Here is a 72,089-nt window from a genome sequence, read left to right on the forward strand (position 1 = left end):
GGGACTAGGGGTGGCCAACAAAATACAGCGAACTGCTGCATATATCTGAAATGATAAAAAGTACAGAATTACAACCACACACATACATAATTACAATGTTCATCACATCCTTATTCTGGAAGGAAAACAAGACATGCGATGACTGACCCGATCCTCCTCACTGATCCTCCTCCCCTGATCTTTGGGCGGTCCTCTCGGCATTATGCCGGGAGGAGGGCAAGACAGGTGATGGCCGAGAGTGTTCCAGAGGGCTCTCAGCCGCTGCATGCCTTCCTCGAGCTGTCCTCTTGGCATAAGGATGTCTTTATGCCAGGGGGAGGGCGAGACAAGCAGTGTCTGAGAATGCTCCCAGAAGGCTCTTATCTGCTGCTTGCCTTCCTCCCCCATTCTTTATTAGGACGTGGCAGGCCACCATGTACTTATACTGAGAGGACAGGGAAAATGAGGAAGGCCTGAGCTAAGCACCCAAAGGGCCGCATGTGGCCCCCGGGCCTTAGTTTTCCCATGGCTGCTTTATACTAAAGGTTGTTGTTGATATCATGATGTGCCTTCCAGTAATTTCTAGCAAGTCTAAGGCAAATGTATTACAGAGCTTGACAAGATTTATCCAGAAGAGATTTGTTCTTGCCTTCTTCTCAGAAGGGCACCCAGTGGCAAGTTGAACCATGGTCTCCAGAGACATGGTTCAACACTCAAACCACTTTACCACACTGGCTCTAAAGCACTGAACTAATTGTCAGGCTAGAACTCAATACCTTGAATAGAGCAGATTTACTACCTCAAAACCACCAGCCACCACTGCTGTTGATATGTCTGGATCTGATGTGACCATGTTCATATTGAACAGCCTTGAATTTCAGTTTTGCCCCTTCCCAGGTTTATGTTTTTCCACATTTATTTTTAGAGCACAGGGGCATGATCTAACCTCCCCCCCCCCCCCACACACAATTTAATGCAAAATTTAAGCTCAACCATATGATCATAGTATGGCTACTTTCATCTCAGATCAACTGTTCGCTTCTTTAAGACTGGCTGCTTTACCTTTTTTCATCTGCTGTTGGGGGCAATTTAAAAGGTGGCTTTCTTGGTGGCAGGGCTGCCCATGTGGAATTTCCAGCCTTAAGAGGCTAAGTCTTTTTCATCTTTACTTCTCTTCTACCAGCAAATGAAGACATTTGACATTTAAACATCTCTGTGACTTAATTGCCTTTCCTTGCTGTTTATTTTGGTTTACTGGTTTTTCCTTCTGTGTGTAGCTTCTTCATACAGTTTAATGATTTTTTTAAATATAAGCCATTTTATCCACTCTTTTAAAAAAAATTGAGGAGCTATAAATCTTTTCAATACATAATTAAGAAATAAGCATGTCCAGTTCTTATGTGGATAAATCCCATTAGGGGTGGGAAAACTACAGTCTTCAATGCCATCTGGCTCACCAGATGTAGCAGATCTGTTCTGACTCTCTAGTTAGGAGTATAATTGCAATGACTCATAACTCTGATTTGTTTTTATTTTGGTATTATTGAATCATTCTACCTATGTGTAGGAAAGCACTGCAATTCCCTTCTTGTCCTCTGGATCATTTTGCTGGTAATCACTTCATATGCATATGTGAAAGAGAGAGCAGTACAGAAAGTTCAAGAAGGAAAGTGAAGGAGTAATGGAATACTACAGACTCTACTTGCCATGGGTTCCAGGTCCAAATGCCATCAGCAAATCTGTGTCCTGAATGCCTTTTCTGCTAGTTAAACAGCCCTTCAAAATGAAATGTTGTATACATTGATGTATTATTTAAGCCATTATTAACCAGAAGGGTGATCTAAGCCGCATTTGGAAACAATAGACATTGACAAAATTACAATCTGTCAACTGCAAAAGGCCACCCTACTGGGATCTGCGCGCATCATCCGAAAATACATCACACAGTCCTAGACACTTGGGAAGTGTTCAACTTGTGATTTTCTGATATGAAATCCAGCATATCTATCTTGTTTGCTGTGTCATACAATAAAATAATAATAATAATAGACAGAAAAACAAGAAAACTCATGACCATTCATCTTTCACTTCATCCTCACAGTGATGTTGACTGGCTATATCTGCTTAGAAGATCTGGTGGCACTTACAAGTAAAACAAGTAGTCAAAGAAGAAGAACATGCCATGGCAGAATATGTAAAGGAAAGTGAAGAACCTGCCTTGATTGAAGTCAAAAATCAGAAACTCCTCAAAGCACAGCAGACAAAGAATCAGTACAAGAAGACTGCACTACAAACTAGAGCTAACAGCTGGCACAACAAAGCATTGCATGGGCAATTCCTTGACAAAATTGAAGTAAAAGTTGATAAGGAGAAGACCTGGATATGGCTCATGAATGGGACACTGAAAACAGAGACAGAAGGCCTGATCTTTGCAGCCCAGGAGCAAGCCATCAAAACAAATGCAATTAAGGCCAAGAGTGAAAAATCAGCCAGTGACCCAAAATGCAGACTGTGCAAGAAAGCTGATGAACCTATTGATCATATCCTCAGCTGCTGTAGGAAAACCGCACAGACAGACTACAAACAGAGGCACAACTATGTGGCCCAAATGATTCACTGGAATTTATGTCACAAGTACCACTTGCCTGCAGTAAAGAACTAGTGGGATCACAAACCTTCAAAGGTAGTGGAAAATGAGCACGCAAAGATACTGTGGGACTTTTGAATTCAGACTGACAAAGTTTTGGAACATAACACACCAGACCCCACAGTTGTGGAAAAGAAAAACGTTTGGATTATTTATGTCGCCATACCAGGTGACAGTCGAATGGAAGAAAAACAACAGTAACAGTCGTTATCAGGACCTCGAGATTGAACTGCAAAGGCTCTGGCATAAACCAGTACAGGTAGTCCCAGTAGTAACTGGCACACTGGGTGCCGTGCCAAAAGATCTCAGCTGGCATTTGGAAACAATAAACACTGGCAAAATTATGATATGTCAACTGCAAAAGGCCACCTTACTGGGATCTGCACGCATCATCCAAAAATACATTACACAGTCCTAAACACTTGGGAAGTGTTCAACTTGTGAGTTTGTGATACGAAATCCAGCATATCTATCTCATTTATTGTGTCATACTATGTTGTTGTGTCAAAATAATAATAATAATAATAATAATAATAATAATAATAATAATAATAATAATAACAACAACAACAACAACAACAACTTTCTTCTGGAGAGACTCGGAGCGGCTTACATGGAGACCAACATTAGTAAACAAAGAATAGGTAAAGGTCTTCTCCTGACATTAAGTCTAGTCATGTCCGACTCTGGGGGTTGGTGTTCATCTCCATTTCTAAACCCAAGAGCCGGTGTTGTCCGTAGATACCTCCAAAGTCACCTATTGATCTACTCACATGGTTTTGAGCTGCTAGGTTAGCAGAAGCTGGGACTAACAGTGGGAGCTCACCTTGCTCCCTGGATTTGAACTGCTGACCTTTTGGTTAGCAAGTTCAGCAGCTCAGCGGTTTAAATTGCTGCACCACCGGGGGCAGAGGGTTAAGGAATATAAGGTACAAAATTAAAACACATTAGAAAATCAGCATAATTAAAACAATTAAAAGCCAAGGTAATACAAACATCATAAAATACAACAGTCAGCATTACAGGACCAAACTGGGCCTATTGAGAATTGCAAATGAAGCGACTGGCAAGGCTTGTGCAAAACGCAGAACAGTAGGACCAGGACAGAGTAAAGTGCTGGAAACCGGAGCAATAAAGTTAGGATTGGGCAGAGATTGTTACAGATAACCTGTTATTTGAAGGCACGTAGGAACATCCCTGTTTTCAAGTCATTAGGGAATGTGGCCAAGGTGGGGGCTAATCTGATTTCCCTGGGGATAAAGTTCCACCACCGAGAAGGCCCTCTCCCTCATCCCCACCAACCATGTTCGTGACAGAGGCAGAAGCAAGAGGGCCTCTCCAGAGGATCTTAGAGCCTGTGCTGGTTCATTGGGAGAGATGCTGTCGTAAAGATAAGCAGGACCCGATTTGTGATAGAAAAGTAACACAGATGTCAATGAGAAAAACAGAACAGGGCCATGATGTTTGCAGTTCTATCAAATGTCCATCTGCTATTTTCTTCATCCAAATCTTACATAGTAGTCTTCCAAGTCTATCTAATATAGACCACATTTCAAGAGGTTAGCTTTGAAGTTACAAAACCATTAGGCTTGCTCAAATAATTCGATTTCCCCGTTACCCGTTATTAATTCGTTATTTTCGTTTGTTTTGAAGCAATATACGGCCTTGATTGTCCACACGTCTGGATATCGCGGTTTCGAATCACGAGAGGCCGTTTTTTCTTATTTCTTCGTTTTTTTCGTTAGGAAAAAAAAGCTTTTGCAAATCACCCAAACTCCCACCATTCAGGCCCTTTCCTTTTTCCCCTCAGCAAAAGGGGCGTCACGGGCTCAGCCAATGGGAGGGGGCGAGGGGGAAGGAGGCTGAGGAGGAGGAGGAAGACGGAGGGGGGAAATGGCCGCCGCCGCCGCCTCGCCTCAGCTCAGGCCTGGAGAGACCGAGAGAGACAGAGAGGGGCCCGGCGGTGAGGAGGAAGAGGCCCGGGATGCGAGGGGGTGTGGGCCAGACCCATCCTCGGCTGCTCCCGGGGAGGGAGGGAGGGAGGGAGGGAGGACTACGACTCCCAGGGGCCCAGATTCGCACCCTCCCTCCCCCCAATACAGGACTCTCCATACCACGCTACATGAACTTGAATGGATACTGTGGTTGTGTTGTCGAAAGCTTTCATGGCCGGGATCACACTGTTGTGGTATGTATTCCGGGCTCTATGGCCATGTGCCAGAAGCATTCTCTCCTGACGTTTCACCCACATCTGTGGCAGACATAGAGGTTTTGACGTCTGTGCGAAGCTAGGCAAGTGGGGTTTATATATCTGTGGAAGGTCCAGGGTGAGAGAAAGAACTCTTGTCTGTGGGAGGCAAGTGTGAATGTTGCAATTGGTCACCTTGATTAGCATTGAATAGCCTTGCAGCTTCAAAGCCTGGCTGCTTCCTACCTGGGGGAATCCTTTGTTGGGAGGTATTAGCTGGCCCTGATTGTTTCCTGTCTGGAATTCCCATTTTCTGGGTGTTTCTGGGAAGGTAATGGCACTCCATGTAGTCATGCCGGCCACATGACCTTGGAGGTGTCTATGGACAACACTGGCTCTTGGGCTTAGAAATTGAGATGAGCACCAACCCCCAGAGTCAGACATGACTGAACTTAACGTCAAGGGATACCTTTACCTTTACCTATACACACACACACACACACACACACACACACACACACATATGCAGGGACTATATATATATATACACAGTATATATCACACACACACCAATTTAACAAAGTTTCAGTCACAAAAACAAAGTTTCTGAAGTAGAACAATGACTTTCACAGTAAAGACAACCCAATTTAACAGGAAATAAGACTTTCAAACCAGGAACAGATTTCTGCAATTATTAAAAAATGGTTTATTATAAAAGCTATGAAAATTCTCCAAAAATCAGAGGATAAGGGAAACGTTCCAAATTTTGGTGAGCTATCAGTGTTAAATGTGTTCTACCACTGTACCAAGTTTGAAGAAGATCACTCAAAAAATGAGGGTGGGAGAGTCCTGTAAAGTCCTCTCCCTCTGTGCTGTTTTTGGGAATTGCGCATGCGCGTCCGCCATTAACGAATTAATTTTGAAAATAACGAATTTTCGTTAATTTCGAAGTTTTTGGGGGGCAAAATTCGGAAATACCTTCAGAAACGAAACGCTGCCCCCCTCTAGTTTTGAAACGAGTTTAGAATCAAATTTTTCGTGGATCGATCAAGCCTAAAAACCATAAAAGAGAGTTTCTGGGTTTGAATAAACAAGTGAAGATTTCAATCTTTTTTTTTCCAAGCAGAGTCAGTGAAAAAGTACTTCTGGCCATGGATCAACATAGAATGTGATCATAAATCACTTGGTGTTTGCTTATTCATAGGCCATATTCCAGAATATTCAAATGTGGAAGGTGAGCTGAGATCAATTTCTTTCTTTTTATGGCCTACATAAACCACCAATGGCATGGGATATACAGTTGTTTCTAAACATAGCTTGGATCCCAGAGCAACAGTAAATGTCATATCTAAATCAGTAGTTTTTAAATCAGAAAGCTAAAGTACAGAATAGTTTTCATCCTTTAAAAAAACCTAGAGCAGTCTATGTTTGAATGATATGTGAACAAATAAGTGCTTTCCTTTCAGTTAAAATCTTATGACTGACTTTTTTAAAGGGTGATCTTGTAAACATGCCAAGATTATTGTATTGAATACAGTTTAGCTATTTGGTTTACTTCAATATGTTCCAGTGCATTGTGTTAAAAACAAAATATTTCTTGCTTTCCTAGAAAATGGGGATGCTTGAGTAGCTGTGTAGTCAGTCTTCAGATATGAGTCACCATTTCCAATTTGATTCTTACTGGGCCAGTGTAAACCTCTCTCCCTTATCAATAACAATACAACAATAATTAAATAGCCAATAATTTACTTTGGCACCACAAAGCTGCTGTCAGCCCTCAATTGTAGGGATGACAGTCCTGCTTATATGATTGTATGTAAACAATGGCTGAACCTTCCCCAGAACTGTAAGAACAGAAAAATTCACATCCAGCACATTTTCCCCACCCAGATTTGTTAACAGCCAGAAGGTCAGCATCATTGAGATCCCTCAACATCATCTTCACTGACAACAGAGTACAATCTGAGATACAATGTAGTCCTTAACATCACGAACTTTTAAAAATCATATATGATTTTTAAAACGTATTTGCTTGATGGAGAAGCCAGTTAAGCTTTGAAAGCTTGAACAATGTATTTTATGCTTTGACGTTGACCCAATAAAGGTATCACTGCTTTGTGGATTTTGGCTTTTGTTGAATTTTGCTGCATACCTGACATGGCTAGCTACTCCTGAATATTTGGCATTTTGTTCCTCTTTTCATCTACACACAAAGATGTCATATAAAGGACTGCACAGAATATCCTATTGGAGCTATTGTTCATATACAGTGAGCACTTCCACCTATCAATTATCTCCAGTGTTAGCTCCAAGCATGAAGATTCAACTGTCTAACTAATTACAGTATCATTTCCTAACTTTATTCAGTTTCAGCTACTGATTTTAGTTCCACTTCTTGCCATAAATTGTTAGGTAATGGTGCCAGGGGCCATTAAACAGCTGTTAGATGTCACCCCAGAGATCGTAGCACCTCAGTGAAAGGTGTAGTAGTTTTCACATTTAAGGATGGTGAGGCATTTGGGGACAATTGGAGATGAGAAATGCGACATATAATCAAGATGCTTATATTATGTGCTGCAAAAATATATTATGCAACCCGTGAAAACATCTGCTGTATTTTAAGACTGAGTGCACTTTATAGACATAAGCTGAATACATAGTTTAGTTAAAGCCAGTGAGAAAAATTATTCCACTTCTAAAGAAGAGGTAATCTTAGATTTTTCCCCCCCTCATGATTGAAAATGGGTACTTGGGGGAAAAAAATATTTATTTGGGGTTTTGAATGGTTTCTGACTAACAGACAAGACAATTCACTAATATTAAAACATAACCCAACTAAATTAATGTCAAGAATTGAAATTATCTTCAAATCCAAATAATAAGAATGTATCTGGTGTCTGGAAAGCCAGATGGCACCACAGGATACAGATTTCCAAGCCCAAATGTAAGATCCATCCCCATTAAGACCTGAGCATGTTTTGTTCCTTTTATTTGTTGAAAGGATTTTAAAATTATTGTTCCCATTCAAAAATGGAGTTGCTCAAAAGTGGTTTTCAAAAATACCAGGACAACTAGGAATCACCAAAATATATTCAAAAGCTAAAAACAGAAGACAACAAAACCAAAAACACAGTAAGCAAAAATTGAATATAGGACAGCCTCCTTATCCGTAGATTCAATATCCATGGTTTCACTTACACACAAACCCCTTGTAAGTGTTCTGCCCCCACACTATCTTAACTACTTTGAAGGTGAACTGGCTGTGTGGGGAACAGATTGGAGACTATATAGTTGAGACAAACAAGGATTTATTAACTGACAAGAATTTTAGACTTTTAGTCCTCCTGAGTCTCACTACAAAGTCTTTATGAGGAAAAGTAAAGTCTTTGAGAGGTAGACACAGTTCTGGCTGAACTGAGGCTCTTGAATTTCTTCTTATTGTCTCTTTCTTGAATGGTGTTCATCTGTCTCTAAGATGGTCTCAGTATTTAATTTTGACTAGACTTGAATATAGATCTGACTGGACTTGAACACAGCTCTGACCGGACATAAATACAGCTCCAACTGAATGTGCTATTCTGTAGATCTTCTGGCCTTCCTCTCTCTTCACCTTTCAGTCACAAAAAGGCTGACTCTTCATAGAATCATAGAATCATAGAATAGTAGAGTTGGAAGAGACCTCATGGGCCATCCAGTCCAACCCCCTGCTAAGAAGCAGGAAATCGCATTCAAAGCACCCCGACAGATGGCCGTCCAGCCTCTGCTTAAAAGCCTCCAAAGAAGGAGCCTCCACCACAGTCCGGGGGAGAGAGTTCCACTGCCGAACAGCCCTCATAGTGAGGAAGTTCTTCCTGATGTTCAGGTGGAATCTCCTTTCCTGTAGTTTGAAGCCATTGTTCCGTGTCCTAGTCTGCAGGGCAGCAGAAAACAAGCTTGCTCCCTCCTCCCTATGACTTCCCTTCACGTATTTGTACATGGCTATCATGTCTCCTCTCAGCCTTCTCTTCTGCAGTCTAAACATGCCCAGCTCTTTAAGCCTCTCCTCATAGGGCTTGTTTTCCAGACCCTTAATCATTTTAGTTGCCCTCCTCTGGACGCTTTCCAGCTTGTCAACATCTCCCTTCAACTGCGGTGCCGAAAATTGGACACAGTATTCCAGGTGTGGTCTGACCAAGGCAGAATAGAGGGGGAGCATGACTTCCCTGGATCTAGACGCTATACCCCTATTGATGCAGGCCAGAATCCAGTTGGCTTTTTTAGCTGCCGCATCACATTGTTGGCTCATGTTTAACTTGTTGTCCACGACGACTCCAAGGTCTTTTTCACACACACTGCTGTCAAGCCAGGCGTCCACCATTCTGTATCTTTGATTTCCATTTTTTCTGCCGAAGTGAAGTATCTTGCATTTGTCCCTGTTGAACTTCATTTTGTTAGTTTTGGCCCATCTCTCTAGTCTGTCAAGATCGTTTTGAATTCTGCTCCTGTCTTCCAAGAACCAGAAGTGCCATGCCTGACGCTCTGCCCCTGAGGAGATTCTTAAAGAAGCAGGGCAATGAAGGTGTCAAATGCAAAGAGGCTCTCTAGGACAATGGTTCTCAACCTGTGGATCCCCAGATATTTTGGGCTTCAACTCCCAGAAATCCTAACAGCTGGTAAACTGGCTTGGATTTCTGGGAGTTGTAGGTCAAAACACCTAGGGACCCACAGGCCAAGGACCACTGCTCTAGATGGACCCCTAAGAAACTGTATATAAAATATTAATCCCTTTAACTAAAAAGGGCTTAACTAGGGGTAAACAGTGAGGGTCTTCATGGGGCATGACAGTAAGTGTCTACAGACTTCTCTGTGTTCTCCAATATAATTCTATGGTATGCTTCTGACCCAAATATAGTCAAAATATAAGGTTTGCAATTATCCACAATTTTAGGTATCCGTGGAATGTATTCCTTGTTGACACGGGAGTTGAACTATAAATGCAATTAATAGACTTAAACAGAGTGACTAGATTTGGCAAGGCCCAAATCAATTCCAGTTGTTAGCTGCGACTTATATGTCCTTTTGCTTCCAGTTCTTTGTCACTTGATGAGGACTGGACTGCAAGCTTGTACGTTTTCCCCAAACTATCCCTTTGCCTCATCTGCCAAACACAGCTGAAAAGATTTACTTTTCAAACTCTCAAAATCTCTTAGCCAGTTTGTCAAATGTAATTACAGGTAATTGTTTTGTTTGCGAGTATCCTAACCATGAACAGTGCTCCCTGAGATTCTGACCCTCTCTTGAGTTCACAGCTCTCAAGGAAGCACCAGGGAAAATTCAGGCATATGAACAGGAGGGAAGGAGCAGCTAGGAAGAGAGATTGCCCAGTTACATGGCTGGCTGCCAGTGTCTTAACTAGCGAAAAGACCAGGCACATTAATTACATCTGCACTGGCCCCTGGCCACTATGTGATGGGAGTTGCGCTTTTGTACTCAATAAATACCATGTTTTAAATCAGAATGAATTAGGCGTTAACACAAATATAAAGGCGACCATTTCCTATTCAATTACTAGACTTCTATTTGTATAATTTGTATAAGTGGGGGTGAACTTAGAATTTCATTGATTCTAAAAACAGCAACAACAACTCTTGGGCCAAGACCTTGTAAGCCAAATTTTAGCAGCGGGCAGATTTTTTTAAAAAATGGTTGAGTTATAACTCACCGAAAAACAGGGGCTTAAAATGGAAGGGCTGACAAAACTTTAAACTACAGCGTTGCAAATGGCACCACAATAATTTATAATCTACAGGCAGCTCTTGGGTTTATTATCACAATGACAAATGCACTGTCATTGTTAATAGGATATTTCCCAGCAAGGACTTCTTGTTATGCAAGCCAGGTTCAGTATGTCATGCAGCATGATAGCAATAAAGCCTACAAGAATTGGTAATGAACTTCAATTACTAATAGATTATGGTTAATGGGAAATATGTGCAGTAAAGATATGGGTTTTTATATGCGCCTTCTGCTACTCTACAAGGCAAAGATTTATGCTACAATTTATGTTAACATTCTCCACACTGGAGGGGGGGGGGGAGAAAAAGTGGAAACCCACGTTGGTGGAAAGCGGTTTCATCCATAACAAATATTTAAGATAATTTCAGCACATCATGCAAATGAAGATGTAAAATTAGATATTAATACTTTTCATTTGAGCATTTGTACTTTTATTAAAAACAAAGGTTCTGTCCCACAGCTTAATGATTTTAAAAGATACTATATATATTGTCTCATCCCAACCTGCCAACATAAAATGAATGCTGCTATTACAAAAAGGAGAAAAAAAGAAAGAAAGAAAGAAAGAAAGAAAGAAAGAAAGGGAAAGACAAAGTGATGATAGCATTTGAAATGTCAGTTAATTTGTTCAATTTGCTGGTTGTAATTATACCGCAGAAGAATAGATTTGATACATCAAAGTTTAGGATGATGAACTTAATGATTTCCCTTGAAAGAGAACTAGCATGGATATAAAGGAACTCTTAGTCTTGTTAAATGGATGTGGAATAATCAAGCACAGCACCAGCACAGGACATTTTGCTGCCTGAAACAAAGGAAAATATGTGCTCTAGCCAAATTATCTAGTAGCTGAATCTTTATTTTGGCCTTGGTGATAGAAGAATGTCTACTACAAAATAGAAATCATGAAGTACAGTAGAGTCTCACTTATCCAAGCTAAACGGGCCGGCAGAAGCTTGGATAAGCGAATAACTTGGATAATAAGGAGGGATTAAGGAAAAGCCTATTAAACGTCAAATTAGGTTATGATTTTACAAATTAAGTACCAAAACATCCTGCTATACAACAAATTGGACAGAAAAGGTAGTTCAATATGCAGTAATGTCTTGATGTAATTACTGTATTTATGAATTTAGCACCAAAATATCATGATATATTGAAAACATCGACTACAAAAATGGCTTGGATTATCCAGAGGCTTGGATAAGCGAGGCTTGGATTAATGAGACTCTACTGTAACAAGTAGTCAAAGAAATGTAGAACAGATTCTGTGGGATGCAAATTTCTTATCTAGAAAAAAAGTATGACTGAAAAGGTATACATTACAACCCAAGGGATATCAATGCTGTAAGCACTTGTCTTGTTCTGCCTACATATAGGGCTGGTCCACTTTGGTAACCAAAGAAGTTCTTCATTGTGGATGAGTACTTCTACAATTAGGATCTAGTGCATGAATCAGAGCTGAAATTACAGTTACAGATATGGGGAGAATGACACTTAGGGCAATTCTACACAGACATTGAAATCAAGTTAGAAAGTGGATTAAACAGAATCACTTCCACTGCAGAGCACCTATACAATTGCTTCAGGAAGTTAGGAACCAATTTGAGGCAGGAATGGTGGCCGCAGTATCTGCTGATTGCAGACTGGAACTGTTTCTCAGAATTGCAGTATCCACAGCTAGACAGCAGCCGGTAAATGAAGTTTTTTTTCTTTAATCCATCTGCTGAGATGCGCTGATGTGCATATCCATGTTTGTTGCAGCACATTAGCTGGCTAGTTCTGGATGTTCTGGTGAATTTTTTAAATGTACTAATTCTGTTTGACACATGCTTCAGCACACATTAGAAGTGTATGCTTTGTGGACACCTTGCTCTGGAGCTGGTTGCATTATAGTTTCTGCGTAGAACTGCCTGTCACTCACTGAATATTAGACTTGTGCACTGATTTGGAGTTGTCGGTACCCTTCGACCAATCTGGCTTGTTTGGCTTGGTCAAATGGCTGAAACGGCAAGGGCCCAGCCATCACATTTTTCCCGCTCATAATGGGACCACGTGGCAACCGATCACAGCTCCTCCTCCCCTATTCAGCATCACAGTTGCGTCCTGGCTTCAGGGTATTTTTTTACTTGGTCTCTCTCTTGAATTGTTCTGATTTTCCTTGATTTTCTTGATTCTTTTTATTTAGTGGGACTGATTGGGGGTTGGGAATGTATGGGACAGATGGGTGGGTGGGGTACATGTATATTTGGGGGCTTGGAGAACCACCTTTTTAGCTTCTTTTTCTCCTCTCCTCCTCTCCTTCAGAAAATACTTCTAAAAGATAATAATAATAATTAATAATAATAGTAATCCCACCAAACAAAAAGAAATGCCTCAATCTCTGCAAAATTCTACCACGTAGTTACCTCTCATCTAAAGCAAAAAGTAGAAACAGCTTTAAGGAAGCATTAAACCCAAAGCAGAAAGTGTGAGGGGGACAAAAAGCAAGCACTACTCCAGTGCAAATCAAGAGAAAAGAGAGGGTTTTTTATAAGGAAGCCCAGGGTAGGATAGCTCCAGGTTATCGGTCTTCCTTCTCTGGAAAGTGGGAAGACTTCTTAAAATAATGGAAAGCTACGTACTGCAAGGAAAGAGCGGCATCCACTGCCTGTCTCCTCTAGAGTAGAAACAGCTTTAACTAAGCTTTAAACCTGGTCTTCTCTACAGACAGAAGGGAAAGGATCACAGAAAGAGTGGTATCGTAACTCTGATGCTTTTAATCCAGGTCTTAATGAAGAACAAACAATGCCATTGCCTAAAATGATGGGAAGGGGAGCCCTCACCCAATTGCTGACAATGGGCTGGATCTGGCCATATTTTCCGACTACAGTATGAAAGTGGCTACACACCCATTTTTGGAAGGCATGCAAAAACAGATACAGGGATCTACTGGTATCCGGCCAGTTGAAACAAATCAATGTTCAGCCAAAATGCACAAGCTTACTGAATATATGGAATATGTCAGAGGTTAGGTAAGTGAAAAAGCAGGTGTTTGTTCAGGCTTCAGAAATTCCCTTTTTTTGTTGCAAATATCCTATTAGCTGTGACAGTGCCTTTAATGGCAATAATGTAAAGATTAAACATCCATAATGTGAGAGAAGGTAAAAGCGACAGTTGTCTTCATCCAAAGACTTTTGAATGCTTGGCTTGTAAAGTCTAGTTTAGAATCAGTCATGTTTGTGGTGCTGAATTGGGGTTGCTGCCACCTCTTCCTTTTGTCTGGCAAGCTCCTCAACTTTAATAGCTATAAGGCATGATGTCTCCGTATTGAGAAAAGCTCTGTCTATTGAATCTAACCACTGTGAATACCTGAAAATTTCATCTGATCCATTTCTTTTAACATAGCTAAAATTTGAAATTTTCTCCTTGTTTTCTGAAAAGAAATGTATCTTGAAAATAATGGATGAAGGGGAAAGCAAAAATCACAGATTTGCCCTTCTCTATTCACAGATAAAACCCAACAGTGCTACTCAGTAGTTCAACTATGGGTTGAACTCAACCATGCATTCAATGCACAGTTATTCTATTAAAATTACTTTTAGACAACGGGTGCAGCTAAATGGATAACCCCAGAAATCATTCTGCAAAAATAAGTGTGTCAACTGCTTATGTTAATATACTTGACAAATATTTTAAGGGATGAATTATCCAAACACCACAACTCCTTTCTGCAATTTTGAACAGGCCTTACCAAATCCCACAGAATTCATAACAATCTGCTATTTAAAAAAAAAAATATCAGCACAAATAAATGTCTCTTGAAACATCTATTCATGTGTAATACAACAGAATGAATTGCAAAGTCTGCTGAATAACAGGCAGTTTTTATTTTATCCCACTGTGGATTGTGTTTGTCAACAATACTATGATCCAAAATGCAACACATTAACAGAAAGAATGTAGTCCATACCTTTTAAGTCGCACATTGTTCAAAACACATACATTAATCTGCTTCTTCCGACATTTGGAAAGCTGACAGGAAGCACTAATGCCATTTTGCCTGTGCAAAAACTGTGAATGTCATTGCCAAGGGATCATCTTAAATCACATCCTTTTGCTATACACTGATCTGAACAACACATGCTTCATTTTGAGAAATGGAGTAGATGAGCCGTAGCTTTAACTACCCTATATTAGTCAATCAAGTGACTATAGAGAAGCCATCATCCTGTCTTTTTCCTTTCAAAAAAACATTTGGAAAGATTTTAGGTCATGGGCAAAATAAAACATGCAAATCTTGATTTTGTAGACAACAAAGAAAGGAGACTGTGAAACACTTTTCCCTGTCTCGACACTTCTCACTTGAGCACAGGGTTAAGATTGCAGGGGCTGGAAATGGTAAACACTACAGTAGTGTAGTTTCATACTGTAATATTTTTAATCTTAACCCAACAAAATGTTTTCCTTGCCAAACAATATCTGATTAATGAGGATTTCCTAGCACCCTAGAACAGATTTTTTGTTTGTTTGTTTATGGGGTGGTGGACTAAGTGGGCATAAAAATTTAGCTTCTCCGCTCCTGATTTTACTGATAGATGACAATTCGCCATTGAGATCATGCATGGAAATTTAGGCCATTGTCAAGTGCTTAGATCAGCGGTTCTCAACCTGTGGGTCCCCAGGTGTTTTGGCCTACAAATCCCAGAAATCCCAACCAGTTTACCAGCTGTTGGGATTTCTGGGAGTTGAAGGCCAAAACATCTGGGGACCCATAGGTTGAGAACCACTGGCTTAGATAGACAGTTACTAGTTAAAAGAAATGTGCTACACGCTTCACTATGAAATTCTCACAGAAGGAATTTATCACAATTTCTACAACCAAAAAGTAACTCATTCCATTGCTCTGTTACTACTGGATTCTCATATTATTCAGGATATGTTATTTTTAATTCTTTTAATCATTTGATAACTTGTTCATTTTCGTTACTGTTCTTTCCTTTTTAAAAGTGGAATAATGTGACAAGTACCATTCCAAATGCGAAACATAAATGCCTTTTTAAAATACCTGGAACCAAATACATACAAAACATAATGCATTAAAACAAAAATAAACATTTTGTGTGCTATTCCCATTCACTATTACTTTTGAAATGTAATACTGTGGCCCCCATCTTTAAAAAGCTCATTATAGGGTAACAACATCACCCTGTTACTTCCAAGCTGTTATATTATCCAAGGTTTTGTATAGGATGTGCTTCTTCCTTCTCATTCATGGGCATTAAACATGGGAGTTTCAGTGGGAAAATGTATAAGAAGTAACCAAAGGAATGGGTTAATCATCCCCTCCACTATACCAGGATCAACTTTCTGAATTGATGTTTATTATATTATAGAATTATACCTTGCTCTTATCCTCCCTTGAGTGTCCCTGTCTGCGAATTTCCAAGATAGAAAATGTCACCTCCGTAGGAAATGTCACCTACCACTGAAGGGCAGGGCATGCAAATTGGCACATAATTACAGTGTTCTGTTCAGGAGGAGAGAAAAAGCTCTTTTTTCTAGCTTAACCATATTTAAATACTTTCCCCAATAAGGGGAAAGTTCTTCAATGGTAAAAATGGTCTCTCATGCCACCTAAGTCTACTCCAATCCTGAAAGAAGAATTCCAAAAATATAATTCCCTATACACACACATATCCCAGTGAGTTTTAAAATCCCACCTTTTGAAACCTTTTTTGCTACTTGGGTACGAGCAGAGCTTATAAAGCATAAGGACTATTAAAACAGCTATGAAGGATTCTTCTTCTCAAGGTCGTTGCAGCACCTTCTCCATCAATCAGAGGCCTGCAGACCTGTGATTTTTCAAGTTATGATTAATGATCCCCAGATACCATATCTAGTATCCAAGAGCCGGTAAACAAGCATAAAGACAATGTGAAACTCAGCAAGTTGTGGATTCTTCTGTTAGTAAACTATCAAGACACAATACTATGAATACATGATAATGTTTATAACCGGTATAAAAAGCAAGAAATTGTTGTACCCTGTGCGCATGTATATGTCTCCTTCAGATATTTAATGAGTTATATGAAGATTCACTTTGTGAAGGGTTCATTCTGGAGAAATCCAGACAAACCTACTGTATTTAGGATTCAATTACAATTGCACTCAGGTTATTATTAAATAAATACTTGCCACTTTTCTTTTCACTATATTCAGGTTTCTTAAGATCCTCCACAATTTCATTTTTGAGGTCAAGAGGGGCAGTTTTGCTAAAGTTACACGTTTCAGTCAAAAAATCAAGCAACAACTCTCCATTTTTGTTTCCTTCAGTAAAGCAATCTGTTATGTCCATATGAGATGGAAGCTCATAGGACTGGTATCTCAGTCCAGCTTCATGAAGTATCTCTTGGATGTCAGCAGAAGAAACATACAAGCAAAGATCATTCAGAGGTAAATGAGGACCATATTTCTTCCAAAGTTTGGCCCAGCCACTGGTTCCTGGAGATAAATCACAATATAAATGTTAAAATCACAGTTTTCTCCATTCTACTGTCCATATCACCACTGACAGTTATGCACGTGGAGTTTCAAAAATTGTTTTGTAAATCTTTCTCCAAGGGCTTTAGAGTATAAGACCAAAAACAGAGGTTGGATAAGCATCTCTTGGGGAGCTTCAGTTATTGATTTCTGTATGACAAGATGTTGGCCTAGATGGCCCTTGTCCCTTTCAAATCTGTGATACTTATAAGGGAGCAGAACAGGAAGGCAATGGAGACTGAATCAACAGAGAAATATAATTCTGATATATCCAACTTAATTACCACATACCAGGCTTTTCCAACATCATGTTCTCTAGGTATTTTGGACTTAAATGTTTTTGTAGTCTATGGTCTATATGAATGAATTACAGTGAGACAAAAGAAATCCAAAAAAATGCTGCAGTAATAATAATAATAATAATAATAATAATAATAATAATAATAATAATAATAATAGTAACTTTATTTTTATACCCCGCCATGATCTCCCCGAAGGGACTCGAGATGGCTTACAAGTGGGGCATACAACAAAATTCAGCAAATAAAAACGTAGTACTGTATAGCAGTTCAATAACACAATTAAAATGGCAAAATATAAAAAACCGCATACAATTACAGTAGAGTCTCACTTATCCAACATAAACAGGCCGGCAGAACGTTGGATAAGCAAATATGTTGGATAATAAGGAGGGATTAAGGAAAAGCCTATTAAACATTAAATTAGGTTATGATTTTACAAATTAAGCACCAAAACTTCATGTTATACAAAAAAATTGACATAAAAAGTAATTCAATATGCAGTAATGCTATGTAGTAATTACTGTATTTACAAATTTAGCACCAAAATATCACGATGTATTGAAAATATTGACTACAAAAACATTGACTACTAAAAGGCAGACTGCGTTGGATAATCCAGAATGTTGGATAAGTGAATGTTGGATAAGTGAGATTCTACTGTATATCAAGCAAAATACAACAAGCTAGCAACCAGAAATATGATTTTTGACAATGTTTTACACCACAGGTGAGAAATCATTTGCTTTCCAGATATTACTAGTCTACAATTTCCAACATTTCTTTTCATCAACTGTGCTGACTGGGGTTCAAGGGGCATGAATCCAACAACATTTGAAGTACTGTGGATTTCTACCACTGTTTTAAACTTTCCAACTTACCAGAAGAAACTCCAGATCTTAAACCATTTCCCCCAGTGTTTCACAGAATCAATGGGAGGTTACCTACCTAGGAGCAGTATCAGTGAGCTATAGGATATCTAACACACACACAGCCCACAAATTCCTCAGGCCACTCCTCATGTCAGAGACTGAATGACCAACTAAAACTACAGATTGGATTGTAGCTTCCATATCTCCTAGCCGTCATGCCTGCTGACTGGGCTGGCCAAAGGATTCTGTTTTTTTAACCACATGAAGGATTTTTTTTTACAAGCGCTGATCTAAAAAGAGAATCCTGTTGCTTCAAACATATACCGCAATAAAACAAAACAAAAAAGAACAACCAGAACCACTTTTGAACTACCAAAGCAGGGCTGGCTGGATTCCCATTATTTCATGTATAACCCCTTTTCATCCTACAGTGAGATTTGCAAGAGTAGGCAATGATATTTTCACAGCACAGAAGAAGAGAGCCCCCACCCGCTCTATCACAGAAAGGACAGTATGTTTCCCTGGAGTGTGTGGGTATAGAGAAAGCTTTTGCAAAAACCACTCTTTACTTTCTCCTCAATTTAGTCAAGAGGCTTTGATTTTTCCAGAGACTATTGATTTTAGTTTAACTCTCTTCAGTTTTTGATTCCTCCTTTGAATTTGCAATCAAATCAAAAGTTGATGTCAGGAGATGGTATTCCAGGAGATGTGATTATATGAACTGGCCTCCAGATTCATCTCTTCCCTGGGATCTTATCATGATGTGGAGAAGGGCTGTCTTATGAATGCCAGTCATTCATGGGTCAGACATGAATGAGGGATGTTTGTGGGGGATGGTGGGAGACATTACACCCTTAAGGTGTTTTTTTTTGTCCCTGCAATTCTATGTTAGATTCCAGTTATGTTAGGATTTTTTTTTTCGTGTCAGGAGCAACTTGAGTCGCTTCTGGAGTGAGAGAATTGGCCGTCTGCAAGGACGTTGCTCAGGGGATGCCCAGATGTTTTGATGTTTTTACCATCCTTGTGGGAGGCTTCTGTCATGTCCCCGTATGGAGCTGGAGCTGATAGAGGGAGCTCATCCGTGCTCTCCCCAGGTGGGATTCGAACCTGGCAGCTTTCAGGTCAGCAACCCAACCTTCAAGTCACGAGGCTTTAGTCCACTACTCCACCGTTAGGAATCAACTCAATCTATCACAGTGAAGTTCGCTTCAGAGTACAAATACATACTAGGATTGTACTGCATGACTTAGAACATTTTGCTTTTGAGATTCAGTGTTTTCTGCCAATGTTTGAGACAGTAAGCATAGCTCCATCTAGTTTTAGGATAAAAGATTATCCCTTACCAGTCTTAGGTAAAGGTTTTCCCCTGACATTAAGTCTAGTCATGTCCAACTATGGGGATTAGTGTTCATCTCCATTTCTAAGCTGAAGAGCCAGTGTTGTCCATAAACACCTCCAAGGACATGTGGCTAGCATAACTGCATGGAGCACCATTATTTTCCTGATGAAGGGGTACGTATTAATCTACTCACATTTGCATGTTTTTGAACTGCTAGGTTGGCAGAAGCAGTGGCTAACAGCAGGAGCTCACCCCGCTCCATAGATTTGAACCGCTGACATTTTGGTCAGCAAGTTCAGCAGCTCAACGGTTTAACCCACTTCTCCACCAGGGGCTCCTTACCAGTCTTAGCATCAAAAATGACCTACATATGCCAATATATGCTGTTTTAATTAATATACTTAATCCCTGTCTGTTTATGGACTCTTGAAAGTATCTCTGAATTGATCTTATTATGGCTGGGGAATTACACACAGTTTAAGTCAGATATTGTGAAAGAATATCCTCTGTGTGTTTCCTAAAAAGTAAGTCTTTTTTGTACAAGTATGTTCAGAATGTAAGCAACCGACTCAAACTAAAGTGTGCATTTAGCAAGTTTCTTTTGCAGAAATGCTCCTCAGGTAGTAATAGAAATCTCTTCATTATACAGTAGAGTCTCACTTATCCAACACTCACTTATCCAACGTTCTGGATTATCGAACGCATTTTTGTAGTCAATGTTTAAAATGCATTGTGATATTTTGGTGCTAAATTCGTAAATACAGTAATTACTACATAGCATTAATGTGTAATGAATTACTTTTTCTGTCAAATTTGTTGTATAACATGATGTTTTGGTGCTTAATTTGTAAAATCATCACCTAATTTGATGTTTAATAGGCTTTTTCTTAATCTCTCCTTATTATTCTGCTGTTCTGCTGGCCCGTTTATGTTGGATAAGTGAGACTCTACTGTACTTGATTTTCCTCACCTACAGATCTTGCATTTAGCATACTTTGTTTGGTTATTGGACATTAGAATTAAAAAATGGATTCAGCCAAGTCTAATCGTTGAGGAATTCCGGTACCTCTAGCAATTTTCACTGATGGATGAAAAAGGGGTAATCTATAGGAAATATTCAATCTTCTTCCAATATCTATGTTTTACTTTCAGTTATGACTAACTACCCTGGGTACCCGGTGGTGCCTGGGTTATTTGAAAAAGGACTTGTTTGTTTTTTAGTATTAGGTAATATCAGTTTGGTCATATTTTACACTATGTCTTAGAAAAGAACTCAGTCTTTGCTTTTGTTTTTTATGAATGGTTCCATTAGAAAATGCATAAGGATGTGGGTGAATTACAGTCCCTCAAAATCTTGGGTCAATCCTCCTCCAACCTCGCCAGTATTCACCATTGGCCATGTTGGGTCTGTGTGCCAAGTTTGGTTCAGATTCATCATCTGCTGGGTTCAGTGTTCTCTGAATATGAGTGAGCTATAACTCTCTGATGCTAAGGTAAATCACACCAAAGTCCACCAGTATGCAAAGTTGGCAGTGTTGGGTCTGTGTGCCAGGTTTGGTCCAGATCTGTCATTGGTTGCGTTCAGAGGCCTTATGGAATACAGGTGGACTATAACTCCCAAAGATAAAGGCCCATCACCTCCAAAGTCCACCAGTATTCCCAGTTGGCCATGTTGAATTTGTGTGCCAAGTTTGGTCCAGATCCATCATCAGATGGGTTCAGTGTTCTCTGAATACGGATGAACTATAACTCCTGAATGCCAAGGTTAATCACCCCCAAACCCTGCCAGTATGCAAAGTTGGCCATGTTGGGTCTGTGTGCCAAGTTAGTTCCAGGTCCATCGTTGGTGAGGTTCAGAGTGTTCTTAGATTGCAGATGAACTATACATCCCAGTCCATACAACTCTAGAAATCATGGTGAATTCTCCCCAAATAGCTCTCTCTCTAGTATGTTCAGTTGCTGATCAATTCCCTTGTTTGCTGTGTGCCATAGGAAAGGGTAGGAAAGGTTTAGGGGAGAGGCAGTGGGCAGAGTCATGCAATTAAAGAGAGCAAGGAACACTGGGATGTGCTCGCTGAAACCTGCAATGTCCTGGGAGAGAGTCACTTCGTGGCTCCTCAGCACTGGGAGCTATGGAGGCTGTCTGTGTGAGCGGACACCCGTGCCACATACAAACATACAGATTTTTCACTTTTATAATGTGTATAGATTAGAATTCTGTAGATTACTATAAGTTTTAGTCAAGTAGTAACTTGCTGAAATACATTCAGTAGTGCCACTGCCTAGCTATCTGATTAAGCCACAAGAAATGCCAAGAAACTGACAAATAAGTATACTGATTTAAAGCAAGAGAGAAGAAAGTAATCCAAAGCATCACAGAGCTTTGGTGTCTCTTCTAAGACATTCTCAGATAAGAGATATCTATTCTGTACCTGTGTGAAGTTTCTGGATTATGGGATGTTTCAGAATATAAGCAACATGTGGCATTCTGACGTTGGTCACACTGCATCCCACAGTGATATAGGAGCTATCCTTGTAAAAATCTATGAAAGGCTAGCATAAGGCACACAGATAAGATCCTGCAGGGGCAAAGGAAATATCAACAGAAGCAGCAGGAAGTAAAACCAGGCTAATCCATTTATTTGGTGCACTTGGTGGCATGATCCAGCATTTCTGATGTAAATCATTTACAAAAAGCCAAATCCACCAGCTGCAATGGATAACACAGCAATACATTCAAGACTAATGAGGACTTGCTGAGAGATATGACTGCAAATCCCCAGTGCTAATAAAGCTATTTGCCTGCCTTTTGTGGGGAACAGTATATTTTAAAACAGTTTTCAAATTGATGCCACACAACAAATGTGTGTATTTTTCCCTCTCTCTACCTAGTGGAAAATAAATGCAAAGCACTAATTGCAGGATGTGCTGGTGTCAGTGTTCTGTGACTCAATGCCATTTCTGATCGGCGCAATTATACACTACCTGACTGGCACATTATTATAATCACTCCCGACAGATGCAACATATGGCAACTACTTTTGTTTTCCAAGACTTTGTTGTGAACTGAGGGCAGGGAAGAGGTTATCTGAACAGCAACACTGTGTAACTCTTCATAGGGGCTCCTAGTCTCCCGGACAAGCTGAATGTGGGAGGATCTGACACCTTCCTACATTGTCCTTTCTTCATATCTGGATTCTTCCTTTCAACTTAAACTCCCATGTTCTCAATAATCTTGCTTTTTATTTTTGTACAGGAAATTGCTTTGAATGCAAGCCACTAGGCATTCCCCGCTGGACATGCTCTGCTGATGAAAACAGCAGCTTCAGAAGAACAACAGGATGCTGATTGCAGATACTATTTTCATTTATTACTTACAAGGGAGTGTTATATCAAAAATCACTTCTGTTTCTTTTCTATTTCATTTGGTTCAGTACTTTTATTCTCTCAGCTGTCTCCTCCCCTTTGCATCTTTCTGTTTTGATAGCATTCCGGTTCACTCCTGTCTTACTGCTGAGGCCTATCATTGCTTTTCTGGATTATTTCTAGTTGTGGGTCACAAAATCTTCCTGTTGCCTCTGTCATTGTTTGCAAAGGCATTGTGCTGTGAGTGTTAACTGGAAAATGAAGTGCATGAAGCTGATTGGCTGAGCCTGCAAAGACCTGGAGATTGATTTGATACTATTTCTGTTCTGCTGCTGCAGAACCGGTTTGGACAAGTTTTTCAGTTCTGACTGAGTACTGCTGGTGAAGGGAGCTGTGTACTCAGAGAGGCCTTGCTATTTTGGAGCCTGTTTGCTGCTGAGAAAAGAGGGTGAAGAACCAGGACTGTATTCTTCTCTGAAGCAGATTTGTGGACGGAGAAATGACTGTTTATGACTGTGGACTTCTTTAAGCAATCAGAGGGACCACTGTAAATACTACTGTTTATTTTTGATCTCTTGGTAAAAAAGGTAAAGGTTTTCCCCTGACGTTAAGTCCAGTCATGACCGACTCTGGGGGTTGGTGCTCACCTCCATTTCTAAGCCGAAGAGCCGGAGTTCTCCATAGACCTCCAAGGTCATGTGGCCAGCATGACTGCATGGAGCGCCATTCCTTTTTTTAGTTCTGCAAACCTGGGTGGCATGTTATTGTTCTGCGAGTGACTCTGGATCGCAGGAACACGTAAGAGCTTCCATTTGTCATCATCAATCCGTAATAGCCTCCTCCATCCCCTTTTCTAAACTTACCCAAGGGAACAGTGGTGGACAGTGACTAGTATCACAAGGCAGACCTATATGTATGTCAACATTCGGTCCTAACATGGACTTGGGGTTCTATAGGATTGTTGCACCTATTTCCTGCAATTCTAGCTTCTTTATAGAAAATGGAAGAAAGAATAATGTATTGTCAAAGGCTTTCATGGCCAGAATCACTGGGTTGCTGTGAGTCTTTCAGGCTGTATGGCCATGTTCCAGAAGCTTTCTATCCTGACGTTTTGCCCACATCTATGGCAGGCATCTTCAGAGGTGGTGAGGTATGTTGGAAACTAAGCAAGGGAGGTTTATATATCTGTGGAAGGTCCAGGGTAGAAGAAAGAACTCTTGCCTCTTGGAGGCAGGTGTGAATGATGGCCACAGGGCCATCAAATGCTAATCAAGGTGATTTCAACATCCACATCTGCCTCCAACAGACAAGAGTTCTTTCTCCCACCCTGGACCTTACACAGATACTGTATATAAACCTTCCATTCTTAATTTCCAACATACCTCACAACCTCTGAGATGCCTGCCACAGATGAGGGCAAAACATTAGGAGAGAAAGCTTCTGCAATTGCAGAAAGTAGGTGCAACAATCCTACAGAACCCCAAGTCCACGTAAGGACCGAATGTTGACATACAGCCCGAAAGACTCATAGCAACCCACCGAAGCAAGAATACATAGAAAGTGTCAGGAGCATAATGGAGATTGATTTGGAATGATGGGCAAATTGAGGTTTTCATTTTAGTGGTTTGTATTTTAAATCAATGGTTTTTACTAAATCATCTGAAATTTTCTCATCACTTATATTGTTTGTTTGTTTCGAGGCGCTCTTGGAGAATACAGATAGAAAGTTTAAATTTTCCATGGGACTTCTGCCTTTATAGCTGTATTCAGTTGCTTTCAAAAAGACAAAATAAGCCAATTTCTATCTCATGGAGTGTGCCGAGAGCTTGGTTTTTAGCTCCGTCTTCTCCAGGACAAGCCAGTTTTCAGGGTATAAAGATTTGAAGGACAAGGATTTCATTGCCGGAGCTTGTACCTACAATGAGAAGAAATGGAATCCGAGGACATTTTCACCATGCTCCGGGTGTGGAATTGTTTGCCAAGAGTGGCTCATTCAGAAATGTGCCACTGAGAGGTTCATGAGCCTTTGTTCTTTGTATTTGGTCCTCAGATAGCCCTTTATATAAAGTGAGATATGAAGCTCTCCAGATGGGGCAGGGAACTATCAAAATAAATTTGTCAGCCGCTATGAGAGCCTTTTTGGCTAAGGATGGATAGCAAACAAATTCTATTATATCTCATGAATTGCTGTGCTAGCTTTGGATGATTGGAGTTGTAGTCCCATCATCCCTAGTAGTTTCTGGAAGGCTAGGTAAAGGTAAAGGTTTTCCCTTGATATTAAGTCTATTTGTGTCCGACTCTGGGGATTGGTGATCATCTCCCTTTCTAAACCCAAAAGCCAGCGTTGTCCACAGACACTTTCAATGTCATGTGGCCAACATGACTGCATAGAGTGCTGTTACCTTTCCGCCAGAGTGGTACCTATTGATCTACTCACATTTCATGTTTTCAAACTGCTAGATTGGTAGAAACTGGGGCTAACAGTTTCCTTCTCTCCGGATTTGAACTGCCGACCTTTCGGTCAGCAAGTTCAGTCAGCGGTTTAACTCACTGCACCACCGGGGGCTCATGTAGATTATTCCATTCTTTTTAATGGTAAATTTTACTCTGCATCTAATAAATCTGTCTCTCTCTTTGATATCTTCTCTCATCCCTGTCTATCTGCTAATTCAATCTAGCAAATAAGCGAGTACTAGTACAGATGCAAGCTGTGAAATCAATGAAACCTGAACGTGTTAAACTTTGGCTTGTTGTACCCATAAGATTTTCATTAGGTGCCACCAATTCTGCTGCATGAAGTCTGTTTTTCATCCTACAGTGAGATTTGGTCTGTTCTCTCAACACTGGATCAAAATGAATGCATAACTACTACTTTCTCAGGTATTCCATTTTTCAATTGACGTGATCGCAACTTCCTTATTCAAGTGTCAAATCTAAAATGGCATTTTTATACAGTATCACAACACGTAACAAAATGGGCAGTAAACATGGGAAATGAACCAGACAAATAGCACAACAGAGTTTCATTGTCGCTATTTCCTTAATGCCACTTGCAGCCAAGTGTTACAGTGTGTGCCATTATGAAAAATCTGTAGCAGATTAATGAAATCATTAAGGACCATTGGGCTCCCCGAGCAATTTCAGGTCCTGTACCTCCTACAGACCTGCTTCAACTTAACACATATCTCTGTGAGTCAGTAGATCCATAGAGAAAGGGACCAGAAGGAGGAATTAACAACCTGACTCTTAGCCAGGACCATTCCTATTAAAAACATGTCTGCTGTAAACCTCACCCCCAGCCTTGGATGCAACCAAATGGCAAGACACATCCTAGTAGAAGAGTCTGTTAGCTTGAATGAGTGTACAGAGAATGCTCAAGGAATAATTTTTTGTTTATTTATTAGATTTATACCCTGTTTTTCTCCAAAGTGATGACCTTTGCGGCAGAGCTTTGAACGAGTGATTCTTTTGACTTCTCTAACTTTGAGATTTAGGGTGCATCTACACAGTAGAATTAATGAAGTTTGATACTGCTTTAATTGCTCTGACTCAATGCTATTGAATCATTGAAGTTGTAGTTTGGTGAGGCACCTGCACTAATTCGAAGAGAAGGCTAAAGATCTTATTCAACTACAAAACCCAGGATTTCATAGCACTGAGCCATGGCAATTGAAGTGGGGTCAAACTCATTCGTTCTAGGCCAGTGGTTCTCAACCTTCCTTAATGCTGCGATCCCTTAATACAGTTCCTCATGTTGTAGTGACCCTCAACCATAAAATTATTTTTGTTGCTACTTCATAACTGTCATTTTGCTACTGTTATGAACCGTAATGTAAATATCTGATATGCAGGATGTATTTTCATTCACTGGACCAAATTTGGCACAAATACCCGATACGCCCAAATTTGAATACTGGTGGGGTTGGGAGGGGGATTGATTTTTTCATTTGGGAGTTGTAGTTGCTGGGATTTATAGTTCACCTACAATCAAAGAGCAAAGATGGAATTGTACCAATCTTGGCACACAGAACTTCCATGACCAACAGAAAATATTGGAAGGCTTTGATGGCCATTGACCTTGAATTTTGGAGTTGTAGTTCACCTACATCCAGAGAACAGTATAGACTCAAACAATGATGGATCTGGACCAAACTTGGCACATAGACCGAACATGGCCAACTGTGAATACTGGTCCAATTTGGGAAGGATTGACCCACGTTTTTCGGAGTTGTAGTTCACCCACATCCTTATGCATTTTCTAATGGGAGCATTAATAAAAATACAAAAGGAAAGACTGCCCCCCCCCCTAATAAATAGTGTTACAAATTACCTAAGCTGCTTCTGTTGCTCCTCCTCCTCCTGATGCTGCTAGGCAGGTTGAGAAACGCTGTTCTAAGGAGTAGCACTACCCTTAGACAGGAATCACGTCATTTTTGAGGGTGGGGGAGAACTTTTACTGTCCAATTGTTTTAATAATTCTAAGAATGTTGCTTCACTAAACATTGTAAGAGATGCACATGGTTCAGTCTTCATAGCTAGATGGACAATGCTGTATTGAGATGCTGAACACAAAGGTTTTAAGGGAGCCGTTCTTCTTTCATTTTCTTTTCAATGTGAGAACGTTTCCAAGCACCAGTGTTAATTTGGAATATATTTTGTGCAAAAAGGCATAAAACAACATTGTCTGTCCCAGAAACAGCACAGAAAAAATGTGATTGCCTGTTCAGAAAATGATGTTTTCTGAGCTGATCTGCATGTGAATTTAGCAAGGAATATGTTCCCAATTACCTCATTTCTGGACAAGAAACAGATATTTTACAATGTCCCACCCAACACGATATTCCCTGTCCATGTTGCACATTAAGTAAGTTCTGCAGCCAGAACGGAAACAGGTACTTCTATCTAAAGGACCACAATGAGATGCTAATCTTAAAATCTACTTGCAGAGGCTGAATCTACACTGTCAAATAATTCAGTTTGAACTACATTGTATAGTCAGTATAGATCAGTGGTTCTCAACCTGTGGGTCCCCAGGTGTTTTGGCCTACAACTCCCACAAATCCAGGCCAGTTTACCAGCAGTTAGGATTTCGGGCATATGGAGCCCCCGTGGCGCAGCGGGTTAAACTGATGAGCTGCTGACCTTGCTGGCCCAAAGGTCAGCTGGTTGAATCCGGAGAGCGGAGTGAGCTCCCACTGTTAGCCCCAGTTTCTGCCAACGTAGCAGTTCAAAAACATGCAAATGTGAGCAGATCAATAGGTTCTGCTCCGGCGGGAAGGTAACGTCACTCCATGCAGTCATGCCAGCAACATGACCTTGGAGGTGTCTACGGACAATGCCAGCTCTTCTGCTTAGAAATGGAAATGAGCACCAACCCCCAGAACTGGACATGACTAATTTTAATGTCAGGGTAAAACCTTTACCTTTACCCTAGGATTTCTGAGAGTTGAAGATCAAAACATATGGGGACCCACAGGTTGAGAACCACAGGTGTAAACCCATATAATGCAGTTTGCGCTGTATTCAACTGCTTTATATGTGTCTACACTGATCCATAATAAAGTTCAAACTGCCTAATTGAGCAGTGTACATGTTATATAGAAAATTGGGAAAAGGGTACATATATACTGGTAGTTAAGATAATTATTAAATTAGAATGCTGGCCTATGATAGGAACAGATCTATTCATATTCAATAAGAAGTTCATCATGTGCAACTGTCGCCCGTGTGCAGCATAAAAAGTAGTTTGTAGTATTTACCTGAAACAAGGATAATAAGTAGTTTTGCTCCAGGTTCTAAGAGACTGTGAAAGAATTTAATTGTGGCTGGGATGTCTTTTACATAATACAGCATCTAGAAATAATGAGAGAGAAAATAAATGTAAACTGGATGCACACAAAAGATTTCTATGAGTTTTCTCTTCTTTTGTTAGGGAGAAACAATTTCAATATATACAAGCTGAAAAATCTATTTGTCCACTTTTCATCTACATTCACTGGCTGATGGAAATGAGAGCTTTGCATTTATCTTTCTACAGCAACGTTTGTGTGAATTTTTCTTGAATAGTGTAAATGTTTTCTAATCTGTCAACCTACTCAAGTTAGTTAAGTCCATGTGGCAGATACAAAGTAATTATTCAGCCCAACTAGAACTGAGCCATTGTGTTGATGCAATTTGCAAAAGTGTTGATTCAAGACTGAAAAATTAGTTTAATGTGTTTATTCTAGTGGCAATGGCGAATCATGGCATAATAACAAGGGCCATCTAGTCCATCCCCCTGCCATGCAGGAAAAGTACAATCAAAGTACCCCTGACAGATGGTCTCTGTCTAAAAGTCTCCAAGGAAGGAGCTTCCACCATACTCTGTGGCAGAGAGTTCCACTGTTGATCAACTCTTTTGGTCAAGAAGCTCTTCCTAATGTGCTATTATTTGGCTCTCACCATGATAGAATAAATTTGGGTTGCTGACCCAGGACAACAGATTAACACATTCAAATGAAAATGACCAAGAGAGTCTTGTGCTATGTTAAAGATAGTAAGAAAAACTTGTGCTTAGTAGAATTTCTCTGGTGCTGGACGAAGACGGTAGACTTGTAATTTCCAACTCTTCATATTCATGTAGATCTTTATGCCTCTGAAAAGCTGTTGGAAAGTGGGGGAAGGACTACCTACATTATTGTGACAAGAGCTATATGGGCTTCAGAGAAAAGGTGGGATCAGCATAAATTTCCAAACTTTTTTTTCAGCAAAATATTTCTTCCATATCCTCTAAAGAGGAAGATTTTCCATGTGTAGACAAAATTCTGAATCCAACCTCATTTATACTGGCATAAGTTTTGTGGACTCCAAACAAACTTATCTCTTGCACTTGATTACACACACAAGTATATAGAGAAAAAATATTTTGCAAATAGAAATAATAAATTGCATGGGTTTAGTTATTTATACTAAAGCATAACATAATACATGAAGAATAATATATAAATGTAATGTCCCAACAACAGCTCAGTGGCAATATATTATTCATGTCTTTACCTGGATCATGTGGATAAAATTCCACTTCTTCATCTCTTTACTTGCCTTCATCCGACCTTCATATTCCAGTGAAGTCTCTTTGTGCCAAGTAAACTTTATGTTCTCAAGGCTTGATGTCTTTGCAACACGTTCTAAAATATGATAGTTTCACAGTTTATCTCGATTGCAAATACGGAATAAATTTCCATATCAAATGTTGAAGTAGCTGGAAGCCATATATTTTTAAAAAATATGATATTGGTGTCAGTGGTGAGACTAATCCTGAGCTGCCAGCTGCTTCTTGACATTCTCAGCACATTCCGTCACTTTTATGGAGCAAACCAAGATGTGAAAAAAGGAGGGACTTTTTACTGCACAAGTTCTATGGCATTCAGAAACTGTCTCTATTTCCACTTTCTCCAATATTGTGATGAATCAGCATGGAAGAAAAATAAGTTTGTTTGCCCATGCTTTATATTCCAAACTTGGAATTTGGTAGCATATTTAAAAAGTAAGAAGTAAACATCTTAAGATGGGCAAACTGTAGACCAGCAACTTGCCACAGCTGGCAAGGCTTACTGTATATACTTATGTATAAATTGGGGACAGGTTTGAGGGCCAAACTTATGGTTTCAATATAGTAAAGGTAGAGGTTTTCCCCTGACATTAAGTCTAGTCATGCCCAACTTTAAGGGTTGCTGCTCATCTCCATTTCTAAGCCGAAGAGCCGGTGTTGTCCGTAGACACCTCCAAGGTCATGTGGCCGGCATGACTGCATAGAGACCATTACCTTCCCACCGGAGTGGTACCTATTGATCTACTCACATTTACATGTTTTCGAACTGCTAGGTTAGCAGAAGCTGGGGCTAACAGCAGGAGCTCACCCCACTCCCTGGATTCGAACCACCGACCTTTCAGTCAGCAAGTTCAGCAGCTGGGTCACCGGTTTCAATATGACTCCTGGATAAGTCAAGGGCCAGGAGGCTAGCTGCTCTTGCTACTGCCTCCACTATATTCTCACCCAGGCATTCAAAAAGACATGTTGCTATTTTACTTAGAAAAGGAACTAGGAGAACCCTAAAGAAGCACTGGCTCTCTCAACTGTTTTGGTGCTCCTTTAAAAAGAAATGACAAAAAGCTGCCACCACCTTTTCCTCCCAGGCATTCAAAAGAGTCAGAAGTGGCACCATGACAGAGAACGTAAAGGAAATCGGCGCTTTTTAAAGGTTCTCTTGGGATACATTTTGCCACTGTACTCAGGGAAGGAGATAGTTCCTTTTTTGTATCCTAATTCTTAAATTTACAGTATGTAAATCTAGGAGGATTGTCTCAAAAAGGATTAATATGTAAAAGAAAATAATCCTCGTGGTGGTGCTGGGAATTGTAAATGTTCTGTATGTGTGTGTCTTAAAATAATATATATATATATATATATATATATATATATATATATATATATATATATAAAGAGATGGTTACTTTTTTGATAATAGTTAATGTGCAGTATTTACACTGCCCTGTGAATTAGTTGACCCAGTTTTGCGGGTTGGTTTTTTTATTTAAATTTCTAAATTAATACATGAGTATGTACAGCAATTGACTTGAGGATGAGTTTTCAAAGACTCCCCAGAGAGTCTATGGATTTACCTAGCTTCCTCTTTCCTTCTAGGTGGAGTGGCACAGAGCTTTACCCTCTGCTCTACTCTTCATCCACCTTCTGGCTAGAAGCAAGTAGACTAGATTAAATGCTCTGTTGCACTGTGTGAGCAAGAAGGAATAAGCCTGACATGTCATCTTGACCTGGGCACAGCTCATTTTGCTAGTATTTCTATCTTAAATTTCCAAACATGAAAATGTGTGTGCATTATTTATTATTTTTATTTTATTTACAGTATTTATATTCCGTCCTTCTCACCCCGAAGGGGACTCAGGGCAGATCACATTATATACATATAGGGCAAACATTCAATGCCCATATACACATAGAACCGAGACAGAGACAGACGCAGAGGCAATTTAACCTTCTCCTAAGGGGATGTTTGATTCTGGCCACAGGGGGGAGCAGCTGCTTCATCATCCACTGTGACGGCACTTCCTCATTCCAACATCGTAAATTAGTTAAATTTGCCTTCCCACTTTATAAGTGGTACCTTATTTCCTACTTGATAGATGCAACTATCTTTCGGGTGGCTAGGTCAGCAACAAGCAGGAGCTATTTTTTATTTTTTAATTGACGGGTGCTCACCCTAACATGGGCTGGCCTCAAACTCATGACCTCATGGTCAGAGTGATTTATTGCAGCAGGCTGCTCACCAGCCTGCGCCACAGCCCGGCCCCTTTGAATAACAAACTGTAAACCACTGTGGTTGATATTTAGTAAATAACATTCACTGATGCAAAAGGGGGCCATTCCAAGATATGGGCCCAGATACCTTCAGTCTAGGGCAGTGTTTCTCAACCTGGGGGTCGGGACCCGGAGGGGGTCTCGAGGGGAGTGTCAGAGGGGTGACCAAAGACATATTTTTGATGGTCTTAAAACCCCTTTGGCAGAGAAATCTCAGCAGCTACAATTCCCAGATGTCAAGGTCTATTTTCCCCAAACTTCACCAGTGTTCACATTTGGGCATATTGAGTATCCATGCCAAGTTTGGCCCAGATCCATCTTTATTTGAGTCCACAGTGCTCTCCAGATGTAGGTGAACTACAGCTCCAAAACTCGAGGTCGATGCCCACCAAACCCTTCCAATATTTTCTGTTGGTTCTTATGCCAATTTTTGTCCAATTCCATCATTGGTGGAGTTCAGAATGCTCTTTGATTGTAGGTTAACTATAAATTTCAGCAAAGTACAACTCTCAAATGACAAAATCATCCCCCATCCAACCCCACCAGTATTCAAATTTGGGCATCTCGGGTATTTGTGCCAAATTTGGTCCAGCGAATTACAATACATCCTGCATATCAGATATTTATATTATGAATCATAACGTAGCAAAAATACAGTTATGAAGTAGCAACGAAAATAATTTTGTGGTTGGGGGTCACCACAACATGAGGAACTGTTCATGACATTAGGAAGGTAGGGAACCCCTGTTCTAGGGGATTTTTTTTTTTTTTCATGTCAGGAGCAACCTGAGTCGCTTCTGGTACCAAACTGGCAACCCTACACTAATTACATAATCTCACTGTGCCCCAATTTGATGCCTCGTGAAGTTTCAATGAAGATCTGAAATTTGAGTCCTGAACCCTCCTCCTCTCCTCCATTCCAAAGTGAACAGGCAATACTTGCTGCACACCAAAGCCTCTTGCTGAACGCTGTCTTGAGTGATGTTGCTGTCCTTTTGTGGAGACAGCATTCAGAGAGAGAGAATGGGAGCCCTCTATCATTGCTACTTTAATCCAATTTCGGTGATGACTTCACTGTCTGAGACACACTTGCACCCAGTCCTCCAGTAGCTCTTAAACCTTTGTATGCAGAAAACATTCAGAATCTCGAGCTTTGTTACAGCACAGACTTAACAGAATGAATCAAAGCGTTACTTTCCTCGGTGCTCCGATTAGGATACATCTGAGTGAAATAAGATGAGAAATGTCCCAAGCGTGCTTATCTCATTTCCTTCACTTTCCCTATTGGTCATAGGCTACCACTTCTGAATGCTGCAGCTCTTTCTCCGTCTTCTTCCATTTATCAGTCTCTAGCCTCTATGACCACAGTTCAAATCTAATTTGCTATTTTAAACTCAGACAACACTGAGCAGTAATCCATATCAGCATTGAAAATAATCTGGCTCAGTCTGCTTCTATTTAATCACTAGACAGTCTGTGAGGAGACATCAGGAAAATGAAGAGTAGGAAAAGAAAGCTAATGCTTGTCAATGCAGCTTCTCTATGTCAAAAAGGCAGAAGTGGGCTAACTAGCAAGGGGATTTTGAAAGCTTCCAAGATGGTATATCTCAAGCCCTTTTCAGACGGAACTAGTTCCTTATATGGAAATATTTATTCGTTGAGGCATGTATACAGCAAGCATTATGAATACATGTGAATACATTATGAATACATGTGAAAAAGGTATGTGTTCCTTTATCAGAGTGACACCATATATACTAAGTTGTGAGTGTATATGTATACTCAGTACAATTTTAAAGGTTATCCCCTGACATTAAGTCCAGTTGTGTCCGACTCTGGGAGTTGGTCTCATCTCCATTTCTAAGCCGAACAGCCGGTGTTGTCCATAGACACCTCCAAGATCATGACTGTATGGAGCGCCGTTACCTTCCCGCCATAATGGTACCTGTTGATCTACTCACATTTGCATGTTTTTGAACTACTAAGTTGGCAGAAGCTGGGGCTAACAGTGGGAGCTCACTCCGCTCACTGAATTCGAACCTCCGACCTTTCAGTCAGCAAGTTCAGCAGCTCAGCAGTATAACCCACTGCGCCACCGAGGGCTCCATCTGTATTTTTCATGAATTGTTTGTAATTCATCTTCAGACCCTTTTTTGGTGAAAAGGTGGGATATAAATAATAAATAAAATAGTAGATCATTTTCAGAATGAATTCAAATTGACCTTTTCAAACACCTGCATGTTGTCCCTCTTTAATTTCACAGCTACTTCAGTTCTGTCCCATTTTTTCCTTTTTCCTCAGAAAAGATTGAGCTCCACTGGGGAAGTGCCAGGATACAAATCATAGGATTGGTATTCTCAGGCCCATTTTTATGGTTCTTTTCCTGACTCAGGAATGATGAACTGTCTCTCCTGGAAGCCTCTAGGAGAAGCAATTCACCTTTGAAATAGTTGCGGGGAACTCCTACATCATTTAACATGGAAGCATGCCAGTTTTTCAAAACCAGATGTGGACTTCTGAACACTTCCAGTTTTATTTGGTTACTTTCTTTTTTTTTGGCAGTGTTGGTAATACATATAACCCAAAGTGCAGAAAATGATCTCCCATGCCACTGGAGGACCCACCTTTACCATAGTTTCTTGAAATTGCATTGTGGCAATTGAATGTCTGCTCTAATATTCCAAGAAGAAAGCCTTTTTGGTATAATAATAAAGAGCACATAGTTTGACAGTTTATCTTCTACTCAGCTTTAAAACACCACAGGAATTATTAAATAAGGTTAGCCATACCCTGGTAGTGCATTATTTGTTCAGCACTTGGTTCTATCACATCATTATGAATGACAGCTCCGGGATATTTGGCCTGTACTTTTGCAAGAATTTGAAGATCAATTTCTCCTAGAAAATAGATAAGAAAAAAGCAAAGATTAGAAAGTTCATACATTACTTCACTTAGTAATATGATTTCTATGACTGTGACTCATTCTTCCATGGCAGGAAGTTGGATAGATGCTCCTTGCAGTTCCTTCCAATTCTATAATTCTGTGATTACTAATGTGAGACATAGGAATAAGTGAAATGGAAAGTTGTATAGTAACATCTCACAATTGGCTAGGCATTTGCTCATAATCTGTCATGGCTGACTATTGGCAACCTATTAATAAACACATAGTATAATATGTGCATAATTAGGCACATAAAATACATTGGGTCAGGGATGCAAGTAGAGGTAGTCACAAGATGTTATCAAGTTTGAATGGAAATTAAAGATAATGGCCGCAGATGCTCTTCTCTTACTATATTGCAGTGGTTCTCAACCTGTGGGACCCCAGGTGTTTTGGCTTACAAATCCCAGAAATCCCAGCCAGTTTACCAGCTGTTTGGATTTCTGGGAGTTGAAGGCCAAAACATCTGGGGACCCACAGGTTGAGAAACACTGCTATATTGCAAGGAAGTTGAGAATATGCTTCTTTCATCCACAGCCTACATGGGGGGATTATATGGGATACACTATCAAAAGAGGCATCATGATATGAACATTTTATTCCAGTAAGGAATTATATCTGGAAATACATTCATTCCCTTGGAACTTTCCAATATTTTTTAATTTTTAAATTTACACCACGCCTCCCCCACAACAGTTAGAATTCAAAATAAATACCAAAAAAGGCTTTAAAAAAAAGAAATGATCCACATTAAAATATATACAAAATTTATTTTTAAAACTCTATAAATCTATATAATTTGAAAAAAAAACCTGAACACTTATCCATTTCTCCAAATAAACCACACACTAAGAAAAACCTTTCCCTTGCAATTTGAAAGGTCTTCACTCAACAATAGGACAGCAAGGCAGTCAACATATTATCCCTAGGAAATAATTTTTAGGGTAGCCACCCAGAAGACTTTCCTTTTTCACAACACATGCCTGTGGAAGTGGCAGAACTGAGAAAAGGGCCATAGGCTCATATAAGATTGTGATGTTCTTTAGATAGCCTGAAACCAAGCTCCACTGCAGTGGTTCTCAACCTGGAGTCCCCAGATGTTTTTGGTCTACCATTCCCAAAAATCCCAGCCAGTTTACCAGCTGTTAGGATTTCTGGAAGTTGAAGGTCAAAAACATCTGGGGACCCCAGGTTGAGAACCACTGCTCCATTGGGTTTTATAGGTTGAAACTTTCAATTGAATCAGATTGGCAACCAGACTTTGGATCCCTTTGGTACTTTCCAAGATGAAACTGGGGTGTGGGGAAACTCGTACAGTGGCTTTAAAGAAAGAAGACTTGGACAGAGGCGAAGTGTGGACTGCTCTGTTCTAGCATAAATGGGACCTTGGTTATCTGGATTGGATTGTTTTGGTGGAAAGACTCCCTAGGAAAGCCCCGAAGTCTGGGGTAAAGTACTTTCAATTAACGACTTCACCAAAGTGAACAGAGTGATTTTCAGCAAGTAAAGTGATTCAGAAATGAAAGAGATTTCAGTGAGCAAAATGATCTTCAGCAATGAAGTGATTTCAGCGAGAAAGCAAGCTAAAATGATAGATAACAGAAGCCATGAATTTATTTTTAATGATATTTCTGAACAAAAGAGACAAAGCAAGCAAAAAGAAGTCAACTTTGTTAGAATAGATATCAGTGTCAAAGCAGACAAAAGAGGGAGACAGAGTTAACAATACTTTCATCAGGGTAGCTTTTTTCTGCCTAAATCTAATCAAGGCATAGTCATCATGGAGTACACTGCATCTGCCGAGTGTGAGACCTTTGCTAGCTATGGGGGAATGTGGAGTACCTTTGGGCATATACAACTCCTTAGTTAGGTGCATTCATATCTATTCATTGATTTATGGTTCACAAGTACATTCCCATTGTGACGACCTATTTCTGATAGTAGTAACTGCATAACATCATGTTCCCAGGCACATTATCTATCAGGCTTGTACTTTTCACAATTGGTTTTGTAGTTTGTGTTGTGTTCCTCTCCATCTTGTGATAATACTGTCAGCTGTCAATGATAAGTTGCAGTGAACAGCTCTTCAACATCTTGCTCCAAGGAGTGGATGAGAGTATTGTTTCAGTTCATTTTCTATAAAAATTCACAAAGTCACAGATTTTTTTTAATATTCAGTAGACATGACTTAAAACTAAAACAACAAAGAAAGAAATTTGAATGGGGTGGAAATTGAAACCAATGCCTTCACTCACCTTAAAGTTTAGATCCATGTATTCTACCATTTTAGCAATAAATTAAGGTTGGTACCATTTATTTTTATTGTCATTATCTTTAGCATTTATATTGCAGGCCAACATGGTTCTCTTCATGCCAAGAATAAATATACATGTTGAACTTGGGTAGGGGGGGAGGGGTTAAAGATGCAGGATAATTTTGTTTCAGAAAATAATTGATCAAAATTTCAAAATTCCTTACTATTCAGGGTGAAAAGTAGTGTGAGTTTTAAAAAATCAAGACAAAGCCAAACCAACAGATGCCCATGATCCCGGCCATGAAAGCCTTCAATAACACATTGAACATCTCTACGGGGAGAAATTGTTCCAAGACACACAGAGATTGGAAAAACTAAGGACCAGGAAAGCACATCTGCTGTGCTATATATAAACCTTCCTTGCTTAGTTTCTCCATACCTCACAACCTCTGAGGATGCCTGACATAGATGTGGGTGAAACATCATGAGAGAATACTTCTGGAACATGCCCATACAGCCCGGAAAACATTCAACAACCCTGAGATGCCCATGTCTTTCCTTCTAACATGAGACTACATTCACACACCAGTGATGGGATGTCAGTCAGGTACTTGTGGACATTGCAGGCTGCCCAAAACATCCATGTTGTGGTGCAACGTCAAGATAATGTCACACAACTCTTTCTCACCAAACTAGAAAGACATTGCATATGGAAGAATGCACTCAACAAGGGAAATTGAAAGGTGATAACCCATTTGAATGAACAATGATCATTTGAGGTCATTAGAAACCCACAGCATGATTTAACATAACTATATTCAGAAATATTGAAAGCCTTTGTATTTTAGCAAGTCACAAAATAATTGTTGTTGAACTTATACAGAATATCTATTCCTTAACATATTCTTGGCACTAGAATGTACCAAATCAAATGAAATAAACCTACAGAAGGACTTAAAATTCATATTTTCTAGACAAGATAGATAAAGGGGAAAACAATAGGGAGAGAAAGCGGGATGGAAGGGGAGACTAGAAAGGTTCATAAAATTAGGCCTGAAGGATAAATGGTCAGAAGCCCAGCTGAGAGAATAGATATGGATTGTAATATAGAATAATATCAGCAAGGATGAAAATAAAACATATTAAGGAAAAAAGACATATGGTAGAGAGTGAGGCAGAAGGTTTGTCTTAAAAAATCATTTCATTATTGCATTACAGATAACTGTGCTCGAAACAGACACTTATCACGTAATGTTTGAAGAAGGCAGTTGTGGATAAATTACAGTCTCCAGTTTTAGAATGGTTAGACAAGGGACCTCATCAAATTTGCCGCAGGAATTGCCAGGGATCATGGCAAATCTGGTGACTGGCAGGGGGTATGGGGAACCCGTTGTCCCATGCATCACCCAATTTGCCCCCTTACCCCATCCCATGGAGAGGACGTTTGCTGCTTGGCTTCCCCATGTTAATCCTAATACAACACAGGAAGCCTCTCATGTTGCCTCCGTGGCGCCATATGCCAGTTCCCCTTCACTTTTGCCTAGGAGCCCCACTGGAGTAGATGTACATCATGAGATGGGAACCATGGCAAATTGAAAAAGGACAGGCATACGCGGCCAAATTTGGACCATCTGATGAGGTCATAGGATAGTTTTTTCCTTCTTTTTCCTTCAATCAAATGTAGTACACACCTGTTTTATGTTTTGATTGTTCTACCCACGCTCTTTGTTGGAAGTAAATCAGATATCAGATGCTGCATAAATAGCTTTTAATTTTGCTCTATTAACAAAGGTGTTTCTATTCTGACAGATCAGTACTTGTCCAAACTGCCACACAGCCAAATCTAGGACCGTGAAATTGGCAATTAACATTTTTTAAATTTTATACTGAATATGTTTTGATGCCATCTTTCTATGCATGACTTCAGTGTATATGTAGACACACATACTAAAACCCATTTTGGTTCTCCAGATTTAAAAAAGGTTGCACATTTCCATATGCTGAGCTACATTGTTCACCTCTTCACAAATTAATAGCCTACCATCCTCTCATTATTTTTAAACTACTCCTCGCACAAACTCTTTTGTTCTGCAACATAATCTGCAACCTTAATTGAGTTCACTTAGTTGTTATAGTACAAACATAGTGCTCCGGGCCATTTTAGAACTGGAGATGCAGTTGCTTGAATTATCAACAATGTTCAATTCAAAGTATAGGAATTATTTAAAGTCTTCAATACAATTACCTTAAAGGGTCTATCACTACGTTCGCTATTAAGTTTCCAATTAAACTTTTCAGGGAAATTGATTGTTTATAGTGCATTTGCCATTTTATAGCATAGTGAATGCCTTTTATAACAGGGCACAAAAATTGGCAGCATTAACAAGATACAAGGTATGAACAAAGCATGCTTCATTCATGGACTGGCAATAAGCCATTCTCACACAGCTTGTGGAAGTTACCTTTTAGGAGGATAACCTTCAGAATCCCCCAGATACATGCTGTCTGTGGGATTTTAGAAGTTATCTAAAAAAGTAGAGCTCTGCATTGTTATTAGTATTTATAGCTAGTTGTCATGATTCTGTTTGTCACAATAACAGGCATAACTGATAAACTAACTATATTGTATGCTGGTTTGAGGACTGAAATCACAGCCCTCTGTCATCCATGAGAGACAGAGATGTCTGCTCAGTTGCTCCACATTGATACTATGCCACTATGGCCTAAACTCAATTCTAATCCTAACTGGAGCAACAACATTAAATCAGGTGGAGAATGGTAAACCAACACTTCCACAAACTCCCCTGATCCAGTTGTTGTTAGCTTATGTACCCTCAAGCAACTAAAACTACTATTTTAGGGTTGGGGTATTTTTTCAAGATATATTCAAAGGAAGTTGCCACTGCCTTCCTCTGAGGCGGAAAGACTGTGATGTGCCCAAAGTTACATACCATTTGAATTTGCATAGCTGAGTTGAGATTTGAATAATATAATAATAAAATAATAAAACTTTATTTGTATACCGCCCTATCTCCCGGATGGGACTCAGGGCGGTTTCCAATCATAAAAACAACACAAACATGACATAGCAACATAATAACACATTATAAGCAAAGTAAAATAATACAATTATAGCAATAAATAACACGTACATGACCTGATCAATTTGAACCCTGATCTCCCAGAGTTCTAGTCCAACACTTGGATTTAAATCCATTTGTTTTGGAAAACAGGAAAACAGATATAATTCTTATACTCAAGATAAAGTGTTAGAAAATGATCTCTGAAGGAAAGGGCAGAACAAATAGAATCAGAGGCGGATTGACCTTTTTCTATATAACATCCTAATCCTACCGGGCTGTGGCTACAACAAATCACTCTGACCAAGAGGTCATGAGTTCGAGGCCAGCCCGTGCCTACGTCTGTCTCTGTCTCTGTTTTATGTTATGGCATTGAATGTTTGCCTTATATGTGCAATGTGATCCACCCTGAGTCCCCTTCGGGGTGAGAAGGGTGGAATATAAATACTGTAAATAAATAAAATAAACAATACCTAGTGAACCTGAAAGTATCTAGGCTCATATAGAACTGCATTGGATTTAATTCTGTATCTTTGTTTTCTTAATCAGTTTACATATTGTAGGCAATGGAACCCCGGTGGCGAAGTGGGTTAAAGCACTGAGCTGCTGAACTTGCAGACCGAAAGGTCCCAGGTTCAAACCCCAGGAGCGGCGTGAGCGGCCGCTGTTTGCTCCAGCTTCTGCCAACCTAGCAGTCTGAAAACATGCCAATGTGAATAGATCAATAGGTACTGCTCCGGCGGGAAGGTAACAGCGCTCCATGCAGTCATGCTGGCCACATGACCTTGGAGGTGTCTACGGACAACGCTGGCTGTTCGGCTTAGAAATGGAGATGAGCACCAACCCCCAGAGTCAGACATGACTGGAGTTAACGTCAGGGGAAAACCTTTACCTTTACCTATTGTAGGCAATAAGAAGAATAACAATTTATGTGTCTGTTAATGGTCAGACCCTGGACTATGACCTAGACTTGTGTAATTTTTAAATGATGTTTTATAGATGATGTTTTAATTATCTGTTGTAATTGTAATTTGTTTCTATAATTGTTGTATTGGCATCTAATGATTGCCGGTTGTGAAGCCGCCCTGAGTCCGCTGGGGGTGTGTGTGAGAAGGATGAATGTATGAAATAAATAAATAAATGCAGTAATTCTATCATTGACCACTTGACTTGTTTTCTTTGTTCTCGTTGAAAAAGGAAGTGGTTATTTGAATGAATTATAATCAAAAGACATACATACTAATCATATATAAATCAAATCATTAAAGCATGACTTTATACATCTTTACTCACCTGAACCACCTCCAACACTTAAAACATTTATTGTGGACTTTCCATTACCTATACTAAGAGGAAAAGAGAATGCATCTGTCAGAACAGTTGAACAGTAATCAAAAAGTACAACCTGCCTTCCCACATTTAATCTGACAGTATTAATGTTCTCTCTCTTTTTAGTTGGCCAATAAAATAAACACAGGGTAGATAGATGCAAATTAAAGAGTGGAGCTATGCAGACAGAAGCAAGCTTGGGTCTCCATACTGCAGAATTATAATAGTTTGACACTATATTAATGGGCATGACTCAATGCTATGGAATTCTGACGTGTGTGGCTTTGTAGGATCTTTACAAAGAAATCTGGTGCCAACACAAATGACAAATCCCAAGATTTCACAGAATTGAGCCTGAGGCTGTATCTTTGACTGTGTATTAAGTTACCTGTCAATTTAGAGTGTCCCTAGGAATTTTGCAGAATTTTCTAAGGCAAGAATATTCAGAAGTGTTTTGCCAATTCCTTCCTATGAAATACCATCTAAAGCATCTGGTATTCATTGGTGGTCTTTCATAATTGTGTAAATCATGAGAAAGTGTGGGTCATTATAAAAAATGATGGGTCACAATATTTGATTGTCTTGATCATGCCCGTAGCTAGGATTTTGATTGGGGGGGGGTGGGATTTGGTTTGGGGGGGGGCTGAGTCTGGGTGAGAGAGGATCTATCCTAGCAAAACTTTTGTATCATTATCCCAATACCCCATGCATATGGGATATATTGAGCATGTTGATCAGACCATGATATGAAAAAACATAACAGTTTAAATAATAAATGTAAGGCCTTCTCGTGGTCAACCCTGAGAATTTGGGGGGGGGGGGGGGCCTGAAGGCCCTCAAGCTCCCCCCCCCCCCCCCCGGCTACATGCCTGGTCTTGATGCTTAACTTATACTCTGGATGAGAGGCTATCATGGAATGATTTTGAATTGCAAGTAGGTCAAGCATGGCTGCATTTTATGATACTTTGAAGTTGTATGCTGAAGATATCATATGTAAAACAAGGTTAGATTCATAGGAGGGAGACATGACAACTGGAGAAAGGGACATCAATAACTTAAAATATGTAGATAACACCAGACTACTAGAAGAAAATACGGTAGTAAAGACTTGGAAAGATTTCTGAAGCAATAATGTGCACAAGCAGGTTTACAACTGAATATTAAGTAAACAAAAATAATAACCACACGAAGGGGGGAAAAACTCATTTTTAATATGATGCTGGAGAAGAGTTCCACAGGCTACTAAAAAAAAGAGAAATAAATAGATCCTAGGGAAAATCAAACCTGAACTTTCCTTAAAAGCTGAGATGACTAAACTGAGACAGTCATACTTTGGATACATCATGAGAAGACATGTCTTCCTAGAAAAGACAATAATGCTTGATAAGGTAGAAGATAATAGGAAAAGAAGATCCCTTTCCAAATAGATAGGAAGCCACACCCTTGAGTCTGCTACACCTAGCAGGGCTATTGGTATAAGGGTGACTTTGAGATCTCTCATTCATAGGGTCGACTTGGCAGCAGTTAACAAGTGTATCAAGCATTTATTGCACCTGAGCTATATTTCCTTGTTATGAAACTTTTAAATCTGTTATCTGCTAAGTAAATCCTTTCAAAGACAAGATTTTTGATGGGAATTGTCTATCTGATCATTCATATTTGCACTAACAAAATGCCAGGAAAGAAAAAAGGGGAAAGAGCTAAAATGAGTGGCTTGTAATTCTCCAGCAGTTCTTTCCCAATGAGTTCTGCTCCTCACACAAATACGCACACCCCTGCCATATATACAAGGTAGATTAAATGTTAGCTTTCTAATCAGATATCCGGTGCTTTTACCTGGATATTATGTCTGGCAGATTCTTCTGAATGAACTCCAGCATGCACTGATGCTCTGTTGAATTTTCAAGGAACAGACGAAAAGATTCAACATAGTGGCTGTGATCAGACAGCAAGCTCCTCATAGCCATGGCTGATTCCAAATCGCCTTTTGTGTAGGGGTGGGAGTCACAAAAAGAACAAGCAGTGTTGTTTGAGCATATTATGGATGAGTCACTGAACAGAGAAAAAATGTGATACAGATCAGTGTGAGTATTTCTGTTAGAACTGAATTAGAGCTACTTAGAAACATATAAACTACCACGTAGCATCATGCAAGTAGGTGTAATGGAGAAACACTAGCCAAAATAGCATGTCAACATTTTTTTTATCAGACTTTGCAACGAGATGTTGACTGGGAAAAAAAGACTGTTCTTTTCTTATCTTGCCAGTCAGCACAGAGCCTGAATTACAGGACCTTTGTAAATGTGGACAATGTTTGAAATTAGAGCAATATAAGTGATTGCTATCAGAACTTATTTCAGCAGCTAATTTCACTGAACCTTCAAGGTGACATTTAAGTTGGGTGGGGAGTGCAAGGTTCTTTTATTATTAAGCTAGTATTCTCTTTTACTTTACCTTGATCCTTCCTCTCTGTGGGAACTTGCATACATTGCTTCCGTTAAATAAAAATAGTGTGGGGGGTTTTCTCCCTAAAGATTTTATTATTGCTATTGTTGTTGTTGTTGCTGTTGTTGTTGTTGTTGCTATTACAAAGACTGGGTGGCTGGCTATCTGTTGGTGACATTTTGAGCTTGATGGCCCCTGGAGTTGCTCTATTATTGTTGGTGTTATTATTATACAAGGTTGGGTGTTTGACCCCTGGGGTCTTCCACTGAAATACATTGTATATAATATAATACAGAAACATTAATTGGGGCTCCACAAGAAACTTTTGTTTCAAAAAAGTCCCCATGGCTAAAAATGTTTGGGAACCCCTGCTCTAGATCCTTCAGCAACTCCAGGGATTCTTGGTTGACACTGATTTTCTGGATCTGGCACAGTCTGGCTTCAGGCCAGGGCATGGTACCGAGACAGCCTTGGTTGCCTTAGTCGATGATCTTCGCCGGGAACTGGACAGGGGGAGTGTGTCCCTGCTGGTTCTGCTGGACCTCTCAGCGGCCTTCAATACCGTCGATCACGGTATCCTTCTGGGACGCCTCGCAGGGATGGGGCTTGGAGGTACTGTTCTGCAGTGGCTCCACTCAATCCTGGAGGGTTGGTCCCAGATGGTGTCATTGGGGGACACCTGCTCGACCCCAAAACCGTTGACTTGTGGGGTCCCACAGGGCTCTGTGTTGTCTCCCATGTTGTTCAACATCTACATGAAGCCGCTGGGAGAGATCATCAAGAGTTTCGGGGTCCGGTGTCATCTGTACGCAGATGATGTCCAGCTCGTCACTCCTTCCCACCTGTCACTAAGGAGGCTGTTCAGGTCCTGAATTGGTGCATGGCTGCTGTGTCGGACTGGATGAGGGCCAACAAATTGAAATTGAATCCAGACAAGACAGAGGTCCTCCTGGTCAGTCGGAAGGCCGAACAGGGTATAGGGTTACAGCCTGTGCTGGACAGGGTCACACTCCCCCTGAAGGCCCAGGTGCGCAGTCTGGGGGTGATCCTAGACTCATCGTTGAGCCTGGAGCCCCAGGTCTCAGCGGTGGCTAGGGGAGCCTTCGCACAGTTAAAACTTGTGCTCCAGCTGCGACCGTACCTTGGGAAGCTGGACTTGGCCACGGTGGTCCACGCTCTCATTACATCCCGTTTAGACTACTGCAACACACTCTACGTGGGGCTGCCTTTGAAGACTGTTCGGAAGCTTCAATTAGTCCAACGGGAAGCTGCCAGGTTAATAACTGGAGCGGCGTTCAGGGAGCGTACCACTCCTCTGTTACGCCAGCTCCACTGGCTGCCGATTAGCTACTGAGCACAATTCAAGGTGCTGGCTTTAGCCTATAAAGCTCTAAAAGGTTCCGGCCCAGCTTATCTGTCCAAACGTGTCTCCCGCTATGACCCACCTCGAAGCTTAAGATCATCAGATGAGGCTCTGCTCACGGTCCTGTCAGCCTCACAGGTGCGTCTGGTGGGGACAAGAGACAGGGTCTTTTCAGTAGTGGCTCCCCACCTATGGAACGCCCTCCCCAGTGAAGTCAGGCAGGCTCCCTCCCTCCTATCCTTCCGTAGGAAGGTTAAAACTTGGTTATGGGGCCAGGCTTTTGAATAATAATTGGCAGCGTTAATTATTATGTACGCTGGAACTCAATCGACAGACACAGTTTTTTTTTAACTGAACACGCCTACCTGTATTTTATAATGTGTTTTACGAATACTGATGTAAGTTAATAATAATTTTTAACTGATTTATATTGCACTGTATAATTTTTATATATGCGTTTTATTGTAAGCCGCCCTGAGTCCCCTGTTGGGTGAGAAGGGCGGGATATAAATATTGTAATAAATGCTTGACTGGTTGATTAATATAAATTAATCTGGGGAAATCACTTTGTATGACAACTGCTTCTTCAGTTTTTCTCCAGGTCTCTGGTGTTGCACCCAGTCCTTGTCTATCTACTCACTACCAATTGCACGTAGATCCTTTTATCTTCTGATTATCTTTCCTCAGATTTCTTTCCAATGGGCTTCTTAAAGTATGTGCTCCTGATACCCATAAGCATTCTGCCTCTTCTGTCCAATATGTTTTTCCCATCTAGCTTAAAGTACATTCTTCTTCCTTGACCATTTTTTCACTTAGCTCATAAGCCTATCTAGAACTGTTCTTCCTTTCTCAGCTTTCTGCTGACAGAATATATGTGTTCAGGCCCTACATGAGTTTTTCCCTCAGCTCACCTTCTCCTTGGGCCTTTTTCTCACCCAGACTGTCAGCCATCATCTTCTCTGCTTGCCTAACCCTTCCAATGCTATTCCTTAAGGTTGTCTTAAAGCCAATCTTAAAAACTGTGGCATAGACACCAAGAAATGGGAATCCCTGGCCCTTGAGTGCTCTAACTAGAGGGCCACTGTGACCAGCAGTGCTTCAGAATTCGAAGAGGCTCAAATGGAGGGCTTAAGGGAAAAATGTGCCAAGAGGAAGCACACCAAACCAACCCTGACCAGGACCACCTTCTATTAGGAAACCAATGTCCTCACTGTGGAAGAACATGTGGGTCAAGAATAGGTCTCTTCAGCCACCTACGCATCCACTGCCAAGACACTACACTTGGAGGGCCATCTTCCTCAGGATACAAGGGATTGCCTAAGTAAAGTAATTCCTGAACCAATATTCTCCTTGCCAGCACAGAGAATTGCAGTGAAAACAGCACTTAACAACATCACAGCATCCAACAAATGCTACAGTCAGTGAAGGACAAGAGGGATCCTCCCACCATAGGGACCACCAAACGCAGCGCCCAAACCCAAATCAAAGAACATGAAAGGCACTGCAGACTAACTCAACCAGAGAAATCAGCCATAGCAGAGCACTTGATGAACCAACCTGGACACAGTATATTATTTGAGAACACAGAAATGCTTGACCACTCCAACAACGATCATGTCAGACTACACAGAGAAGCCACTGAAATTCACAAGCATGTGGACAACTTCAACAGAAAGGAGGAAACCATGAAAATGAACAAAATCTGACTACCAGTATTAAAAAACTCAAAAATCAGAAGCAACACTCTGAAAACAGAGGTGTTCCAGACATGGGAACCAGGAGCAGCTAATGACTCTGAACAAAAGATGACCCCAGGCAGGAAGAAGCCAGGAGATGAAGCTATTCAATGCTAATTAAGGTGATTAACTACAACATTCACACTGGCCTCCAACTGACAAAGAGTTCTTCTCGCACCCTGGACTTTCCACAGATATATATAAACCTTCCTTGCTTAGTTTCTCCATACCTCACACCTCTGAGGATGTGGGCGAAACGTCAGCAGACAATACTTCTAGAACATGGCCACACAGCCCGGAAAACATACAACAACCCAACATCACAGCAGTTTGTATCGTTAATCTCAAAGATCCCACTTTTCAATTTTGACATTTCCCAAGCCAAGATTTCTTAAAGAATTTGAACCACACTCAACAAATTAGCACAACATTATATCCTATTCTGAAACCTCCCATAGTTTGCAGAGGCTTATCGACAACCTGACAGCCAGCATTCATACAAATGGGCCAAGGGATAATTGGAAAAGTGGGGTGATTGCTTGGTTTGGTGGAAGGGAGAAACTACCAGGATTGACCTAACACTATCAGCATAATTGATGTTTGCTTTTTAGAGATAATGATGGTGTTTACACTGGATAAATGTACACTTTGACTAGGTTCACATAAGAATTATTTCTCCTTGTTAAGCAAGGCGTTTGGAACTCCCAAAAAGTCAAATACAAACCAGGAGTCATGTATCTGACAAGTTATTGATAGATCTCATGTTTTTGTGGTCCCAGTCCCCAGGTGGACTGGTCCTGCAGTGGTTGCTATTCTCACTTTGAGGTGATGCAATGAGCTTGTTTTGTCATGAAGTTTACAGAATTATCCTTAGATAAATACACAGTATGGCCCCTGTACCTATGATGGATATGTTCCCAGACTTTGAGTGGATACACAAAACTTCAGATAAAAGTGAACCCTATCAAAATGGATTTATTATTAAGAACACTATATAGTTGTGCTGGAGTAGCTAGACAATTCCCACAGATGACATTTTTTCCCCAAATGTAGACATAAAACCATGGATACGAGCCCCATGGATACCACACCATCTTGAAGTTTAATACATAGAATTGAGGCAACAGCAAGAGGGTCTGCATGTACATTATTACTATAAAACTGTACAGGAGACATTCAAACTTTATATAATTTCCTTAAGATGTTGATTTTTGTGAGATCAAGGATAGAAAAAATACACAGGTTAAAGACAATGGCAAGCACAATAGAAACCAAGTGTGATTGAAATATTCAGCGCAGCTCTTGGCATTGGCACTGCCAACATTTACACATCCTTTTGCTCAAAGCAGCTACCTTGGTCTTGTGGAGATAACTGAGAAAATTCAAATCACTTGACATTTGAGATGTTTTACATTCCCTGGCCATTAACATCTGAAAAGAACATGAAGCTTTTCCAATGGCAAGTCGTGAAATATTAAAGTTTTAACTCTATCCAATATTTGGTACCGATCCTGTGTATTGAACACAGTGAAACTTACTCCTGAATTAGATTGCGTGTAACAGTTTTATTTATAGATACCATGTAGTATCAAATAAGCTTTCTGTGAAAATGCAAATAAATTCTTCATCAGCATTCCTTTATAACAAGGATGGTAATGTAATTTATGTTATTTGTTGTTGAATGAAATATATTCAGTGAAGGAGAGCAGAGAAAATTGTGGGGATTTTTTTGTCTATACCAGACAGCATAGTTCTGAGCAATGGCGTGCAAAAATGTAACTTTTCCAAGCTCTGCATTGTGGAATTTTGTGCAGTCTGGGCCTATAAATATTTGCATTGATGTAATCCTCTCTCTGAGTTTAGTAAAGTTTATTCACAAGAATTGCAGTCCTTATCTTTAGACTTTTTCAGGGCACTCTTCTAAAAGGGACAGTCTTTCTTTCAAAATTGAAACAATTTTGCAATCATATAAATAGAACTGCTTACATTTCGTTCATCATAGAAGTAGATCTTAAATTGGACTTCCACTCTCACTTTTATGGGTAAAATCTGATTTCAAAACAGTGTATTTGGGCTGTAATCCTCTGTCCATTTATCAGGGAATAGGCTCCACCGAACATAGAGGGACTTACTTCTGTGTAAACATGAATCGGATTGCTTTATTTGGAAATTTGAAACCACAATACAACAGAGAGGGAACAGTTACAAGGCAAAATTGCTGATTTCAAATAGCCACGGATGATTTACATTTTTCCCCCCTCCAAGGATATAATTTTTAAAAAATGATACTTACGTGTAAATGTCTCTGCTTTGAGGAAGTGCTAGTTTCAATCTGTGAGAACCAAGGTTCAGGAAGTGCATTCTTACTCAAACAAAGTACATTTTTACAGGCTGCAATCTTTCTCCACCCACCAAATCAGTGCCTTGGCAAGCAGTGTGCATTCCTGCTCCAGAAAAAAAGGAAGAGAAATCCCTGGCAGATGGATCAGTCTCAAATGGATTGAAAACACCAAGCTGTCCCCTGCCTTTAAATCTGAAATGGCTCATATTCACAGGCACAATGCGTGGAGAGAATTCAGTTGTGGGCATTTCATTTTAAAAGAGCAGTGCTTACTTTCATAAGAGCATATTATTATTGTTATTATTATTGACACAAAGACATAGTATGACACAGTAAATGAGATATATATGCTGGATTTCATATTAAAAAATCACAAGTCGAACACTTCCCAAGTGTTTAGGACTGTGTAATGTATTTTCAGATTATGTGTGCAGATTCCAGTAAGGTGGCCTTTTGCAGTTGACAGATCGTGATTTTTTCAACGTGTATTGTTTCCAAATGTCGGCTGAGATCTTTTGGCATGGCACCCAGTGTGCTGATTACCACCGGGACCACCTGTACTGGTTTATGCCAGAGCCGTTTGTGCTGTTTATGCTGTTCGATCTTGAGGTCCTGATAACGGGTTTTTCCTGTTGTTTTTCATCAATTCGACTGTCACCTGATATGGCGACATCAATGGTATGGCGACACCCCCTCGATGGGTGCCACCTTCATGTGGTGGGGGGGGGCTTAACTGCTCCAAGGATACTGAGAGCTGTGTTGACAGTAGTGTAACTAACGGCAGGTCCAACCAAGTCAGAGAGGTCTCAGTTGAGGAGAGCACCTAACCCATTAGTATTATGGAGAAACAAACCAAAACAAAGTCTATACTGGTTTGGTCGTTGCCCATGATAAAAATGACCACAGTGGATGCTGCTGATTCTGGACATCCATTGACAAGTGGGCTACAGAATCAAAATACAAATGAACAGTCTCAGAAGCAGCAGAAATATACAATGCCAGATAACTGCACTATTATTATTATTATTATTATTATTATTATTATTATTATTATTATTATTATTATTTGAAACATAACAAGTTGAGTCCACAGTAGACACTCTGCTGGCTGTTGTACTAGATCACACGTCGGACACTTCCCAAGTGACTGTGTGATGTATTGGTGAATAATGTGTGCAGATGCCAGTAAGGTGGCCTTTTGCAGCTGGCAGGTGGTAATTTTGTCAGCGCCAATTGTGTTTAAGTGCAGGCCAAGGTCTTTAGGCACTGCACCCAGTGTGCCGACCACCACTAGGACCACCTTGACTGGCTTGCAGAGTCTTTGCAATTCAATCTTTAAATCCTCATATCGTGCCAGCTTTTCCAGTTGTTTCTCCTCAGTCCTGCTGTCACCTGGGATTGCAACATTGACAATCCATACTTTGTTTTTTAACACAATCATGTGGTCAAGAGTATTGTGCTCCAAAACCCTGTCTGTCTGAATTCAGAAGTCCCAGAGTAGCTTGACATGTTCATTCTCTGTAACTTTTTCCGGCTTGTGATCCCACCAGTTCTTTGTCGCAGGCAGATGGTATTTGTGGCTTGTTGTTGTTGTTGTTGTTGTTGTTGTTGTTGTTGTTATTATTATTATTATTATTATTATTATTATTATTAGATACACAACAAGATTAGTACACAGCAAACAAGATCACTATGCTGGCTTCTGTATTGGATCAACATCATCATCATCATCATCATCATCATCATCATCATCATCATCATCATCATCATCATCGTGTTGCTGAAGGTTTTCATGGCCAGAATCACAGATTTGTTGTGTGTTTTCCAGGCTGTATGGCCATGTTCTAGAAGTATTCTCTCCTGACGTTTTGCCCACATCTATGGCAGGCATCCTCAGAGGTTGTGAGGTATATTGTTGTAAAGTATAAAAAATGGATTATTATTATTCATTTTGTAAAATGTTTCTGTCCAGGCAATAATAAAATTAAAACACATAAGAATATGCATGCAGTTACTGAAGTGCTGTGGAAACTCTTGAGATTAAGGGACCAGCACTGATTTACATCTGTCAAGACTCCACAACAGCAGTCCAACACTCACACCCAACCAGAGCTTTCCTCCCATGTGGATGCCACTTTTATGCAAGCTGCTCCTCAATGTGATTTAGTTTAGGATCTCCATGGTTACCATGCCACTTGGGTTTAGTTTTTGGTGCTCTCATTGTGATATCTTCGCTATTCTCAATGGGAAACAACATCCTGATAGTTCCTTGCACCACTGCTTCTCTGAGTATTGCAGGGAAGCTTACAAAATCTGGTTTCATTGCAGGAAAAACACCTGTAATTGAAGTATTCATTATTACTGTTTAAACTGGGAGTGGGAAGTCTGTAGTTCTCAGGAGTCAAGTTAGATATGGTATGGTCCATTTTTTTAAATCCCTGTAAGTGATCAATTTAGACTTCTATAGGATCTCTTCGTATTCAGCTGCCTGCTGCATGAGGAGGAAGAGGAAGGGAGAAATTAGATGGAAGCATGTGATAAGATTTTTTTTTTCCGTGTCAGGAGCGACTTGAGAAATGCAAGTTGCTTCTGCTATGAGAGAATTGGCCGCCTGCAAGGACATTTCCTAGGGGATGCCCAGATGTTTTGATGTTTTTACCATCCTTGTGGGAGGCCTCTCTCATGTCCCCGCATGGGAAGCTGGAGCTGATAGAGGAAGCTCATCTGCGCTCTCCCAAGGTTGGATTTGAACTGGCAACCTTCAAGTCAGCAACCCAAACTTCAAGTCATCAGTCTTGCTGGCACAAGGGTTTGACCCACTGCATCACCGGGGGCTCCTGTAATAAGATGTCAGACAAAGAAAGAATGCCAAATTCTTACTTTTACCTCAAACTCACTCCTCCTTGGCAATGAGTTTGTCTACATCAGCTCTTGACATCAAAATGGAGTAAAATCTTGATTTTGCAGATCCAGATTTCCGTAGAGCACCAGCTCCTCATGTCTGCAAGGAACAGGAGTAGTTCAGCAGAATTTCTAAAGCCAAAGTCTTCTCTCTGCTCATGCAATGCAAGGTATCAGCCAAAGTTATCTGCTTGTCAGTGTAAATAATCAAGAAGACTGGAAAGGCATTTAGTCATGTTCGGTATTGACATCTTGCTTGTATAGTCTAAGGCAGGCATTCTCAAACGTTTCCAGCTGCAAAGACCTTTTTGAAGCAAAACTTTCCCATGGAGCCCCAAGAAATGTTTATATATTATACATTATTGTATTTACACGATTTTAATGCTCACCTTTTTGGACTAAATTACTTTCCCAAAATTAAGGTGCACATTAGATTCACATCATATGGTAAATACTTTTTGAGTTTCAGGGTTTTGAAAATTGAGGTGTGCATTAGATTCAATGGCTCACTTGACTCGAGTAAATATGGATAATGCACACACACATACACACACATATATCAGGCATGGGTAAACTTTTTTAATGCATTGTTTTTTAAAATTTGACAGACGGGTCAGGCCATGGAAGGATGGAAAGTGTTTGTGTGAACTAACTGGGGAAAAATGAACAAATTCCTGTGCACACTGCATATATCTCATTTGTAGTCCCAAAAAAGGGAAGGAAGGAAGGAAGGAAGGAAGGAAGGAAGGAAGGAAGGAAGGAAGGAAGGATAATACAATATTTGAAATGAAGAACAATTTTAATCAACAGTATTTCAGTGGAAGAATCCAGGGGCCATCCAGTCCAACCCCCTTCTGCCATGCAGGAAAAGCACAATCAAAACACCCCCAACAGATGGCCACACAGCCTTTGTAATAGTAACAGCAGCAGCAGCAGAAAACCCAGCGGCCATTGAGTTCAACTCCCTTCTTCCATGCAGGAAAAGCACAATCAAAGCATTCCCCTGAGCGGTGAAAGGAAAATAGGGTTTTGAAAACAAGCAAGGTGAGGGGGAAAGGACCTGGGTGGCAGGAATGGTGAGGAAAAAGGCTTTTTGGCAGCTAGAGAGGTGGGGAGAAGGCTTTTGATGGTGATGGAGGGGAGGGGGAGGAGAAAAAAGGGGATGGAATAATAATAATAATAATAATAATAATAATAATAATAATAATAATAATAATAATAATAATAATAATAATTGTGCGGTTTTCTGGCATTGTGTATTTCTGCCGCTTCTGTGACTGTTCATTTGGGGTTTGGTGATTCCGTAGCCCACTTGTCAATGGATGTCCAGAATCAGCAGCATCCACCGCGGTCCTTTTTATCCTGGGCGACGACCAGTATAGACTTCGTTTGGGTTTGTTTCTCCATAATGCTAATGGGTTAGGTGCTCTTAGTTCTGCTCCTCAGCTGAGGCCTCTCTGGCTTGGTTGGACCTACCGGTAGTTACACTACCGCCAGCACAGCCCTCAGTCATCATTGGAGCAGTTAAGCCCCCCCCACCACGTCAAGGTGGCACCTGCGGCATATCTGGGCATATTACAGCTGGACAACATCAAGCATGAACATGTGAAAACTGTGGTCAGTAAAGAATACACACAAAGGGTCAGAAAAATTCTCAAAAGCAAGCTCAATGGAGGCAACACCATCAAGGCCATAAACACCTGGGCCATACCTGTCATAAGATATACTGCTGGCATTATAAACTGGACACAGATGGAACTGGACAATTTGGACAGAAAAACAAGAAAACTCATGACCATTCATCATTCACTGCACCCTCGCAGTGATGTTGACCGGCTGTATCTGCCTAGAAGATCAGGGGGCAGAGGACTCTTGCAAGTAAAACAAGCAGTCAAAGAAGAAGAACATGCCCTGGCAGAATATGTAAAACAAAGTGAAGAACCTGCTTTGATTGAAGTCAAAAATCAGAAACTCCTCAAAGCAGAGCAGACAAAAAACCAGTACAAGAAAACCGCACTACAAACTAGAGCTGACAGCTGGCACAACAAAACACTGCATGGAAAGTTCCTTGACAAAATTGAAGGAAAAGCTGATAAAGAGAAGACCTGGCTCTGGCTCACGAATGGGACCCTGAAGAAGGAGACAGAAGGCCTGATCCTTGCAGCCCAGGAGCAAGCCATCAGAACAAATGCAATCAAGGCCAAGATCGAAAAATCAGCTGATGACCCAAAGTGCAGACTGTGCAAGGAAACCGATGAAACCATTGATCATATCCTCAGCTGCTGTAAGAAAATTGCACAGACAGACTACAAACAGAGGCACAACTATGTGGCCCAAATGATTCATTGGAACCTATGCCTCAAGTATCACCTCCCTGCAGTTAAGAACTGGTGGGATCACAAACCTGCAAAGGTTGTGGAAAATGAACACGCAAAGATACTGTGGGACTTCCGAATCCAGACTGACAAAGTTCTGGAACACAACACACCAGACATCACAGTTGTGGAAAAGAACAAGGTTTGGATCATTGATGTTGCCATCCCAGGTGACAGTCGCATTGAAGAAAAACAACAGGAAAAACTCAGCCGCTATCAGGACCTCAAGATTGAACTTCAAAGACTCTGGCAGAAACCAGTGCAGGTGGTCCCAGTGGTGATGGGCACACTGGGTGCCGTGCCAAAAGATCTCAGCCGGCATTTGGAAACAATAGACATTGACAAAATTACGATCTGCCAGCTGCAAAAGGCCACCTTACTGGGATCTGCACGCATCATCCGAAAATACATCACACAGTCCTAGACACTTGGGAAGTGTTCGACTTGTGATTTTGTGAAACGAAATCCAGCATATCTATCTTGTTTGCTGTGTCATACAACGTCGTTGTGTCAATAATAATAATAATAATAATAATAATAATAATAATAGTGCGGTTTTCTGGCATTGTATATTTCTGCCACTTCTGTGACTGTTCATTTGTATTTTGATTCCATAGCCCACTTGTCGATGGATGTCCAGAATCAGCAGCATCCACCGCGGTCCTTTTTATCCTGAACTGAAGGCCTGGTGGTGTCGGCAGGTTTTTGAGTAATTACATTGGAATACCGCCGATTTCTGGGCCTGAATATATTGCACAAAATTTCCCTAGCCTAAAATGATACATTTTAATATATTGGGTTTATGGTTCCCGCCCCCTTGATCTGGTCATGTAAGTGTGATTTATTGTTATAATTGTATTATTTTACCTTGTTTAATAATGTGTGTTATGTCGTTATGTAATGTTGTGTTGCTTTAATGACTGTAAACCGCCCTGAGTCCCATCCGGGAGATAGGGCGGTATATAAATAAAGTTTTATTATTATTATTATATTATCCTGGGCGACGACCGAGCCAGTATAGACTTCCTTTTGGTTTGATTCTCCATAATGCTAATGGGTTAGGTGCTCTTAGTTCCACTCCTCAGCTGAGGCCTCTCTGGCTTGGTTGGACCTGCCGGTAGTTACACTACCGCCAGCACAGCTCTTAGTCATCATTGGAGTAGTTAAGCCCTCCCACCACGGCAAGGTGGCACCTTTTCCACAGTTGTGGAAAAGAAAAAGGTTTGGATCATTGATGTTGCCATCCCAGATGACAGTCGCATTGACGAAAAACAACAGGAAAAACTCAGCCGCTATCAGGACCTCAAGATTGAACTTCAAAGACTCTAGCAGAAACCAGTGCAGGTGGTCCCGGTGGTGATCGGCGCATTGGGTGCCGTGCCAAAAGATCTCAGCCGGCATTTGGAAACAATAGACATTGACAAAATTACGATCTGCCAGCTGCAAAAGGCCACCTTACTGGGATCTGCACGCATCATCCGAAAATACATCACACAGTCCTAGACACTTGGGAAGTGTTCGACTTGTGATTTTGTGAAACGAAATCCAGCATATCTATCTTGTTTGCTGTGTCATACAACGTCGTTGTGTCAATAATAATAATAATAATAATAATAATAATAATAATAATAATAGTGCGGTTTTCTGGCATTGTATATTTCTGCCACTTCTGTGACTGTTCATTTGTATTTTGATTCCATAGCCCACTTGTCGATGGATGTCCAGAATCAGCAGCATCCACCGCGGTCCTTTTTATCCTGAACTGAAGGCCTGGTGGTGTCGGCAGGTTTTTGAGTAATTACATTGGAATACCGCCGATTTCTGGGCCTGAATATATTGCACAAAATTTCCCTAGCCTAAAATGATACATTTTAATATATTGGGTTTATGGTTCCCGCCCCCTTGATCTGGTCATGTAAGTGTGATTTATTGTTATAATTGTATTATTTTACCTTGTTTAATAATGTGTGTTATGTCGTTATGTAATGTTGTGTTGCTTTAATGACTGTAAACCGCCCTGAGTCCCATCCGGGAGATAGGGCGGTATATAAATAAAGTTTTATTATTATTATTATATTATCCTGGGCGACGACCGAGCCAGTATAGACTTCCTTTTGGTTTGATTCTCCATAATGCTAATGGGTTAGGTGCTCTTAGTTCCACTCCTCAGCTGAGGCCTCTCTGGCTTGGTTGGACCTGCCGGTAGTTACACTACCGCCAGCACAGCTCTTAGTCATCATTGGAGTAGTTAAGCCCTCCCACCACGGCAAGGTGGCACCTTTTCCACAGTTGTGGAAAAGAAAAAGGTTTGGATCATTGATGTTGCCATCCCAGATGACAGTCGCATTGACGAAAAACAACAGGAAAAACTCAGCCGCTATCAGGACCTCAAGATTGAACTTCAAAGACTCTAGCAGAAACCAGTGCAGGTGGTCCCGGTGGTGTTCGGCGCATTGGGTGCCGTGCCAAAAGATCTCAGCCAGCATTTGGAAACAATAGACATTGACAAAATTATGATCTGCCAACTGCAAAAGGCCACTCTACTGGGATCTGCGCACATCATCTGAAAATACATCACATAGTCCTAGACACTTGGGAAGTGTTCAACTTGTGATTTTGTGAAACTAAATACAGCATATCTATCTTGTTTGCTGTGTCTAATAATAATAATAATAATAATAATAATAATAATAATAATAATAATAATAATAATAATAATAATAACTTTACAGTGTTCCCTCACTTTTGCGGGGATTAGGTTCCAGGACCACCTGCAATAAGTGAAAATCCGCATAGTAGGGAAACTATATTTATTTTAATATTTATACATTATTTTAGTAGTTATACACTGTTATAAGTCTTTATCAACCAATCATGTGTTGGTAAATTGCCTCCTTCTCCTCCTGTTGCTGCTTAGGCTCCTTTTCTCTCCCTTTGGCTTCTCCTTCCTCCCTTCCCTAAAGTGTAAATTGTAATTTTTTATGATTTATAATAGTCTTTTAGAGTTTACTGAAAAACTGCAAAACAGTGAATCCGCGAAAAGTAAACCGCGAAGTAGTGAGGGAACACTGTATTCTTATATCTCGCCCCATCTCCCTGAAGGGACTTGGGGTGGCTTACATAGGGACCAAGCCCAGTAAAACAAAGTTAAAATATATCACCAGAAAATGCATTTGCATTACAATGAATTAAACACATAAAACATAAAAACATCATAAAATCATAAGCTCATCAACAACCAGTAACCAGCAGCTGAGCACAGTGGGCGTGTTCAGAGCAGAAAGGGCAGGGCTTGTGCAACATACTACAAGAAGTCTAAAACTGATAAGAAATATGCATAAAGATGTTTTGATTCTGATTTTTCTTTATTGTTGGATTGTATACAATGTGATATGTCTGGGATACTGTAAAATGAGGAAAGAATGTATACTTATACATTTTGAATTATAAATTAATAATAATATTGATAATAAAACATGTATAGGTAGATGAAGGGTGTGTAGTGGAGAGATGTATAGTGAAGTTGTAATGGAAAAGTTAAAAGACTGGTGGGAAATATGCTTGGGGATGTTCTTGATTTTTTTTTTTTTTTTTGCTGTCAGATTGTATGCAATGTGATGTGTTTGAGATATTGTAGAATGAGGAAAATGTGAGCTTGTACATTTGGATTGATAATTTTTTTTATTTTTTTTAAAAAGAACTTACTTCTGAATAGACACACATTAAATATGCAACTTATTTAGTTTTATCACATTATTAATTATTGCATAATTGTATAACAATAATAATGAACAATGAAAGTATTTTAGATATAAATATCTAAGAATATTGCGGCATAATAAAGCTGCAACTGCAGTCGAGCAAAACCTTATTGACACACATTTACTAAAGAGATAGGCACAGCCATTTCAACGGTATGTGCATATGATCATATAAAATTTATTTGTAGATGGCATGCCACTTCAGGGCACAAAATGTGTGCTTGTGTTGTCTCCAGAGGCACCACCTTACTGATGGTCTGGGCCTGAAGCAGCCTCTTTCCCATCTGCACTGTTCTTTTATGTTACTTGATTTTTCTCAAAAATAACTGAGCAGCAGTAGCTCACACAAGATGTCATTAATAGACCAAATGTCACAGGGGTATTTGAGGAGAACTTATACGTCACATTAAAAAAAATCTTTTATACATTATGTGTATTAATTACAGAAAACGCTTTGGAGTTTGTTTTTTTAATTATTTTGGAATACCTATGTTTCCATATGTATACATAGTGAGATATCTTGGAGATGCGATCCACGTTTAAACACTGAATTCATGTAAGTTTCATATCCACCTTATCCAAATAGTCTGAAGGTAACTTTGTAAACAATATTTTTTACTCATTTTGTACATGAATCAGAGTTTGTGTTGATTGAATCATCTGAAAGCAAAGGTGTCATTATCTCAGCCATCCGTGTACACAATTTTTCAGTGTATTTTGGATTTCAAAATTCTAGGTGGGGGATGTTCAACTATATAATCATAGCTCTAATAAAATTATGTTAGAATGACTTTAAAAATATATACATCGCACGCACAGTCATTGAAGGATTAAGAACTGCTCAAAACTCAGGTAGCTTAGGAAAAACAGTTCTATTTATGAACAGAATAAATAGATTCATCCTATATGAAATGAGCTGTTAAATACTGTTACCTGAAATGGTGAGGGGAAACGTCATTTCATGTAATTTAAAATGCTCTAGTGATCCCAAACCCACTGAAAGAACTTTACTATGAGAATGTGAGACTTTCCAGCTCATTTGATTTCTATCCTTAAGCTGCAAATCCTAAGATTCTACAAGATGGAAAAAGCTATTCTTTGAATTACTGTGCTGCAATTTTTTATAGTAAAAGCACCCCTGTACAGAGCGGCTGGCCAGTTCCAGTTTTCAATTTACATATAACATTTTAATGTTCCCCATAACTTAACAGTTCATGGGCCAGGTCACAATAATAGCAATAGGAGTGGATAAGAAAGTTTGATGTACCCTTTCCTACTGCTATGCTTTACATTCTGTTTTTCAGCCATTCTCTTTTTATCTCTCTATCTAGTTCACTACTGGTATCACAGCCCAAAAGAAAGTAAAGAACCTGGGAAGGGAGACTTTTTATGGCTAAAGAAATCCCTTTATAGGAGAACAGAGTGGATTTATGAAATATTCCACCAATGTTATCCCTTAGGGCCATAGCCGGGCCCGGGGGGGGGGGGGGGCGGTGTTAAAAGTTTTTTAAAACCCTGAAAGGTGTCACGTTAAAAAAAGCCTGGTTTAATCATAAATTGGTTAACCAGTTAAAATTCATAAGTAAACTAGGGCTTTTTAAAGTACTAACTTCTGTCTGCTTGATCATTGCCCTCCTATTCTTGTCATCACAGCAAGTATTATTGTCTTTTCTAGTAAGCCATGGCTTCTCATGATATGGCCAAAGTACAACAGTCTCAGTTTAGTCATCTTGGCTTCTAGGGAGAACTCAGATTTGATTTGCTCTTGGGCCCATTTATTCATCTTTTAAGTAGTGCACAATCTATATATGATAGAGTGATGGCATCATCTTTTAAGTAGTGCACAATCTATATATGATAGAGTGATGGCATCACGGCGACCCACAAAACAACAAAACTACAGGCCCTCCAACCTCGAAATTTGACAACACAACCCATCATCCACGCCTCTAGGTTAATACAACAAAAAGAAAAGAAAAATAAAGTCCTAATTAGAGAGAGAGGAATAATTGCTTTTATCCAATTGCTGCCAGTTAGAAGGCTAAGCTCCTCCAATTTGGTCTCCTAGCAACCCAATAAAAAATAATAATAAACACTAAAAATTAATACAATAAAATACTATAATAACAGAAAATAACTAAAAATAATACAAGAAAATAATAAAATATAATAAATAAAAATATAACTTACAATAAAATTAATAAAAAAATTGCAAATAACGTCAAATAAAAATTACACAACAATTTTTAACCAATACCACCACCACTTTGCCACAGCAACGCGTGGCCGGGCACAGCTAGTATCCATATAACTTTTTTCCAGCATCATATTTGCCCACAGATGCAACTAATAGGGTTTCTGTTATAACCTTTTTGCTACTTATTTCAATCTACCTCTGTGCCATTGTAGGCATTCTCCACGTATCATTAATTTGTTCAAGTGCCATATCCTTTTCTAGGAAAGTGCCTGAACTATCTCATCCTGTTCAAGCACTCCTTTGGGCAGGCTTTGAATTGGAGCTAGAGAAACACAAACAAACAGCTATTTGTTCCTTTTTAAATAAACCACAGACCAGTAACATCCCCATTATACTTGTTCACCCTTTTTTGCCTTCTTGGCTTCCTACTCAACCTCAGTTTTAATTGAAAGAGGATTAGTCTCTGTGTATTCTTCAAGTTTCAGCCATTATTGCCATTCTCACATATGTGTAAAGCTGCCTTGTTGACTATGGGCTTGCATGCAAAATCAACAGGAATATCACAGAGCAGAAATCACGTAAGCCATTTTATAAAACAAACAATAGAATTGTTGCTACGCGATGTTTGCTTTGGGGAATGCTGAAAAAGAGAAAAAAAATTCTCTCCAGATCATTAAAATCACTGTAGTCTATATCAGTTCTGCACAGCACCCTGTTAGCAGAAAATATTCATCTTAATGCTCTTGTTTCTCTTTATCTACTAATTACTGAGATAAATAATGCATTTGACATTGAGAAATATGTATGTTTCATTGACTGCTAGTTATGGGATTGCTTCTTAGACTGGAGAGATCTTGGGATGTTAGATTATCAAATCATCCAACATTTCAGGACAAACAACATCAGAATAGGGTCAAATTGGGGAAAGGAAGACCACGCAAGCCAGGAGAGGCTGAAGTAGCAGTTTGCTTTTGTTGGAGCCTACTGGGAAGGTCAAGGCCTGTATCTGTGAAAAAAGGACAGTTGGAGATTTGAGCTACTTTGATCAAACATGTACCTTAGGATCTCATCATACAAGGTGTTGTCGAAGGCTTTCATGGCCAGGATCACAGGGTTGTTGTATGTTTTCTGGCCTGTATGGCCGTGTTCTAGAAGTATTCTCTTCTGACGCTTTGCCCACATCTATGGCAGACATCCTCAGAGGTTGTGAGGTATGGAGAAACTAAGCAAGGAAGGTTTATATATATCTGTGGAAAGCACAGGGTGAGAGAAGAACTCTTGTCAGTTAGAGGCCAGTGTGAATGTTGTAGTTAATCACCTTAATTAGTATTGAATAGCTTGATCTCCTGGCTTCTTCCTGCCTGGGGGCATCCTTTGTTCAGAGTCGTTGGCTGCCCCTGGTTCCCTCATCATACAAGCATTTTTTAGCATCCTAGGACACCTCTGCCCTAGTTGAAAGATGGTTGGGCATGTAGCCCATCACACAACATTCCTCAACTTCCAGCGGAGGCCCCACTCCCAACAAGCATTGAAGCATCCAAGGATGCTTTTTCATCAATTTGGGAAGGCTCCCATGTAGTGCTGGGTCCAATGGAGCCAGCAGACTTCTGCTCCGGCTGGGTGACACTATCACCATGTGATGGGAGAAGCATCACTGCACTGGAGTGGTGCACAAGGCCCTGCGTGCCTGCCGTTTCACCACACTTGATGGTGAAACAGCACTGGGCCAGGGTGTGTGTGTGTGTGTGTGTGTGATAAGATCAATGAAATATTTGATGATTTGAGAAGCCTGATCTACACCTATCTCATTGGACTTATCAGTTGACTATTCATTATTTCCTGTTGTCCCAAGTAGTTTACAAATATGTTACATAAAAAGAAACTCTAGAGAGAGTTGAATTGAAATGTCAAAGACTGAAATTTCTACCGCATAGTAAGATTGTGACTACAGCCAAATGTAAAGATGCTGGTTTTATAATTCTGCTAGTTTTATGATTGCATTTTGAGAACATTGCTGACAATTTTATATTATAAAGCATTATTTCGTATCAAAAGCAGTGCATATTAGACATAATCGTTAGCAATCGTCTTGATAAAGATCTTTGGTGTTCCTTTGTGAAGGAAAAAAACACACTTCCAATTTAAAATGTTTAAAAACAATGCTTTTGGGTTTCAAAAGATTAGGTGTTTACAAGAAACATTGCCATGAATTTTGCATCAATGAATTTCATCACCCATGGTTTGAAAATAATTTTTAAAAATCCAAAAAAGCAAACATTGCATGATTTGATATAAGGGAGACCATTTTACTGCACAATATAATGGGACTTAGCAGCTGCTATTAGCTCCAGCTTCTGCCAACCTAGCAGTTCGAAAACATGCCAATGTGAGTAGATCAATAGGTACTGCTCCGGCGGGAAGGTAACGACACTCTATGCCAGGGGTCCCCAAACTAAGGCCCGGGGGCCGGATGCGGCCCTCCAAGGTAATTTACCTGGCCCCCGCCCTCATTTATAATATAATATTTTTATGTCAGTTTTAATAATATAATATATAGTATATACATATAATATTGATAAGAATATTATCATTTTATACAATATAATACTAACAATAATACCATATAATAATATTAATTATACATTATATATTGCATATAATATTACAGTATAGTGGTATAGTTCAATATAGTACAATGCTAATATTGTGCTATGCTAATAATATAATATATTGTATGTAAATACAGCTGCTCTGAGTTCCCTTCGGGGTGAGAAGGGTGGGATATAAATGTAGTAAATAAATGTAGTAAATGAATGAATAAATAATTTGGACTTAGGCTCGCCCAAAGTCTGAAATGACTTGAAGACACACAACAACAACAATCCTAATTAACCTGACTATCTCATTGGCCAGAAGCAGGCCCACACTTCCTATTGAAATCCTGATAGGTTTATGTTGGTTAAAATTATTTTCATTTTTAAATATTGTATTGGTCTTTCATTGTTATTGTTGTTGTTTTGCACTACAAATAAGACATGTGCAGTGTGCATAGGAATTTGCTCGGTTTTTTCCCCCAAATGATAATTCGGCCCCTCAACAGTCTGAAGGATTGTGGACCGGCGCTCGGCTTTAAAAGTTTGAGGACCCCTGCTCTATGCAGTCATGCCGGCCACATGACCTTGGAGGTGTCTACGGACAACACCGGCTCTTCAGCTTAGAAATAGAGATGAGCACAAACCCTAGAGTCAGACATGACTGGACTTAACGTCAGGGGAAAACCTTTACCTTTTAGCATCCACAGAATGTGGTATCTATAGGGGCCCTGGAACTAAATACCAGTGCATGCCAAGGGCCCACTCCAAAGTAAATTTTAAAAGGTATAATTAATTAAAGTGGCTGTTGTTGTTGTTGAAAGACTTTCAAAACTAAACTTTGCACAAATTCCTGAACTAAACGAAAGATCACATTAAGTTCAGAACATTTCATTCACATTTCTCGTCTTAAAATAATTCATTGTCCTGTTTTCTTTTAAAATATGAAAGGCATGTATTAAGATGTTCAAACGCCATTGTTACCATTCCTCTAAAGAAAAGGGACAAACAGAATAAGAAGCATAATTTTAGGATTCCACTGCAGAGATTCTGAGCTTAATTTTTTTCATTCAAAACTATTCACTTATACATGTGCAAAGGAAGGGTTTTAGACAGCTGCAGAATTTTAGAAAATTCTTTGTAAAAGGCTTATTTTTATAGGGTTTCGTTTTGATCAAGAAATGAATACAAAGTGGGCCTGTAGAGAATTCAGATAACTCATTAGCATCCTCTTCTCCCCAATTCCCTTTATGATATATTGCCTGTTGTCAATTATATTTTATTCCTCACTTGTGAAAAATGCCTCCGTCTGTTTTACTCTCATCTGCATTAGAGGTGTGCTTAACATCTGTAGTTATGAGAAAATGAGAGGAAAAAACAGTACTGAAGGGGGGGAAAAACAGAGAATATGATTCCTAGTTTTCGTTTGACTAACAGAATTACTAGTTATGCATATGAGACAAAAAGCCTTGGAAAGTCCATTTATGGGACCTTCTTTCTTTAGCATCTGAAAACCAGTTGTCCCTGGAAAACTCATAAAGAGGGCATCTTGCAGAGAAAGATTTTTTGCTACCGGGATCTGCTGCTCAAAGGTACACTGCATTCTTTTTTGAACCAAATATACTTGAAAACCTTTCTCAACAAGCTTCCAACATAAAATATACCTTGTAGAAAAAATAATTGCCAATACCATAAAACCATTGTGTGTATGTGCTTATGTATGCCTTCAGTACACTTGACAATGGATGGTGACCTTGTTGAGGTCACAGAGTTTTCTTTTGCAAAAAATACTCAGAATTGGTTTTACCACTTCCTTCCTCTGAAATATAGTCTACAGCACTTGGTATTAATTTGGCAACTAATCAGGACTGATCCTATTTAATTTCCAGAATTAGACAGGATCTCATGCCTTTAGGGTATTTAAATCTTGAAAATCACTATGTAAACCCTAATTCATCACCAATCAATCAAAACCAGCAACAAAATGAACATAAAATAAGTCCAGTAAAAGCGCTACACAAACTATTACAAGTAGAGAGATATAAAAATTAAACACTTCAGTAAAATACTAAGGGAAAGAAATTGAAACAATTATTTCAGTTTTTCTTAAAGGTCCAAAGACATAGGACCAACTATACTTCAGTTGGCAGTGCATAGCATTCTGCAAAAAATGCTTTCTTTTTTTTATAGACAAGCATGGTTTTCATTCAACCTCATCACAATGAGAGGGGAAAGCATGGGTGATCATTGCTTTAAGAGTAGAGAATCGTCCCTCTTATATAATCAGCAGTCCCATCTCAAGTTCCGCCTCTATATCACACTCACAGGTGGCAATACATTCATCTTACATACATCACAAGGTCGGTATTACTTTTTGTTTTTAATCAGGAGAAACAACAATAGCTGAAAACCAAAGAAATCCCTTTTTATGGTTTATAATATTATTTTTGTGTTTATTAAAAAAACTGCAAAACAGCAAACCACGAAGTAGCAAGGGAACACTGTAGAAAAAGGTGTATCTGGGGGTAATTGCTATCTGGGTGATGCCATTCATTGCCTCATATCCTTCCCATGTAGTGATTCATCCCTCTCTCTAAATACATAATGGCCTAACTTTCCCCTTCAAACCATATCTGGCTCCTAATGCAAGTGGCTCTTAATTTATGTAGCAAAGTTACTAATCATCATCTTAAACAACCACCAAAATGGGATATTAGATAGAGCATTGAGAACCAGCATAGTTTTATGGTATGAATGTTGGACTAGCACTCGGGGAGACCAGGGTTCAGATTCTCATCATCCATGGAAATCCACTGGGTGACCTTGGGCATGTCATACACTCTCAATCTATGGAACACAATGGCAAATCTTCTCTAAATAAACCCTGCCAAGACACCCATGAAAAGTTGTTCTAAGTTAGAGTTGATGTATAGATGCAGAACTAGACATGTGGAGTACCATAAAATATAATAAAATATGCTATATAGCACAAACAATAATTTTGATGGTATTTTCCTAATGGATTCCCATTGCCTCTGGTAGTAGTAATGATGAATCTCTGCAAATTTCTTGGGAAGATAGGTGGACCAATGTCAGCGTGCTGGAAGAAGCAAAGACCACCAGTATTGAAGCGATGCTCCTATGCCATCAACTCCGTTGGACTGGCCATGTTATCCGAATGCCTGATCACCGTCTCCCAAAGCAGTTATTATATTCCCAACTCAAGAATGGAAAATGGAATGTTGGTGAGCAGGAAAAGAGATTTAAAGATGGGCTTAAAGCCAACCTTAAAAACTGTGGCATAGACCCTGAAAACTGGGAAGCCCTGGACCATGAGCACTTTAGCTGGTGGTCAGCTGTGACCAGCAGGGCTGTGGTGCAGGCTGGTTAGCAGCCAACTGCAATAAATCACTCTGACAAAGAGGTCATGAGTTCGAGGCCAGCCCGTGTCGGGGTGAGCACCCGGCAATTAAAATAAAAAATAGCCCCTGCTCGTTGTTGACCTAAGCAACCCGAAAGTAGGAAATTTAGGTACCACTTATATGTGGGGAGTCTAATTTATGACACCATAAAAATCACCCAGCTGCTGTTGGAATGAGGAAGTTGCCATTGCAGTGGATGATGAAGCAGCTGCTCCCCCTGTGGCCGGAATCAAGCTTACCCTCAGGAAGCTGGAAGCTGGAGAAGGTTTAAATTGCCTCTGCGTCTGTCTCTGTTCTATGTTATATGGCATTGAATGTTTGCCTTATATGTGTACAATGTGATCTGCCCTGAGTCCCCTTCGGGGTGAGAAGGGCAGAATATAAATACTGTAAATAAATAAATAAATAAATTTGAAGAGGCTCGACTGGAGGGCGAAAGGGAGAAACGTGCCAAGAGGAAGGCACATAAAGCCAACCCTGATTGGGACCACCTTCCATCTGGAAACCAATGTCTTCACTGTGGAAGAACGTGTGGGTCAAGAATAGGGCTCCACAGTCACCTATGTACCCACCGCCAGAACACTACACCTGGAAGACAACCATCCTCTGACAACAAGGGATTGCCTAAGTAAGTCGCCTAAATAAGTTCGACAACTGCTCACGAAGGATGCCATCACTAACCTTTAGATTTTGAAAATACCATCTAATAATTTGTAACCAAGTCTGTTTCTGTGGCTGAAATATCTTCTGGGCCTCTGCCTACAACAATTCAGTGTTTTGTTATTCTTGTTTGTTTGTTTTTTGGAGACCGTTCTCACAGATTGGCTTTAATGACTCCAGCCAAAGCCACATCAATGGTGTTGAAGAGAGAGAAAAGTAAAAAATTCCCCATGAAGAAATGAAATATAAAGATACATTGTAGTCAAACTATCTAGATACAGCACTGATCCATTACAATTAATGGGGTCTTTAACTCCTGTATTCAATAGAATGCACACTGCATTGTTAGGTTTATTGGAATAATGAAGCTAGCAGTTAAAAGAACCAGAAAAATTGCCTTTTCTCTGCCTCTGTCTGATCTGTGCCGTAGTCTGCATTTGTGTAGGATGTGCCAGTACCGTTGAAAGAAGCAGCCTGTCAAGTGTCATAATGTTAGCTGTTTAATTTTCTTAAAAATGAACCTTGAAAATGTCTGTAATTACACGTCTCCTCCTTTAGCCATCCAGCCTTCATGATAGAGTGAGAGATGGCAGCCTGGTACTTATGGGTATTGATTATTTAAAGTAATGGGCTGAGACTGATTTAATCTAGCTGTGCAACGATAGGGCTGCTAAATGGTCTCTCTCTTCTGAGAAAAAAAGGAAAGATATTGCTGAGATACACTGTACGCTGCTTTGCACCAAGTGACACACAGCTCCTGATATACCAGTAACTCTTTACACACTGAATACCATCCATATGTTGAAACACTTCTGCATTATTCATAGTACAAAGCCCCTCAACTCTGTATATTTGCTCCAGTACATCAAACAATAATCATACCTTCCTCCAGTTGAAAGCAGTGAGGCGTAACTCATGACTTACTTGATCTAATTGTCTTTGAAGAAATGGTACTCAAAATAAATCTTGAGTTGATTCATTTGAGAGAGAAAAAACGATAGTGGTTGGTGGCTTCCATGTCAGCAAGAAAAGGAACGTACCACAGAATTTATTTGAAACTTTGAAGGAGCTATCCAGGGTCCTGAACTCTAACAGCCACAAATGTTTAAACATAAATAATCAAAATGAATATAACACCTCGCTGATATGCTCCCAACACAACTATTAGCTGTCAGGGCAATTGCCAGAGCAAATATGGCAGCAAGCTCTCTATGTATCCGGTGATGTTCTGTTTGGCTTTCTCCTGACTAATGTAGTCCTAAAAGTAGGTAGGTGGGCATGGAGATTCTCCGCCACTTCCAAAACCCTTCTGGCACACTAACTGGAGTGGAAGGTATAAGATAGGATTTTATCATCCTGTGGCATTTTTTCTACCCCATGCTAGATTGTACTGAGAAGAGAACATTATTTGTGCCAGCTCCAAGCTGGTACAGAAGACTCCTGGAGACTCTCAGACAAATTGAGGAACTGTGAAGTCCTCAGAGTCAAATCCCAGGATCCCATAGAATGCTATCATGTCAATTAAAGTGAAACATAAGTGTTATAAAAATATAGTTTGAAAACCCTCCCACTCATGAAGCTACCATAGGATCCCCCCATCTTCTTGTAGTGGTGTGCTTCTTGTTTTTGTTTGGTCTTCCTTCTCAATCATCTATATTAACATTAAATCACTAAACTAACATGGTAAAGCAGGATAGAGGAGACAAAGGAATTGTGGGGAAGACTCCATAATACAAATCTCAGTGGGACTGGGAAGGTGGTGTTCTTTCCTACTGTTTCACCGTTTTCCTATTTTGTCATAGTAATCTAGTTCTAATGTTCGTTTTTTTTTTTTTTTAGAACATGAAGAGCCATGGAGGGAGCCAATTATGTGGAATATGTTTTTTTTAAAAAAAAAGTCAAGAAGAAAATGTAACAGCATTTGGAAGAGCAACATCTTATTCACACAACTCCACCAACCCCCAAATTACTAGTATTGAAGTAAATTAAAATTTCAGTTGAACATTGAGTGTTGGCACCCAAAGCAAAAGGATGGACAAAGTGACCAAAGAGCAAGTGTGCTCCACAATTCTAGACAACAATTCTGGAGACCAGGGTTTAAATCCCTGCTCAACCATGAAAACCTTGAGTAACCTTAGACAAGTCACATTCTCAGCTCAGAGAAAAGTCAAGTCAACCTAGTAGGGATGTACAAAATGCGCCCCCCCCCAGGTTCTGTTTTCAGGAAGATTCTTCAGGAAAAGGAAATGGAACTGAATTACAAATCTAAACGGCTCCCCTCCTAATCTCTCGGAATTTTCCCAAAAACAGAATGGGGGCACCTGAAATTTAAAATGAAAACAGAATGGATGTGCACACCCTTATAACCTATCTCTGAAAGAAACTTGCTAAAAAAAAACCCATGATAGGTTCACCATAGGATTAAGGGCACACAACAGTAACAAATGTGGGACAAACCTATATATGGAAATCAAATACAGTAGTCTCACATCCAGGACTCGCTTATCCAAGATTCTGGATCATCCAAGGCATTTTTGTAGTCAATGTTTTCAATATATCATGATATTTTAGTGTTAAATTCCTAAATACAATAATTACAACATAGCATTACTGCGTATTGAACTACTTTTTCTATCATATTTGTTGTATAACATGATGTTTTGGTGCTTAATTTGTAAAATCATAACCTAATTTGATGTTTAATAGGCTTTTCCTTAATCCCTCCTTATTATCCAAGATATTCGCTTATCCAAGGTTCTGCCGGCCCGTTTAGCTTGGATAAGTGAGACTCTACTGTATATTAAAAAAAATCAAATTCTCACTCTCCGCAATTCTAGAACATTTCATTCAAGGATATTTTCATTGGAAGGGCAGAAATATTATAGCCAGTGCCGGATTTACCATTGTGCTTAGGTGTGCTTATTTATTTATTTATTTGCAGTATTTATATTCCGCCCTTCTCACCCCAAAGGGGACTCAGGGCGGATCACATTATGTACATATAGGGCAAACATTCAATGCCCATAAACACATCGAACCGAGACAGGGACAACAGACAGACAGACGCAGAGGCAATATAACTTTCTCCTGAGGGGATGTTTGATTCTGGCCACAGGGGGGAGCAGCTGCTTCATCATCCACTCTGATGGCACTTCCTCACTTCCTCATTCCAGTTGTAAATTAGTTAAACTTGCCTCCCCACTTTTTATAAGTGGTACCTTATTTCCTACTTGATAGATGCAACTATCATTCGGGTTGCTAGGCCAGCAACAAGCGGGGGCTATATTTTATTTTTAATTGACGAGTGCTCACCCTGCCTCGAACTCATGACCTTATGGTCAGAGTGATTTATTGCAGCAACTGTTTACCAGCCTGCGCCACAGCCCGGTGCATAGGGCCCCATTGGCCGGGGGGGGGGGGGGTGTCTTCCGGCCAATTTTTTTTACAATGGATTTTACTTATTCTAAATTTGGAAGCATTCTGTTTCAGAGTGATTCCAGACATAATGATAGTTGATAGTCTATAGGAGTGTGGCACAAAGTAGGCAGAGTAGGCATACCGGGCCTCCCTCCTTCAGGGCCCAAGGAAGGGGCCTCATAATTTACTAGCACAAGGCATCATTTGTCCTAAATCCAGTACTGCCCATAGCTACACTACTAAGGTGTCTCCCCACTTTGATCTACAAGCTGTGCATGTTACACATAGTGACTATTTTTCTGGTTACCCCACTTAACATAGGCAACAGACACAGTTGGATAAAAAGATGCTTTCTTCATTGAGATATTTCTTGTCCAGTTACCTGTGGGCTAGGAAAGCATATATTCTTGCAAATGAGTTTCTCCTGTCTGTTGCCCTGTCAGAAGCCATGCAGGCACCAGAGGGCCATGGGAAGACAAAAGGGCCTTGCTGCTTGTAAGAAGTTAATCTATAACATTGCTGACAGCAGAAAAAGCAGAGGGAAGAGTTAGGCAGGGAACCGCTAGCCCCCTTAAAGGAACGAGCAAATATGTCACACATATGGGAACAGTTGTATTCCACCCCATTATAAACCTGAAAGTTATTCAGAGGCTACTAGTTCAAAGTTTCACGAAACAGAAATCTGACTTCACAAGGGTGCCGACATACAAAAGTTTAACCTCAGGAGAAAATTGCAGCCTAATTACTCCTGCCTGTCAGAAATAGTTATGCAGACTCATCCAAATTATTCTTCTTTCCCTTAATCTTCCCTGGTGCGGTGAAGCAAGCAACTCCTGTATGGGAAATGTCTAATGCTTCCTCTCTTCATTCCTTTATTATATCTGTACGCAGTCCTTCGCTAAGTGGCAATGGATTTTTGCTTTATTCA

The 72,089-nt window shown here is 40.0% G+C and overlaps 1 protein-coding gene across 2 annotated transcripts; it reads right to left on the minus strand.

The window, feature by feature from the left end:
• Window positions 1-14,436: 14,436 nt before the first annotated feature.
• On the minus strand, window positions 14,437-50,004 carry LOC100567693 (histamine N-methyltransferase). 2 transcript variants are annotated; one of them, XM_016994935.2, is made up of 8 exons: window positions 49,790-50,004; window positions 49,483-49,630; window positions 43,789-44,004; window positions 41,917-41,969; window positions 35,135-35,242; window positions 30,023-30,153; window positions 28,747-28,840; window positions 14,437-17,072 (listed from the first exon to the last, which is right to left on the minus strand). In XM_016994935.2, the coding sequence occupies exons 2-8, from the start codon at window positions 49,494-49,496 to the stop codon at window positions 16,717-16,719; spliced, it is 972 nt and encodes a 323-aa protein (XP_016850424.2). In that variant the 5' UTR covers window positions 49,497-49,630; window positions 49,790-50,004; the 3' UTR covers window positions 14,437-16,716. The 2 variants fall into 2 exon arrangements, with proteins under 2 accessions (XP_016850424.2, XP_003215142.3); XM_003215094.4 differs by lacking the exon at window positions 49,483-49,630 and having other exon boundaries at window positions 49,790-50,003.
• Between the last annotated feature and the right edge of the window lie 22,085 nt (window positions 50,005-72,089).

This window comes from Anolis carolinensis, chromosome 1, assembly GCF_035594765.1.
Source record: "Anolis carolinensis isolate JA03-04 chromosome 1, rAnoCar3.1.pri, whole genome shotgun sequence".
Lineage (NCBI taxonomy): Eukaryota > Metazoa > Chordata > Lepidosauria > Squamata > Dactyloidae > Anolis > Anolis carolinensis.

Coding starts and splice junctions, on each gene's coding strand:
- LOC100567693 (XM_003215094.4), bottom strand. CDS start 49,857: ATGCACTTCCTGAACCTTGGTTCTCACAGATTGAAACTAGCACTTCCT. Junction 35,243..41,916: donor AAGTGTTGGAGGTGGTTCAG/GTGAGTAAAGAT, acceptor TCTATTTTCTAG/GAGAAATTGATCTTCAAATT. Junction 17,073..28,746: donor ACTTATTATCCTTGTTTCAG/GTAAATACTACA, acceptor ATTTATCTCCAG/GAACCAGTGGCTGGGCCAAA.